This window comes from Arachis stenosperma, chromosome 2 (genome assembly GCF_014773155.1).
Source record: "Arachis stenosperma cultivar V10309 chromosome 2, arast.V10309.gnm1.PFL2, whole genome shotgun sequence".
Taxonomy (NCBI): domain Eukaryota; kingdom Viridiplantae; phylum Streptophyta; class Magnoliopsida; order Fabales; family Fabaceae; genus Arachis; species Arachis stenosperma.
The window spans coordinates 84,849,762-84,921,850 of record NC_080378.1 but is presented as its reverse complement, the minus strand read 5'-3'; the positions used below and the strand labels follow the sequence as shown (position 1 = coordinate 84,921,850).

At 35.0% G+C, this 72,089-nt stretch overlaps 2 protein-coding genes and 1 non-coding gene across 4 annotated transcripts; all 3 read left to right on the top strand.

The window, feature by feature from the left end:
* The first annotated feature begins 20,614 nt into the window (after positions 1–20,614).
* Positions 20,615–32,051, top strand: LOC130961928 (bZIP transcription factor TGA10-like). 2 transcript variants are annotated; one of them, XM_057887970.1, is made up of 11 exons: positions 20,615–21,007; positions 21,116–21,216; positions 21,904–21,998; positions 22,336–22,458; positions 22,643–22,711; positions 22,825–22,884; positions 23,777–23,854; positions 23,999–24,074; positions 25,013–25,284; positions 26,977–27,216; positions 31,766–32,051. In XM_057887970.1, the coding sequence occupies exons 1-11, from the start codon at positions 20,757–20,759 to the stop codon at positions 31,913–31,915; spliced, it is 1,515 nt and encodes a 504-aa protein (XP_057743953.1). In that variant the 5' UTR covers positions 20,615–20,756; the 3' UTR covers positions 31,916–32,051. The 2 variants fall into 2 exon arrangements, with proteins under 2 accessions (XP_057743953.1, XP_057743954.1); XM_057887971.1 differs by having other exon boundaries at positions 20,616–21,007; positions 21,907–21,998.
* A 7,499-nt stretch (positions 32,052–39,550) lies between these two features.
* LOC130963094 (uncharacterized mitochondrial protein AtMg00810-like) lies at positions 39,551–40,729 on the top strand. The gene is made up of 2 exons (XM_057889244.1): positions 39,551–39,629; positions 40,080–40,729. Exons 1-2 carry the CDS (start codon positions 39,551–39,553, stop codon positions 40,727–40,729), a joined length of 729 nt encoding a protein of 242 aa, XP_057745227.1.
* Positions 40,730–52,333: 11,604 nt separating this feature from the next.
* Positions 52,334–52,441, top strand: LOC130964884 (small nucleolar RNA R71). The gene has a single exon (XR_009080950.1). It is a non-coding gene; the product is annotated as a small nucleolar RNA R71 (small nucleolar RNA).
* Positions 52,442–72,089: the final 19,648 nt, after the last annotated feature.

Sequence of the window (72,089 nt, the reverse complement as noted above, 5' to 3'; positions counted from 1 at the left end):
GTGTTTGGGTGGAGTGCTACTATATACAATGAATGATGATAATAGTTAATTAAATCAATGATACTGAAGGCGGTTAATGAAGCCCATTTCAAAAGCTACATTTGATTTTTATATAGCTATCAAATTTGAGGGGGAGGGGAGTGAAGTTAGGGTTTGATTAAGGTTAGAAAATTTTAATTTAGAGTTAATAAATTAGGATGATAGAATAATTGAAAATCAAATTAAATGTAAAGTATTCATTTTTAAAAATATCTTTTAATTACCTATTTGTAAGTTATTTTTAATTAAATACTAATTTAATTAAAATTAGAGATAAGTAAATTAATTTTTCTTTATTTATAAAATAAGGTTAAAAATCTATATATTAAAATTAAGGCATACAAAATATTCATTATTTTTTTAGTTATAAGAACTCTAAATAATAAATAAGAGTTTACTCAACTTTTATACAAAAATATCTAAAATGTAGTCTTAAATAAATATAATACATCATAATAATTTATTAATAATTTTTAAATATTTCTGGGTCTTACATCCTATCCCACTTATAAAAATTTTCGTCCTCGAAAATTAACTTAATACACAAAATACTATAATTGTTTTGAATACTTTACTTTTGTATATTTTAGAAAAGCAAAGGTCATGGCATTTTTATGTATATAATTTTCTAAATACCAAATAATTCGCAAAACTTAGGTGTAAGGAAAAAGTGTGGTCTAAAGCAAAAGTTACAAGATGGTTCAAAACAAAGATGTCACATGGGGCTATTATTTTATCAAAACTTGAAGCACAAGAAGGTGCAAGTGTTCTAGTTAAGCCTTTGCTGAAACAAAGGGGTATCTAGAAGGCAAAAGTTTGAAAACAGGCTGACGTAAATAAGATAACGTCTGCGCACGGACCTCGTACCAACTTCAAAACTTCCACTTCCTAACTCCACCAGTCACTTCACAACTCCCTGACTGACATCAAGCCTATCATATGCAAACCTTTCTGCGAGAAAGGAAATTTTCACAACTCCTCACAACGTCATACACTTACCACTTCACCTCCCATATCCATACACACGTCTTAAGGAACTAACGCATCGTATTACTATACTTAAAGGTCGCACGTGACATTAAAATAATTTTCGAGTTTATTCAGAAGGACACAAAACCTTAGAAAAGAAGGACAACATTCGCAAGAGTTTGAAAGAATTGTTGGGACCACAAGTAAACAAGGATGTACAAGCAATGAAGGGTGCTGAAAAGAGAACCAACTGACAACTACAAGGATAACTCTTGGATCAAAGAAATTCGATAGGATCAATAAGAAGAAAAACAGCATATTAGTTTGAAACAGATTCAAGCTAAGTTGAAAAAAGTATGAGATTTTACAAAGAGAAACTATCAAAACCAATAGTAACGCATCGCAGTAGATCAACTTCAAATTATCATAAGGGTTCATAGTTCATGGAAGAACATAAGATCAACAATCGTGTTGCAAGAGTTTCAACACAGTTGAAAATATAAACAGATCAAGAGATGCATGAGGTACAGATTGTGAAGTAAAGAAATATAAATTACATCTCAAGGAAAGAAAAAGAACAAACGATGCATCAAATTACGTGGCACGGTTAGAACACATAAGTCTACTCCGCCTAATTAAGAAGAGCACTGAACATTTTCAAAGATTCTCAAAGAGATAAGCGCGAGTATATTCAAAGAGATACAAATCTTAGTAAAAGAAGAACAAGCGGCAAAGATAAGATTCGCATGAATTCGGAAGGAGACGTAGGATTACAACTAAGCAACAATGTACGGGCATGAGAAAACGTTTCAAAAAAAGAGTCATTTTGCATCTTAATAAGAGATATTGAATTTAAGAACTCTAAAGAAAACAAGAAAAGGGTAATTATAAATTAGATCAAAATAAGGTGAAACTAAATCAGAGAAGCATAAAATTCACACGAATACGAAGGAATGGTTTACGTCACCAACAAGCTAGAATGGTCAAAGGTCGTGAAGTATTTAAGAAGAAAGTTCCGAAATGCAAATAGGAAAAATTTTTGATTTCAAAGAACTCCAATAGAAACCATAAAAGGGAACAGGGCGATTATTTACAAAATTCAAGAGAATTAGTAAAAACATAAATATTGCGTCATGTTAAAGCAATTTTAAGTCGGACTAGATTATGCAAGATTTGTGAAATGAAAACTACTTGGACTAATGGTAAAATATTTCATCAAAAACCTTGAAAGACATTTTACGTAATGAAGTAAGAATTTGCATAAAAACAAGAGCAAGGTTGGTCGAGAATCAAGTTATAATCCTAGAAGTCGATTCTTGAATCTCATACCCAAGGCAGTCACCAAAACAATCATCGGCAGCCAAATTACAACTTTGTTTTTAAAATATCAAATGAACTCGAAATTGCACAAACTTTATTTCTATACGACCGTCTTGGATTAAGCTTTTTACTAAACTAAAAATCATAATTGTTTGCTTACTCCAGTTTCGGGAATGGAAGAAAAACCGTGACTGCTCTGCAATGCTTAAAAACCAGAAAATAACAGTAGCATATGATATTTAAAATTTAATATAAAATCCAATTACCTTAAAAATTAATATGATTCAACTTCACTTATCCAGGTTTCCTTTCTCATTGATTCCAAGTCAATATCATTTTTAATGAAGGAGTTATGTAACTTAGAAGTTGAGAAATTTTATGTAGAATTCTGTTTTAGAAACCATTGAACATAATCTCTTCCAAGTCCCATAACTCACTTATTAAAACATAAAAAACCCTGAAACTTAAATCATATATACTGCATATACTCAACTTTGACCACCAATTAATTGCATCTCAATATCACTCCAGAATTAAAGATTATAAAGTTTCGAATTTACTGACTTAAAAAAAACAAAATCTGATTTTTACTGCATAATACATCTTATTTCAAAAATCCATATTTTTTTAAAACCACAACGCTAACGATTCTGAATTTTTATGAAATTAAAGTAATAAAAATAAAGTTCCATTTAAAATTGGATTCATTTCGAAATTCAAACTGGAGAATTTATAGTAGAGGAAACAAGTTGTTGTTGTATTAAACTTTCTGCAGAAAATCAATTTTGAAATCCACAATTCTAAAATTCACCATAAATCATAAACTTAACGGAAAAGTTTCAAATTCACCAATGTAGCTTCTTATATTTCCAAGCTTAATCCAAACTTGGTCCCATGCAATTCCGATCATTACAGAATTAGTTATAGATTCTCAAAGTTTCTACTTGTTTAAGAGTAGTGCAGAAAATCAGATTTTATAATTCGACTTTGAAAAATCATAACTAATTTTCTAGTTAATACGAAATCTTCAAAATAGAATATTAATAACTATACTTGTTGTAGTTTGCTTAGCTTTTAGTCTCATAACATTTCAATCTTAAAAAGGAATAAATTCACTTTCCAAAAGAAATACGAAAAATTTAAATAAGGTATTGCATCAAACAACCGAAATTAAAATAAATTATGCAAAGTTTGTAAAACAAAATTTAATTGAGCTATGTGCAAAAATATTCTCTCAAGAGTTTTGAAAAATACTAGGTTCCAATTCACATAAGAATACATATGAAGATTACGATAAAGTTGGAAATAACTCAAGTTGTACTGAAAGAAGAAAATCCTAGATAGAAATTATTTTCACATGTCTATAAAAAGATAAGTAAAGCACTGCAGATAAACATTGATAAAATAGATTTTTTTTTTTTGAAAGACTCAAACAAATTCTCAGAAATATAATCAAGCAAGGTTATAAACGAATAATAAAATATGGTCGGAGAATGATCAAATTATAGTTAAAGAAAGGAATCTGAGTCAAGGAACTTCCATGAGAATAGTAAAGAAGAAACAATATGCCAACCTAAGCAATGTAAACAGGAATCATAAATCGAAACCAAGCACGAAAAGCGAACACCGAACCACATGACTCGCTTTACCTATTACTTATCGATTCCTGTTCGCCTATAATTACCTATTAACCTTCCCGTTCACATAAGTCATCAACATTAAGTTGGCCAGACTTAACATTAACAGATATGCAACGGTAAGCTAACAGTGGTAATTGATAGGCAATCATGTGCACAAAACTCTAATTCTCATTATCTGAACGAGACCTATTACATGACAGACGCTCAGAGTATGCAATTGAAGCATAGTCGGTCCATTTCTCAGGCTCTACAAGAAGGACCGCTCTGATACCATAATGTAACACCCTCACTATCAGAAGTCACGTTTCCGGCTGCGCCACTCTGATAGCAAGAAGTATTACGACTACTTTACATACTAAATACTAAAATAGAAGCCTGTGACTCGACACTGTATCGCTGATTTCTTTGAATAACCAAATTAATAAATACTTTATTTAAGAAGAATACAAGCAGACATAAATTCATATACAAGACTCCTTACATAATATCTCATAATACAATACACATATAGAACATACAACTCCTATCCCTCTTACAAACTTGTAATAACAAAGACGAGGGAAGAAAATAATCTAATTAACACAACAGCATATAAACCAAACTCAGTATAACTCTTCTTAATGCCTCTTCATCTGGTTCCTGAAAAGGTAAAACTGTAGGGAGGTGAGAACCTAACCACACGGTCTCACCACGGAGTTTCAAAGTTGTCATAAGAAGATATCTAATAAGAAAACTGTTTTCAAGCTTAGTGATTATCAATGCCTTATGAATCTTTTAAAAACCAATAGGAAATCGCTTAAAACCTTTTCAAAAAAAAACAATGTTTAATCTTTTAGAAATCCGAAACCTTTCCTTTCTTATAAGAAAAATCTCAATCAGAAGCCAACCACGCAATCAAACTACACAATCATTAATTCAGCATCAAAGTTCATTCTCAAATGTAGTACACCAAGACAAACACAGGCAAGACAGACAAGGAAAGCACAAGTAGGTAGCAGTTACAGCAAATAGTTCAAGTAGCAGTTAAGGACAGTTTAGCAATTAGGCAAACCAAAACAAGTTCAAACCCAAACCAAGCATACAAATGCATATGATGCATGCCTGTCCTATGGCTGATGAGGCTCATCTGTCGGTTATCCAGCCAACCCGACAAGTCTGAATTGTCCTTAGACTGTCCCCCGACGTGCATCCCTAAGAGTCTATGCATAGATTTTTCTCAAATAATCAATATTGCTCAATGGGGGTAAACATTCCCGGGAATTTATATAGTGCCCGGTCACACTTACGTCGTAGGATCAACAGAGTATCGAGTTTTCAACCTGGTACACGTGGTGGCAAGCCACGGCACTTACTCCAGGGAACCTCGTATCTCAGATATTTCAAATTCATAAGCCATATGAATAATTCAAAGATCATATCTCAACATTCTCAACATCATAATCATTCATCAATCCAAATCTCATTTCCAAATTCATTCAAAAACCATATTTCAGAGAAAATTCTCAATCATCCTTCTTTCCATTTCGTTCACTAACAATTCCAAATCCAAGACATAACTCTTCCTTGATAATGAGATAGTTTTAAATCATATAATACTTAAAACCTATTTAAAATAACTACTTTCAATGAAACTTCTAATTTTATAAAATTTCGGCAACATCTCCTCTAAAACTCGGATACTGCCACCCTTTTCGGGTCCCATCCAAACATTTCTCAAACCATTTCCAAATCTCAATCACTTTTCAAAATTCAACCAATTCCAGTATCAAATATTTTCAAATCAGACCAATTCCAATAATAAAATTCTTTTTAAAGTCAAACCAATTCAAGTATTAAATCATTTATAAAATCAGACCAACTCAAAATCAAACCGTTTTAACTTCAAACCAAGAAAAATCACTTTTCCTAATAATCAAGTAAATAACTTTTCAAATCCACTTCTTATCAACAAGCGTACTTCACTCAAGCAATCAAGCACCCATAATCCAGTTCAACAAACCATCACGTCCACAAGACAAATATAATCACAGAAATATATCTTTTTGCATCAATATCTATTTATCACAACTCTGTAATGAAAAATAGATTTTAAGAAAAACCCCTACCTCAACTCGTCGAAACTCACAAAACCAAAACGCATCAAAAACCCTTTTTTCCCCTGGCCCGCAGCGGCAGCAGTCATAACCACAGCTCCATACCTCTTTCACAGCAACTATGGCAACTCTAATCGCAGCATATAATAGCCGAAACTCAATCATATAATAAATAACGCCGCAAAACCTCAGCCAAAATAACATAACGACGACAAAAGGACTTTTCGAAACAAAAGGACTTACCGCAACTAAGAAGAAACTAGACCAAGTAGCAGCAGTCCGGCGGTGGTTCCGGCGATCACTCCCGGTGGAAAAACTGCGACAAGGAGCTCCGGTAGCAACGGCAATGGCAGCATCACAGCACCCACCACCATCACGTTCTTCTCTGTGCCCGCGAGCCTCCTTCCCTCTCTTCGCGTTCTGTTCGACGGCCACCCTGGGCTTCGGCGGCGGCGATAATTTCAGACGGCTTCCTCTCCTGGTCGTGGTTGCAGGTTTGATGGCAAAGGGTTCTTCAACGGCGGCGGCACGAGCTCTCTCACTCCCCTCGCGTCGCGTCGTTCCCTTCTCTCAGCAGCGGCGTCGACGGAAGCTTGGCGGTGATGGGACGGGCTGAACGGTGGCGGCGTGATGGTGAGCTTGATGGTGGCGCCGCGGACAAGCTCTCCTCCTCGGGTCACCCTTCTCCCCGTCTCTCACTCCCTCTTCCCTCTTCCCTCTTCTCTCTTCCCTTTTCTTTCTTTCTTTCTTTCTCTCTCCGTATATGTGTGGGTCTCCGTATATGTGTGGGTGTGTTTGTGTGTTTGGGTGGAGTGCTACTATATACAATGAATGATGATAATAGTTAATTAAATCAATGATACTGAAGGCGGTTAATGAAGCCCATTTCAAAAGCTACATTTGATTTTTATATAGCTATCAAATTTGAGGGGGAGGGGAGTGAAGTTAGGGTTTGATTAAGGTTAGAAAATTTTAATTTAGAGTTAATAAATTAGGATGATAGAATAATTGAAAATCAAATTAAATGTAAAGTATTCATTTTTAAAAATATCTTTAATACCTATTTGTAAGTTATTTTAATTAATACTAATTTAATTAAAATTAGAGATAAGTAAATTAATTTTTCTTTATTTATAAAATAAGGTTAAAAATCTATATATTAAAATTAAGGCATACAAAATATTCATTATTTTTTTAGTTATAAGAACTCTAAATAATAAATAAGAGTTTACTCAACTTTTATACAAAAATATCTAAAATGTAGTCTTAAATAAATATAATACATCATAATAATTTATTAATAATTTTTAAATATTTCTGGGTCTTACACCTTCCCCAATCTCTCCATCACACCCTTTTCTTAATATCTCTGTTGCACTAAAATAGAAATCACAGAAATCGCAGGTAACCCCTTCCCTAACATCTCTTCCACGCCGATACCACTCTTCCTCTTCGCTGCTATACTGATACTAGCCTCTCCTCTAGTTTACCATTTTCTATCGATCTTTTCCGTATCTCATTCAATTCACCTCCGCTGCTCCTCGAAGTAACCCCAATTTTTTGTTATGGATTTTGGTTTTGTTTTGATTTGGTTTTAGTTTTTGGTTCTCGTTCTAATTTTGTTCTTGCTTCTTTTCTAATTTCTGGTTATGTTCTAATCCCACCACTTTCATTCCCCAAATTCCATTGGCAAGGTTGGCGTCATTCCTTCTCTTTCTTTTTTTTTTTCTCCCGTTTCATCTGTTGTTGTTGCTGTTGTTGTTGTTGTTGTTGTTGCTGTTATTGTTGTTGTTTTTTTTTCTAAAGTGATTTTGAATTTTTGATATACTTTCTGCTTTGGTTCCAAAGAAAACCATGGTTATTAGAGGAGATTTTTTATTTTGGAATTTGGATCATCAAATGTTTAAAATGCAATTTTCGTCATTGTTAGTCATTGATGTTATTTTTGTTAGTTGGATTTATCTTTAATTCTATTTTAGTTTTAGTTAAAATGTATTTCTCACTTAACTTGTATCTAAAATATCGATTTAGATTTATTGATGCTGAGTTTGAATTTGTTGAATCTATTCAAGTAGCTAGGGATTCGTGTTTTGATTTTACAATTTAGCAGCTATTGCTAATTGTAAGTGTTTGGTGTAGTCTCCTGTATAAGACACTGATTGATGCTTACAAATGGATTTTTTTTTTCATAATAGGTTGTTGAAGTTTTAACCTCCAAGACCAATAAGCACAGTCATGCTAAGTGCCACATTGTTGAAATTGATATTTTTGTTGCTTTAATATAAAATCCAATCTAAAAATCTGAGTCATTATGGAGTTAATTATATTTTTAAATTCAGCTATCACTTATCTAATATGTCATAATGTTAACTTTGGGTTAATTTTTTTGAATCCAGAAATATGCTGAACTTATGCATGAATTTATGAGTGCTGTCAAGCAAAATTACAGGGAGAAAGTCCTCATTCAAGTATTAGGCAAGATGACAAGCCATTTTTTATTAGATGTGAAGTGCTTACTAACTTGTCCTTTTTTTTATGAATTTGTTATAGTTTGAAGACTTCGCAAACCACAACGCTTTTGATCTACTTGAAAAATATAGATCTACCCATCTTATTTTCAATGATGATATTCAAGTAAGGAATACCAATTATCAAGACTTCATTCCTATACTTTGGTAACTATAGTATATCCGACTCTGAAACTGTATCGATACTATTCCAGGGTACAACATTCGTGGTCCTTGCTGGACTAGTTGCAGCTCTGAAATTAGTTAGGGGAAACTTAGCTGAGCACAGATTCTTATTCCTTGGTGCTGGAGAGGTAGGTTCATATATTTTATTTTCTTTACTAGGATAAAAATTGTTCTAAACTTTGAATTCATTTTTTCAATTGAATGAATTTGATTGTTGAGTTTTATACAAAAATAATCACAATCTGGTCCTATGCTCACACCTGCTGAAGTTTTAATTGCAATACATGGAATTGATCCAAAAAGAAATGGAATTCCCATATAAATTCTACATATTTTACTAATCATGGTTAGTCATTATGCATTCAATTGACAATTTTCATTAGGATTTTGAGTAATGAGTTTTTTGTGCCATAACAAAGTGAATAACTTTAACTATTGACATTTTTTCATGTCTTTTTCTCTGTTGTATACTTTATTGATATGCAGTATTTTGAATTTTTTGCAGCCAAGAAGCGTAGCCCTTTTCTAATTGCATTAAGGGATATAAAGCAGCACGACATTACATAAAGCATGCGCGGAATAATGGTTGATTTACTTGTAGAGATTTACATAATTTAAATTTTCTCATATAATACAATATTTGACTGTAAAGTGTAGCTAAAGATACTAGTATGGTTGAAAAATCACTACAAGAAAAATGATGAATACCGTCGAATTTAGTATCGGATTTAGCGTCGCACATTAGTGTTGGCTTTACCGATAGATTTATCGACTGTTTAGGTGTCGAATTCGTAAGGTCAAATCATTACCGGCAGATTTCTATTTTCAACGATAAATTCACTAGTAATAACTAGAGGGACAACGGCAAAAATAGACGCGAAATGTAGCGTAGAATTCACCGGCAATTTTTTCCATCAGTAAACCCAATGAGTGGAATGCCCCACCGCCTACTCTCCTCTCACTCACTACAGCCCACTCTCTCTAACCCTCTCCCACTTTTGCCAGCCCTCCAAAATTCTCCTATCGCCTCTGTCGTCGACGCTGTCGTTGTTGCTACCGTCGGTACTACCGTCGTTGCTGCTGCCGTTACTGACGCCGCTGTCGCCCCTTCTCTGTTCTCTTTTCTACTGTTGCATTCTAGGTTCTTCTTCATTTTAATATTAGTTTCAATCTTTGTTTTAGTTATCCTTAGTATTATTATAGGTTTTAGTTGTTAATTAGTATTATGCACGAGTTAGATTTAATTATTAGCTTTAGAGATTAGGGATATTCATGGATCGAATCGTATCCACAGATCCACAGTAAATATCTGCATCCGATATGAAAATTGTGGATACGATTCAATCCGCACCCTTTACGGATCGGATCACGGATATCTGCTCTACATCCGCGTATCTAATCCGCAGATCCACAGATCCGCACAATAATAATTAAAAAAATAAATAAATATATATGTTTGGTATTATATTTACTTGTTTGTATATTTTAGTTAGTAATTATTATTCATATATTGCATTATTTTATTTTTGTTATTTAGAAAAAGTTTGATTAAAAATATTTTAGGAATAAATAAGTTTAAAAGTGTGAAAGAAATATTTTTATTGAATTTTTTTACATAGAAATATGATTAGAAAGAGAAGGTTTAATTATGCGGATATATCCGATATCCGATTCTCACATTTGCGGATCAGATCTAACACTAAAAAACGCAGATATCTAACCGATCCGATCCGATCCGCGTACACCCCTATTAGAGATTTTATATTGTTAAGATATGTTAGATTTAAAGTATTAGGTTTTAAGTAGTTGAAAAGTGTTTGAAATTGTGAATGAATTGATCGATTAAAATTATTTGTCTGGATATTATGCTAGAAATATTGTGAATTACTGTAGCTAGTATATTGTTAAAGTTGACTTCTTGTCAACTAGAGTTAAAAGAATGCTTGGTTCTGCTATTTGATATGTTTGATGCTTTTTAATGCTAAGTGTTCGATAATGTGCCTCTTGTAATAATTGAGTTTTTTGTGTGTTTGTAATGATATAATGCCACATTGATTTGTTTGTGAACTTACTTTCAATCACTACATATCACACTTTAAAACTTTACTTTTGAACAAATTCACCATGAATTGTTGTTGACTTTTGTATGTGTATTAATATTTTTAAAGTTGGTGAATTTAATTGAGTTTTGACTGATGTCGTAGATTGAGGTTAGTTGGATTTGTGGGAACTGTAAAGGTGGATATATATATATATATATATATATATATAAATGTTTAAGGATTTGTGTTGTACATACTTATTAGTGTTAATTGTATTCTCTTTGCAGACACGACGACAGGTTGCAGAGGTGTCACGAGTCAGCCTTGTGGTTGTGGTAGAGGGAGGGTTTCCATCGATACCCCAGGGATTTCTCAATCATCACCCTCTACCGGACTACCTGTCGACTCCTGTGACGTCACAGGCAGGTCCACTGGACCGGCAGATCATCATGGTCTCGAATCCCAACTACGTGGCTCCTTTTGCTAACCTCCTCCAACTCTAACGACAGAGACCACGGCGCCAGAATCCTTTAATGCGTCCCAGCCAGATGCTTCTCCACCACTGTCCGTTATACGGATGACGATTTGGCCTGATGGCATATCGACGTGACTACTATTTTAATGTCTTTTATTTCACAATCTATTTTGAATTTGTTAAGTTTTATGTGTTTGATAATCTTAAATTTTTCATTGATAGGTTTGCACCAAACAACAATTCATATACATATGAGCTCTCTAATGTGGTTAAGTCCATGTATGACAACCTATGACTGAGCTACACAAAGATCCTTACTGAGACCAGAGAACTATGATTTTAGAAGTGGGTGGTAAGAACTCAATGTTGTTGAATTAACTGTATTTTAATTTAATGTTGTTGAATTACTTTGTGAAGGAGAAATTTATCTGGGATAGAAAATATGATCTCATGATCAAGAAGTACGACCATTGGATAGCTAGACGACTTCAGCAGATGATGCAGGACGTTTGTGAGGGGTATGACTGACGTCGGGATTTTTGCCAGTAAAGAAGTTCATAAAAACAGTCGCGTTGTAGATATAGTCTCTAAACCGACAGAAATCCCTTCGTACAAACGTTTTGGTTGTCACAAGTAACAAACCCCTTTAAAATTGATAACCGAGTATTTGAACCTCGGGTCGTCTTCTCAAGGAATTGCAGGGAGGTATGTTCTTATTATTGGTTATGCAAAGGCATGTTTTGGGGTTTTCAAAAGGGTTGAGCAAGTAATGTAAAATAACAAGTCGTTAACATAATAACAATAATATCTCTTGGCAAAGTATAAGAATTTAGAAGTCCAAGTCTAGTTGTCCTTATCAATAATAATGAAAATTGAATCGTAACTCCACTTAGTTAACCCTTGCTAGAGCAAGGGAAGGTCAAGTGACTAATTAGTGAGATCTTCAAATCCTAGTTAATTCCTAAGAACAGATTGGGATTATTGAAGTTCAATTTAATTAGCAAGATAACAATTATCAATTATGCTGTTGAGTTGGATAACTCCTGAGTTACTGATTTCTTAACCAAAACCAAAAGGAAAAATATCTAAACTAAATTAAAAGCATTCACGTAAATAAAGCAATCAAACTACGTCTAAACATAAATTCAAGTCATAACATGGAAAGAGTCACAAGCCAATTGGGCAACATAAATCAAATATAAATAAAAGTATTAGAGTAAATTAAAGTAGAAAATATAAAGTAAAAGGAATATTAAACCTGGGATCGAGAGTCACTCTTAAAACTAAGAGAAGTCCTAAATCCTAATCCTAAGAGAGAGCCTCTCTCTCTAAAACTACATCTAAAACATGAAAAGTGAATTATGAGTGAATAATTATGAATGCATGCATTCCCCCACTTTATAGCCTCTAATCTGTGTGTTCTGGGCTGAAAACTAGGTCAAAAGCAGCCCAGAAGTCACTCCCAGCGCTTTCTAGTCCGTACAGATCGCAGAAGAGTGACGCGGCCGCGTCGTCCACACGGCCGCGCGGGTTGCGTTCCTGCCAGGTCACGTGTCCGCGTGACCCACGCGTTCGCGTCGCCTGGCGTCGAGGCAGCTATGGCAAATTATATATCAAATCGAAGCCCCGGACGTTAGCTTTCTAACGCAACTGGAACCGCGTCGTTTGGACCTCTGTAGCTAAAGTTATAGCCGTTTGAGTGCGAAGAGGTTAGGCTGGATAGCTTAGCAATTTCTCCAACTTCTTGCATTCCTTCCACTTTTGCATGCTTCCTTTCCATCCTCCAAGCCGTTCCTGCCTTATAATATCTGAAAACACTTAACACACATATCAAGGCATCTAATGGTAATAAGAGAGGATTAATAATAAGTAAATATAAGATCAAAGAAGCATGTTTTCAATCATAGCACAAAATCAGGAAGGAAAATGTAAAACATGCGAATTGTATGAATAAGTGAGTAAATGGTTGATAAAAACCACTCAATTGAGCATAAGATAAATCATAAAATAGTGGTTTATCAATGACCACCTCACGATTTGGATCCGTCCAGATATTAAGAGGAAACTGAACGATCATTTTAATATTGATGAGGGGTTCAGGCATCACCGTCTAACACACAAAGCTAACAGGGCATCGCCGAGGTCGTCGAAGTATACCGGTGGGTCGGCGACTTTCATAAAGACGAAGAGCAGGCTGGTACGTAGTTTGCTCAACGTTGTTAATTATTTCTTGAATTAATTGTTACTTGATTTATTTTATTACTTGGTTTCAATATTGTAGTCTAAGCCGTTGGAGCATGAGACAACATTGAAGGCCAATAAGGAGAGATTTGCGGATGAGTAGTCTGCGACTCATTATATGAGTTTTCAATTAATTCTAAGTTTGAAATGTATTCGATTTAAAGTCAATTAACTATCATCCTAATCACAACGTGTGTTACACAGGAGGACTATACGCAGAGATTGGAGGCCACAACCTAGCAATCTTAGTCTATAGTGGGGATGACCCTAACTCCGATGTCTCAGTCGTCGATCCTGATAAAGTTTGGTACGACTCCGCTTTTGAGCCCTATAAGAGTCGCATCTATGGGTTGGGGTCATTCTTTGCCAGCGGCCTCCACAACTCTACATTGGTGGCTTCATCTGCCTTTGCCTCAAATCATCTACTTGAGGGAGCAGGTGTAGAAGCTCACAAGGAGCTTTACTAACAAGCTCAGCAGTTTGATGAGAGGTACAACAAGATTCTTGCATGAGTGGGAGCAGCTGAGGAGGGACCTGGAACGGCTAGAGCATTTAGGAGACCAGATAGCGGTGTACAACAAGCAGATGCACGCTGGAGGCAGCGGTGCCGCTGGTGAGGCACCGACATCACCACCTAGTTGCCACCTCAGTAAGGGGAAGATGACCACGACGACGATTACCGGGATCCGTAAGGTTTTGGAACTTTATTTATTTTATGTCTATGTCATTGTATTTTACTTCTTTGACTTTTTATAATATTCATACCATTGATATTTAATAAAATTAGTAGTTAATTTTTGGTATTTAGAATTTGTGCATTAATTTTGTAAAAAAAATTGACTACTAATTGTGTACTAATTACAAAAAATATTTGCATACAGTCAGATTTATCGGTGAAAAATCTGACGGTAAATGGACGCCACAAAACATAATATGGCGCCATAAATTATCGTCGGAAATATCCGCCGGTGATCAACCACTTATTTCATCGTATTTATTGCAAATTCTGACGTAAAATCCGCCGATAATTACCATTGGGCAAAATAATCCGCCGGTAAACTTTTTTCAGAGCCGTTTATACCGTCAAATGCATTTTGTCAGTAAATCTGACGGTATTCAATATTTTTCTTGTAGTGAATACATTGAAGATTATAGTTGATGTATCAATACATTTTGTTTATATTTTAATTGACTTTTTTGTTTATAGTACTTTTCTTCTAGTTTAATAATATAATGAACTTGTTTATTTTTTGAAATACTATAATTGTTTGAATATAAGTTAGATAAAAATTGGATGAAAATTTGTCTTGATTGAATTTATATATTTCAAAATCATGTTTTATTTTGAAATGAAAAACTAAAAAAAAAAATATGTTTTACCTTACTGACGAATTTACAGACAAAAATCTGTCTATATTCAGAGTTGTGGATGCTTTTCTAAGTTCCAATTACTGACAGAAAATTTGTCAGAAAGTTTGACTCTAGTTACTGACAAAAAATCTGTCGAAAAGTTTCACACTAATTACCAACAAAAAATTTGTCAAAAAATCTTATGCTAGTTATCGACAGAAAATTTGTCAAAAAATCTATCGTTCATAGAGAAATGAAGGGGGCGATTACCGAAAGAAAATATGTCGATACTAGAAAAAATCTGTCGGTAAACTACCGAGGGAAAAAAAATCTGTCAAAAAATAATTTTCGATGAGACTTTTACCGGTAGACAAAATCCATCGGTAACCAAAATTTTGTCTGTAATAAAGACCAAATCTATTTATAAATCCGGCTGTAATAAACAGTTTTCTAGTAGTATTAGGTTAGATTGCAATTTGGTGTTTTTTCATAAAAGAATAGTTAAATATCTAAAATTCTTGGTTTGTAGAATATCCAATCAAATCACTTCTAGGCCTGTGAGGGTTTGAGGCAATATCTAACGTTTTTAGATGAGTAGATTATCTAATTTGAATCTTGATTGAAACTGTCAACTAAATATCTAAGGTTCTTAGTTAGTAGAACATCTAATTGAGTCAATTAATAATCTTAAAAAGATTTGAGAAAATAATATTCAACGTATTTAAATTGATGAAGTATCTAATCTGAATTTTACTTGAGAAGATCAATAGAATATCAAAATTTTTTAAGTTCTGTTGTGGTGCAATCTGAATCAAAACAATAGCCTGATAAGACTCTAAACAATCAAATATTTTTTGTACACTTATTTTATTAATGAAATTGTAAAACTATTTGAGGATTGAATATAGGCATTTTAAATTAAATTAGTATATATCATCTATATACTTTCTCTCTAAACTCTTATCGCTTTGCATTTATAGTTTATTTGTTCTTTAGTTATTTATCTTAAGTTTAGGAGTAACCTTTTCTTTTGAAAAATCTGAGATAACTTGAAAATATTTTTATGATATAAATTAAACTGATGTTTCAGAATATATTTTTAATAGATTTAATTAAAACAAGCTTGCAAACTAAACACAATAATACATATTTTCATTGCAAACAAATCAAAGACTTAAGAAATTTTCAAGTTCATTTTCAAATCTAAAAAGATATATATTAAGCACAATTCGACGTCCTTTTTATACAAGTTTTACAACTTCACAAAGTTAGTTGATCATCTATTATAATGTGGATAAATAATATCTTCATTACATCTAAGTGATTTGAGCCATACACTTCTAACTAATGCTAACAAATTATAACTAATTAAGCATGTATTATTTTTAATAGATGAGAGAGCTTTTATTCATATAAATTGTCAAATGGTATTTACAGATAATAGTAAATACACTGGTTTTACAATTGAGAAAAAAAAGACAAATATTTCTTATGTCGAACTATAAATTAAGAGAAGGCATAATATTTGAATATAAAAAATTTTAATAACCATAAATAAAGATAAAATTAAATCTTTTTTTCTCTAAATTTATATAGATATACTGCAATGCAATGTGATATTTTTTCTTCTCCTTCAAGGAATAAATCTAAACATACATTTTTCTGTTTGTGTAAAAATCTTCATGAACAAAAAGCTTTTCTCTTAAAATCTTTCTTCTAAATTTGGAGAACCTGTAAAACTAAATCCAAAAACACCTAAAAAAAACTATAACACCATATAAAGATTCATTACACCACCAAAGCGGAGAAAAACTACTGAGAGTTATTAATATCAAAACTAAAACTGAAAAAAAAAAAAGTCAAATGCAAAAATAGATGCAGAAAAAGTGGAAGAAAAAAACATGGAAGAAACAGAAAGAAAAGAGAAAAAAGAGAAATAGTGGCAGAAAACTGAAACTAAAACAGTGATTAAAAAAACCAGAAAATAGAGAAGGCTACTGTTGTCAAAGCTGAGGCAGCAGTAGTAGTCCTCAACACAGATTTACTATTTCCCTTATTTTATCGTCATAAAAAAAGCGGATGCACACAAATAAACAATTAGGACCAACCTAATTAACTTATATTCTAATTTTTCTCTATTTAGCAAAAACTATATGTGGCTTTGCATAGAATCATCAATAGTAAAAACTCAAAACAAAAAGGAAGATTTTTTGGACTAACTACTACATTGATGGTTAGAGTAAATTTTTATAATAGTTCTTGAGATTCACATGATTATTATCAATTTGGTCATCGAGACTCCAATTTTACTATAGTGGTCCTCTAGATTAAGCTCTGGACATCATGGTTGTCCCTAAACATCTTTCTAGTGATAATTCAACTATTTCAGTACCGAAGTAGCTATCATATGCTACATTGGAGTGTACAATAGCTAGCTTAGCTAAAAAATTGAAATTTGGATTCAATTTGGTCTCTTCCTCTCTATTTAACTCTAACATTCTTTAGTCCCTCCCAAACATAATGGGTCAACAGCCTTATGCCACTAACTTCTTTTTCTTTATCTATATTTTGTGATTTGGTTTAACGGTGATTCCATCATATCATAATGGGTCAATAGCCTCTTCGATACTATTCACTTCTTCTTCATCATCTATTTTTTTATGATTTGGTTTAATGGTGATTCCATTTTACAGATATACCAAGGATTTAGAACGGAAAGTGATGAGAATTTTCATTTACTACTTCATGAGTTCTTTTCATATAACAATCATCAATATAAATTTTGTCATGAAATGAAAAACAGTAAAAATGTTTCATGAAATTATGATGTCAATGTTACCTCATTTACTTTATTTTTCAAACCCTAAACATCCCTTCGACATTTTACCACAAACTCGTTTACAACCTCCTTGAATTATTTCATTTTTACTATCTTAGCTTTGTAAAGCATATTCCTCTTTTTACGCAACTCCTCAAGCTCATTCACCTCGTTCTGAATAAACCTAAAGTGCCAAAAAAATCAGTTCCAATTCCAATTCCAATTCCAGAAGAGCAATTAACGAAGGTGGCATTAACTTAAAAAGTTGGGAAAAAGAACCCTATTTGATTTTGAGGTTGTGATTTTGAGAAGTGGGAGAGAGAAGGTTAAAGTTCTGGAAAGCAATTTTGTGATCGAGAATGAAGCATCTCTGTTTGGTGGCTCTGATGTTGGCGAGTTTGGAGGCCAAAACGCAAGACTTATTTTCTTGCAACTCTTTCTCCACCTGCAATGAACAAGAGCTTGATTGCGTTGAGTAATTTTGGATGCATAAAAAATATTTGAAATTTCAAATAAGAATGGTGGAGTTGTTCTTGGAATGCATATGGAAGTTCCCTTGTTGCTAACTTTAAAGAAAGATAGAAAGAAAGAAGAAGAAGCCCAACGGAAGAATAAGAAGAAAAAGGAGGTATCGTTTACAAGATTTGGGAGGGATAAAAAAATGTTAGGGTTAAATAGAGAGGGAGGAACTAAATTGGGTCCAATTTCACAATTTTGTTAACTAAATTAGCCATTACATATTTATATAGCATGATACATGATAACCACGTCAGCACTGAAACAGCTGAGTCATCACAAAAAAAATGCTCATTATCCAGAGATTAGTATGATATCCGAAGCTCAATCTAAAGGACCATTATAATAAAATTAAAATTTCGAAGACTAAATTGAATAATTTCATAAATATTATAGACTATTATAAAAATTTACTCAAAATATTTATGACTTTGATACTTTGGTATCAATAATTTAAGAAAATTTGTTTTTTAGTCTTATATACAAAAGTATAGAGAACTTTTTTTTTTCAATATTATATAACTAAATATGCTCTTACCTTCTTAAAAAGAGAAGCAAATAGTGCATTATATTAAATTTCACGATATATAGACAACAAACTCTAAATCTTAATACTTATCAAAATCATGGGTTTACCAAACATTTTTATTTTTGATATTTCACCAAAACACAATAAGAGCGGAACCCAATATGAGGGCAACACAAGAAACCTAAGTCTTGTTTCCCATTATTACTCTCTACTCTTCAATGCAAAAGTGGTTTTTCAAATTAAAGTCATTTTTCTCTTCTCTCTTCTTCAATTCTATGGTTGTTTTTTTCCTTAACGGAGAAAGAGAAAGAAATTAAATCAAATACAGAGAATTAATGAGAAGAGCAGAGGATATCTTCATTGAACCGCTTTATCCATATCAAAAGGAACCAAAAAAACAAAAGAAAAAGAAAAAAAAAAGGTCTTAGTTAGGACTTAGAAAAAAAGTCATATATAAGGCACAACAATGATGAGAGAGAAAGTAGAAGGAGGAGAGAATAAGAGATATAAATATATTAAACAAACAGCATAAATTATTAAAATAGTATTTAAAAATTTATATTATTAATAAATATAATTTTAAATAGGATGAAGATCTTCTAGAATAAAAATACAGTGAAATTACAAAATGAGAAGTTAATTATGTTTAAATTAAAATGATGAAACTCACATATAGAAATTACAAATTTAATGATAATTAATTTTTTATTTTATCATTTTACTAATTTTTTTCATTTTAGAAGATCTAACTTATTTTAAATGATATGAATAATAAATAAGTTTAAATTTTTTTTTAAAATGACTATATACTTTTATATTAAATTATTTTTAAATTTAATTATTTTATTATTCTTTATAATTTTATCAAATTTTTTATTATATATTTATAGTTTAAAAATGTATCATTAAGTTTCTATATTATTAAAATAAAACTTTTAATTAGATATATTTTTTAATTATTTTTTGTTAAAAATATAATTTTATTTTGAAATATTTGTTTTTTATGTTTGATGTAAAATAAATTATAAAATATTTCAAAAAATAAATATTTTAGAATTATTGCATGTTTTTTTCTCGAAAAATAACAAATAATGTAAATCTAATTATAAATTTTTGTCTAATATAAATGTCTAATTTTAATATTTTAAACTGTAAATACTTAATTAAAATTTTGGTAAAACTATAAGAACTAATAGAATAATTAATAAAAAATTACTAAAATAATATCCAAAAGTTTACGTCACTGATAAAAATAATTCCAAAAGATTCTAACAACAATAAATCTCCGAAAAGTTAAAAAAAATGCGACAAAAAAATTATATATTAAATATATATTAAAAAAAAGATTTTAGAAATTATATTTTAATGAAATTATTTGTAAACATTATTAAAAAATAAAATCTTTTTTATTTTTAAAATTTAATAATTTTATGTAAAGTGAATTTTTTTAAATTTTTTATTGTGAATGACTATATTCTTTTGAAAAATAAAAAATTTTAGAGATCAAATTTTAGTCTAAATTTTTTATATATTTTTTAAATATTTATTCAAATGTTGTCATAAAAATTCAGATCAAATGGATAAGTTATTTGTTAAATACAAAAATTTTTTATCACTTATAAAAAATATAATATTTATTTATTAAAAATTGTTTGATCGATAATATGTTAGGTACATTTTTGATAGTGTTTAAATTTTTCGAATACTAAATTAATAACTGGTACAATAATTAAACTTTATTTTATCATATTTTTAAACTTTTAAAATCTATTATTAATTTTTAAAATTATTTTTATCAGTAATATAAATTTTTGACTTGATTGTTTTATATTAAAAAAGGCATTTGTCATTTTGTAATTTTCTTTCTCCCCTCCTTTGCATTCAATTCCATTTTCTCTCCTTCATAACCGACTCTCTCTCTCCCCTCTCTTCTCTCTCATCTTTCTTTCTTTTCTCTCGTTGCGTGTGGGGAGAGGAAATATGATTTTAAGTGCAACAAACAGCACAAGATAGAAGGCGGTTTCACCATTAATGGGATTCTCTATAGCTATTCAAGAGCAAACACCACAAGAGGATCAAGAAGCAAAGCCTTTCATGGCTTCAAATAGTGGTAGTTTTAAGAGCATCAACTCAAGTACTACACCTACTCAACTTGAACCACTCCATCTTCATCAAAATAATCATCATCATAATCATAATCAAATACAAGAGCAACAACAACACCAAATTTCCTTCGGAATGATGCCATCTTCTTCTTCTTCATCTATCCCAGGAAACTATCTGTGAGTATTAGTAGTAGTCAACAGTTAGTTTCACTCATCATCGTTTATGATCATACACTTTTAGTTTTTTATTTATTTGTTGATAATAATAATGAATTTATAATACAGAAACAGAGATTCCGGAGCTTATGATTTGGGTGAACTGGATCAAGCCTTTTTCATGTATCTTGATGGTCAGCCTGACCCCTCCACTCTTCAAGACCAAAGACGTGAGCTTCTAGAATTTTTTTTTTTCCTCTCAAAAACAGCTGGTTTTTACTTCTAACAATTTGGTTGAAATTTTGAGAAAGCAAAGAAAACTTTTCTTCCTTGCTTTTTATTTAAGTTTTGGAGAGTCCTTTTTTTTTTTTTTTCAAATTTCTCATTCCACGGCGACTTAGATATTGTTTACTATCAAAATCGTTAACTTTTTTTTTTCTTATTTTCTGGCTTGTAAATACGTAGATGGATGTGAGAATATCTATATTCGGTTTTACGGGAGAATCTGAGAGGGGATATGGGTTGTTTATGGTTTGTTTTTGTTACAATGAAAACATGATCAGTAGAAGATACACACATATCATATCTGCCGTATTAGTACCTTCTTTGACCAGATCCCTCATGAAGAAGAATAAAACAAAAATAAAAATAAAAATAAAAATTAAAGGTCCTTTTTTGCAATATGAATTTTACACATACACCTGCTCCCCTTGGCCTCACACCTCTCTTGCTTAGCTTCTTGCTTTGTCTCCTTTATTTCTCCATTAACTTTTAACATTATTATTAATAACATAAATATTAAGTACTATCAAGACATTTTAGTATAGTAAGTTGCTATTGTTAAAGTTAAATTTGATATATATTATAATTGATCATGCTGAACTCCTTATAATATATATTATTTACATATGTCTCAGCAGAGAACTCATCATCTTCAGGAATGAGGCCACCAACTCTCAACATTTTCCCCTCTCAGCCTATGCACGTAGACCCCCCGCCATCCAATTCCAAGGTATAAAATATTCATATACTTATTAATTACTTCGCTTTAAAATATTTGTTTCAAAATGTTAAAAATACATTTTCTTTTGAAATAAACCATCTTTTGTATTTAATATCAAGACAGCATTAATCAATTTTTTTTAAAATTCGTTAATTATATAGATGATTTTAAAAATGAACAATATTTAAATATTTATTTTTTGAGAGAACTACTAATTAGCAATAATTAATTAATTGTATATATATAATTCCATTTGCTAGAAAGCAGGTAAACAGGTAATAGTAAATTAATGTAATTATGAACATTTAATTAATAAAGTGTATTTGTTTGTATTTGGAAAACACAGGCTACAACGGAATTGGTTTCTGCCCAAACCAATGGTTCCAAGAGACCATCAGAGCCGTCCATGGAATCAACCAACCCGCGAAATAATGCCGCTTCTGCTCCTGAACCACCCAAACCTATAAAGGTACTTTAATTTTAATTATTTGTTTTTATATACGTTATAGTTTATCTAAGCTCAATTATAATCTATGATTTTTCAATTAGTTAGAACAAGAAGCGGAGTTGGTAGTAGCATATTTGAAACCTGTTATTTTATTATGTATTTCACTTATTAATATTGTGGTGAATGTGCACGTGTCATGGTATAGCGAGAGAACAACCGCAAGGGCACAACTTCAAGTTCTGAACAAGAGGGACCAAAAACACCAGATCCTAAGGTTAACCACCAACTATTATTTTATTTATTTTCTCTTATCACTTATGATGCTTTTTCTTTTAAATTTGAGTGAGAATTAATGGAGAGTATTTGCTTTTGAAACGTTATGCACAGACACTAAGAAGACTTGCCCAGAATAGAGAGGCAGCAAGGAAAAGCAGGCTGAGGAAAAAGGTGCAGTGAATTCCCTTTGATGATAGTTTTTATCTCAATTCTCAATTTCTATTGTTTTGCACATTTCTGGAAACATTTCTCAAACCGCACTCTATCTTATGTGAAACCTTTCACAAGTACTATGATCTCATTCTTTCATTTTACATATTTTTAAATGTTATAATTATTAAAAATATAGTTATTCATATAAACTTTTAATAGAAATAATTTTATAATATTATCTCGAAATTTTTATGATTAAAAATTTGAAATTCAATCCTTATTATTCCAAATAAATAATAAATAAATAAACCAACATTAAGATTATTTCTAAAGATAAGTTAAATATAATTTTAAAAAACATACCAACTAAACTTCTCCTATGTTTATTTGAAATATTTGCATACTATACTGAAATATTTTATGAATGTATGCTCCAAGAACAATTATATTGTTATTATTATTCATTCTCAATATATACTATTTTATGCAAACTTCACTGCTAATAAATTATCAATTATATCTCATATTCTTTTCTTCTCTTTCTTCATTAACTAAAGCTAGCTTATTTAGTAATATTATCTTTAAATTACTCTTTCTACTTCAAATTTAATAAGAATAATTATGTATTTAAATAATGTGAAATAAAAGACCGAGCATTTATCTATCCCAAAAAAAAAATAGGTATACAAATTTTTTTAATCAAGTGATCAATAACATGAATTTTATTCTTCAATAACACAATTTACTAATTGAAACTTAACTACGTATATACGATTTATAAATACATATTAGAGATATAATCATTAACATACTTTCTCTTATTAATTTAACTTTTTAAAAGAAGGGATATCATAACAAAACAATATAGGAGGGTCGTAAATTTACTAATTTGATTCTTTGTTTTGGTCAGGCGTATGTTCAGCAGCTAGAAACAAGTAGGATTAAGCTGAATCAGTTGGAACAAGAGTTACAGAGAGCCAGAGCTCAAGTAAGGAAGCAACCTCTTATTTATGGAATGCATCCACTTAATTACTTATTCATTGATGTAACACAATATGGGCACGACCACTGCTTTGGTTTAATATCATTTTGTAACGCTTGCATTGCAATTAATGCTTCTTTCTACTTTTAGGGCATTTTCATGGGTGGAAATGCACTTTTGGGAGGAGAACAAGGCCTTCCTCTTCCTATGACTACTATTACCTCAGGTCTCTCTCTTCTTCTTCTTCCTTCACTCATAATTATTATTTATTATTACTATACTTTACTCCTCACAACTCGCAAGTACCTTCACACACACCAACCTTTTCGTTCTTTTCATTTTCATCATTTTTTATTTTTTTATTCGTTAGTTAGAAGAAAAATTAATGTCAACTTAATAAAAAAAGAAATTGGGTGTGCATTGTATATTTACCAAGTGTATGTAACATAGTTTTCAACTTATCATAGACGTTAAAAGAAATTTTCGTGGAAGTTGAAAGATGCCATTTTCGGAATATAAATATTGGATGAAAAATTTGAAAAAAGGGATATTTAATTTATATATGATATAAATTATTACTACGATTAATTATTATTATGTGATTGGAATCATCATTATTCCCTTCATTCTAAAATAATCATAAATTATATATGAATATAAATAATTTGAAAAAAGTTATATTTATATATGCACATAAATTATTAATATTATTATTTAATTAGAATCGTCGTTATTATTGTTCCCTCTATTCTAAAATAATTAACACTTTCTCTAAATATATACTTTATAAGATAATAATGTAGCTACTGCATATATAGACAGATTGATTTTTTTAAATGAACGTATTTAGTCAAACCAATAATTATATATTTTGAATAAAGAGAGTATACATATACTACACGTATATCATACTATATTATATTAATACTACAACAATAAAAAAAGTCTAACCTCATTAGTTAAATGAGTTTTAATAAATGTTGAATAGAATTCCATGCATGGTTTACTTTATTTTATTTTCAAAGTCAAATACAATTATGTATTATGTCATCAGCACGTGTGTGTTATTACAATTAACTGTGTGAATAGATGGATTGTTATTTGTTAATTAATTATTTCCAATTGTTAATTATTAAAAAATAAATAATTAGTAAATAATTTCAGAGGCAGCAATGTTTGACATGGAATATGGAAGGTGGTTAGAGGAGCACCACCGTCTAGTGTGCGAACTAAGAGCAGCGGTGCAGGAACACCTGCAGGAGAACGAGCTAAGAATGTACGTTGAAAATTGCTTGGGTCATTATGACCAAGTGATTAATCTGAAGAGCATTGTGGCCAAAACAGACGCATTTCATATTGTTTTTGGAATGTGGAAAACACCAGCTGAACGCTGTTTCATGTGGATCGGTGGCTTCAGGCCTTCTGAACTCATTAAGGTACATTTCCTACCTAGGGTTTTAAATAATATTCTTTTTATATTTACTATATATATATTTCATCATAATTTTTATATTTATAGCAGATACAGTTGCAAATTCAAATGATTTCACTAACTACATATTTAATTTTTTTTGTTATAAATTTAAATTAAATTTTAAATTCAACCTATTATTTTATAATTACTTTAAATATTTGTATTTGAATTATATATATATATATATATATATATATATATATATATTTGGTAATTTTTTTTAAGAAAGATAAGAAAATTCGAATCGGAACCTCTTACATAAATATATATACATAAATATATATATTTACGTAATTTCATATTGGAATGGATTAATTAAAACTGTTATTTAAAAGTACAATATGAATATAATAATAGCCCTATATATATATATATATATATATATATATATATATATATATATATATTTCCCAATTTACATTTTGTGCTATATATACTAAATAAACACCAAGATATAAACATATAGAATGGGTGAGAAAGGACTAATTAATAAGACTTCTAATAATTCATTCAGCTCTTGATATTTATTTATTAATCATCTTCATCATCAATAATCATACTATATATGTGAACTTAAAATCCTTTTACATTATAATAATCAGGTATTGTCATATAGATAAAAATTTTTATTTTAAATATTTTTATGAACTTAGAGATAGTAGCATCTAATTAAATATAAGTATATGAATTACCTCACAATAAATAGAAATTTTTATAAATTTATTACATCATTAAACGCATAAGAGCTCAAGTACATAGAATTAAAATTTGTCAAGATGTCCTTGGTTAGCTAGGCCTATAATTTCTTATTAATTTTTAAGAGAAACATTTTCCCCCTATTTTTCAAATTGAAATTTTTTCTTTTCTCCTGTATAAATTCAACGCCGAAAAGGGGGAGGATAACAAGGGAGAGTTATACAATTTTGTATTTAAAAGGAGTTGATAAAATAAATGCATTGACTCAGTAACTTTTGTCGGTGGGGCTACCAAAGAATTTTTTTTTTTTTTTTGAGGGAAAATGTATGAATTTAATGTGATGAATGAATTAAGGAAGATGATAGAGGGTTTCCGGTATTGGGTATAGTTAGGCTTCATTCCCTTAAAGCCATACCTTTCACTTCAATTTTTGGTATATTGGAATCAAAATGTGGCCTAAGGAACCATGCATGAAAGAGAAACAAAGTGGCACGGGTCTCTTTCTTTCATTGTCTTATTTCCTTATGTTGTTTCATGGGAATAAAGTTTCTTCCTCCATACCCACCTCTCTTCCTTGTACTCTAGTTAATCAATAAACAACCTCTCAATAACCCTAAAACTTGTGTAACATACATATGACAAGAAAAACCTAATTCCTAGCTACACCATGACCTAATCATTATATGCATGCCATGCACACTTATACAAAAAATATGCTTTAATTTTATCTATATATCCATCGTACATAATTTAATTTTGTTCGCATATCCTACGTGTATTATATGAAAACAAGCATAGAAATTAAAACAATATTTGATATAAAAAACATTCAATATAAATAATAACATAGGAAAAATTGTATAGAATATTGAAAATTTCAAATATCAAGTAGATATATCTATTATTGAGAACAAAGTTATTATTATTATTAAATATTAATGTATGTGGGTTGAATTAGGTTATTATGGGTCAAATTGAGCCTCTTACGGAGCAACAAATATTAGGGATATGTGGGTTGCAACAAACAACACGTGAGGCAGAAGAAGCTCTATCCCAAGGGCTTGAAGCTCTCAATCAATCACTAACAGAAACCATAACATCAGATTCATTGAGTTCTCCACCAAACATGGTTAATTACATGGGACAAATGGCTGTGGCCATGAGCAAGCTTTCAACTATCGAAGGTTTCCTTAGGCAGGTACGTTAATTAAATCAATCATTACAAGCTTTAATTAATTGCCTTTGACTAATTATAACATATTCTTCCAACTTCCATGTCGCATTTATATATGATTGAAAATACCATAAAATACATATACCAATAATGTTTATTAATGCATGTTGAATTTTTGTTGTGGATGTGATTTGAGTTGTACAATGATTTGTGACCGTGTGATATTGATTTCCTAGTGTTTTTTTTGTGGTCCCCTATTGATATTTTTTTACCAATAATAATAAATGTTTGTATTTTTTTTTTTTTTGAGTCAATACTCTTCTTTTTGGTATCTAACTATTTGTTTGAAGAAGAAAATATACATCTATAATTTTTAAAAACTTTAAATTAATTTCTAATCATTTAAGTAATTGATTTAAGTAATTTTTGTAAATAATAAGTTGCAAATGTGTTAGAGAATGCTTGGACTAGTTAATTCAATTATCTTCTTTTAAATTTTTAAAATAAATAGTATCATAACACGAATAAATAGTCAGAATCGAAAATGATATTTATTATTATTTTTTTATATGTATGTTTTTATAACTGATCTCGTGGGGTTGGGGGGTCAGTATGTTCTAGTTTGATATTGGGTAGGGAAACCTACTCCAACCTGTCTCCGATGAACTACCTCTTATTACATGAATGTCTCACTCTCATGAGGTGGTTACATGGAATCTAGAATCATAGATTATAAAAATAAATTTTTCAAATTCAGTACGTGGAAGAGAGGAGATAGAGAGTGTTTGGCAATGTTGATTTTTCTTGAAAACGACTTCTTAATCATTTTCATTTCAGGTGTGTTTGGTAGATGTACTTCAATAATATTATTTTATAATAATAATAATAACAATAACAATAAAAAATATCTGTGCTGTTTTTATTTTATTTATCATAAACTTTTATTAAATGTTGTTTACAGGAAAAATGTTTTTAAAACTTGTGATCTGATAATTGCTTATTGTACGGCCATGATTTCAATTTAAAATTTTCGAATATGTGTTTCGTTTATAAATGTTTTTCCTTTATATTTCAGTGTAAGTTACTAATAATTATTACTTGTTAAATATATTTACATCAGATAAAAGCTTAAAATTTGATGGTTATCATTTCCCGTGTGCAAGGGTTCTAACTTCTAATCCATCTATGAGAGGCTATCATAGTTGATAATTTCATCTATTATAGAATACCTACGGTTTTTTCATACTTCTAATCCAACATAAATGTGATGGATCATATACACGTGAGACTAGGGCAGATCGGTGGTCCCTCACTGTTAAAATCCTCATTCCAAAGATACCCATTGAACCCCATATCTATGTGATGTCATGGTCATAACCGTTTTACTCCAAGACACCACACAAGACCCTTCATAATAACTTGCCTTTTGACCACTTCAATAATAAAGTAATATCTAATTTATGATATTTAGACAGATTTCATATATAGTTGATTAGAGTTTTAATTTTTTAGTATAAAAAAATTAGATTTTTTTTTTAAATTAAAAACTCTAAATAATAATGAGAGTCCTATATATTTTCAATTCATATAGATTAAAGCATATTAAGAATAATGGGTTTCACTAGTTGAATTATTTATAAGTTGTGATATATATATAGGCTCCTTTAAAATATCTCATTTTATAATTTATTTTTTCTGTTTGATATATCTTTTAATTTTATATTTTTGGTACAATATTATTTAGTAAATATTTTTTATAGTTATCCTCTATATAAATACTTACTACCATTTGTACTGTAAATTAATTATCAATAAAAACGTATATGTTTCTAAATAAGTTTTTAACCAATTATGATTTGAATTATTTATTAATGTACAAATAATAAAATGATAGATGTTATGAATTAAACGGGTAACATGCTTTAATTACTATACCGAAATTTCCAGTTTATAATGTTGTGTTTTTTCTGTCCCTTTTTTGTAAAAAAAAAAAATAGATAAGAGTCATATAAATATTTTATGTTTTCTACATTCTAGAGATAATAGTAAGAAAAATTAAAAATTTCTATCCTATAATTTTTTATCTTTTTTATACTAACTTAATATTTCTATCTCAAAAAGAATATATTTATAAACGCAACGTAATAAGTATACATCCATGTGATCCATATATATAAAATTTAATTATCCCATGAAATACAACTTGTAACGGAATTGGCAGATGTCTTAAGTTTCATATATATGGTAACTAGCTAGGTTGGGTGACCAACTTTGCTTAATTTCTATGAATGAATAATTAATCTTAATTATAAAGTCACTGAAGAACACAACCTCTTTGAATTTGTTCTAAGTAACCAACAAAAACAATCATTAATTTGCTTTAATAGGTCTCTTTCTTCTTCTTCTTATTATTATATCAATAAGGAAACTTTAAATGATTTTGGTTATTATATTATGATAAAAAAAATGTTTGGGGTCATAATTTGAGAACCATATGTAGTTATAATTTGCTTTTTTTTAGCTTTTGTCTATATTTGTTAATTATTGTCACAATAAATACATACTAATAAATATAATAAGTTTGTAATTATAAATATTATACACATAAAATTATAAATATTAAATTAAATAAAATAATTTTAAATTATTATCTTTTTAATGTTACCCTTATGATAAATATATATAGACATTGAAAGAATGAAAAACTTATCTTTGTTTCTGTTATGATTATCGTTTAGTTTTTTTAGTGAACAAAATAGTAGACAATTGCATTTCTTTTAAAACAAATTAAAAGACTTAATAATTAAAACAAGCAAACAGAAAAGTCTCTCTTAGTCTTAAGTGATAGTTATATTTCTTTCTTTCTTTCTTTAAAAAAAAAAATTAGTTGCATTATTAATTAATTAGTTTGGTTAATATATTATTTAAAGTAGGGATAGGAATAAAATTATAAAACAATAAAGCAGAAGATTTGGTTTCCCTAGCTAGTAGTATTAGGCAAAAAAGTTGTCTTGAAAATAAGAATTCCTTGGGTATGAATGGTCCAAGCTATTATTGTTGCCGCCATTTTGGATTCAGAAAATCGAAAGCTTTAAGAAGTTGTCATCAAGTTGATGAGTCACACAATAATTAACATCTTGGGAGACAATCGATTCCATCTCCAGATACGTAATGTCTAATTTCACTAAAAGAGAGGATTCATTGCCACCTTTTCTTTGAATTTTTTTCCATTAAACGTGTTCTAAAATTTGACTAGTTTTGAAACCTGATAATAATAATAATAATAATAATAATAATAATAATAATAATAATAATAATAATAATAATAATAATAATAATAATAATAGGAGAAGTATCAAAATCAATTTTTAAGTAATTAATATTAGTCAAATTTTTTATTATAAAATTATTTGTTTAATCTAACTTTTTGAAGGAGTTTTAGGAGTTTAGTGGTAAAATTTAAGGTTTAGAATTATAGTTTATGATTTGAATTTAAAATTTTAAAAATTAATTGACATTAACTGAAAAAATAAAATTTTTAATTAAATTTATATTATTAATAATAATAAAATTCAACATTTCAGTGTGCGTTGGTTAGTGTTACTGCAGATCGGGTTCATAATTTAATTTCAAAGTTGGACTAAGAAAATAAGTATGATTGTTCTAGTAGTTTCACCTCAAAACCTTCTAACATATATACTTTGGATGTAGTCATATTTAATTTGCTCCAATGATCCAATTGAACTTATCATGGTAGAATTTTGCTAGGTAATTAACACCTAATCAATTAATTATTAATTAATTTTTTATTTATATATACTTTTCTATCGTGATATTAATATATAGTTGCCATGTGGGGTTGACAATTATTAATTATCTATTGCAGCTAAAGTTCCATGCAAAACAGACTTTTATCTTTTTTTATATATAAAATAAGATATTATAATAAATTTATAATGGTCTAATTATAATTTAGTAATATTTTTTTTTCAGAGTTAAGAATGAAATTTGCTACCTTTAGATAAATATAAAAAAACTATATCATTTAAGTTATAGCTCGTTAGTATAATAACTTGTTAAATATAATAGTTCATAATTTTCTATTAAATTAGATATTTATAAATTATGAACGATGATATTAAGGATTTTATATTAATTTAAAATTACTCGGTGTTCTATTATCTATGTATACATCAAAATTAATGTTATGTTTATGTTTGTAATGTATTTGTCTAATTGATAAGAGTGTTTTCCAGCTTACTACAAAATGTGGAACTAACACTTTTTTCTTTGTCAAAAACAATTAGATATAGTAATTCAGTATTAGAATTTATTTTTTCAGTAATAGTCATGTTTGAATTATGTTGCATTTACTACTATATGTAAAAAAGACCGTCCTAATAAACTGTTTAGATTAAGTGTATTATGACAATCAATTTCTTGTAAGATACTGATTTTGACTAAGAAAGTAAGAAGGAAAAAAGAAAAGGAAAATTGAAAAGTCATGACTTATGATACTTATATATTATTTTTGAGTTTGAAATAAATGAAGGTGGTTATTATTATTTTACAGGCAGATAATCTGAGGCAGCAAACACTGCACCGTCTGCATCAGATTCTAACAACACGGCAATCCGCAAGGTGTTTGCTGGCAATAGCGGAGTACTTCCATCGCCTTAGAGCTCTCAGTTCTCTTTGGATGTCACGCCCTCGCCAAGAATAATAATAATAATAGTATAGTGCCATATTCCATACATACATATGTAGCTCTAAAGCTAGCTACCTAGATATATTTATATATAAACTATGCCCTAATTAATTGTAGCTTCAAAAATTCTCTTCATGTTTTAACTTAATCAAAATGTTATATTTTATATTTTATATATATATATTTAACAACTATATTTCGTATATACAAAAAATTAATTATTAAATTAATTATTGTATAAAATACATATTAAAATATAAAATATATATTAAAAATAAATTAAATATTATATTTATATTTATATATAAATATATAATAATTGAATTAATAATTAATTTTTTATGTACACATAATATTTTATATTTCGAATTACTCAATTAGAGGTTAGGGTTTATTTGTGAGTTGAATTAACGAGGGAAAAAGAAAAAAGAAATTATAGTGTTAACTTTTGAATTTTTACACTATAAGTCCTTTTTTTTATCCATTTGAAATTTCAACTGGCCATAAACAACATTTTAATTTTTAGATAGTATTTGAAAATAGGTTCTTAGTATATAAATGGAGACAGGAAAAATTAAAGATAAGAGTATACTATTTTTACTTTAGTATTTTGTTTATATATATATTTATGTTAGAGAGAAACTTGTAAACATTTTAAAAAGTCTTGTTACATGGAGTCAGATTCATACTAATAGAATTTGAGTGTGTTGATATAGTTTTATATGGAGAAACAGAAATGTTTTATTTTGTTAGGCCTCATTTTTTTGTACATATTGAACATGCTTAATATTGAATGACCTAAAATTATAGAATTAATTATATTTCAGCAAAAATCATGAAAAATATGAGAGCAGCCGATCTTGACTATGAAACAAGAGAGCACGTAGAAAGGAATAAACTGTTACGATTTTTGTGAAAGAGAATAAGGCTTTGATTATTATGATCAACTTCTTATAGTAGAAGATATATTTCATAATAAGACAAAAAGATTGAAGACAAAAATTAACAGAAGCGTGGGGTAGTAGTGTTGAATAGGATCATCCATGTGGTCTTGAATGGCAGTATTCATAGACCACAATTTTAATCTATCATTATTCATTGCCATTGAAAATCATTTTCTTGTGCAACCACGATTATAGTAGTTAATTAGGTTCTTTTTTTTCTTTTTTTTCTTCCCTTTTCATTTTAAAGATTATAGTTCACAACCCTTAGACCATCTCCAGTAAGGAATTCATTCCAGTTCCTGTTTATGGCATACCTGTCATAAAAAAGAACTCCACATCAGCTTTTGCGTCATAAACAGTAAATAGGAACTCAAAACATCTCTCTCTTCTCCATTAGAAGGAACTAACTTTAGTCCCTGTTGTGGTCCCACTTAATTAATTAATTAAAATACTTAAAATTAATATAATTAATTTTTTTAATAATGTAATTTAATAGAATTATAATTAATTATTATAATTATTAATAAATTAAATATAATTTAATTATTTAATATAATTTTTTAAATAACTAAATTAAATACTTACATCATATTTAATTTATAATAATTATAATATTTAATTATATACCTAAAGTTAAATAAATTGATATATAATAAGAGGAAGAACAACCCTTCATTGATAATATATTATGCAACATTATTAGTTATTATATTAATATCATATTATTTTATTTTTTTTTAATTTAAGTGCCAATGAAACAAAGTAAGTCCCTCTGAACAGGGCCTTCCTTACTTTGAAATATGTGCGAGGACTCATGTATGTATTGTTCCAATGGTTGGGTTTTAACTTTTGTCAGAACAGGGCCTTCATTTTTTTGCCGTTGGAGATGCTCTTATAGTAAATCTGACAAAAATGTCATAAGAAAAATTCTGACAATAAAATGCGACAGATTTGCTCTTGTTTTTGGTAGTGAATGTCGGACCACTTTACTTCTGTATGAGTGTGCTTTATTTTATTATTAATTTTTTCTATGGAAAACATTTTGAAAGAGACAAAACAAAATTGATTATTAATCTATGAAATTCAACTGATAATGGTTTGTTGTTGATAGTGCAATCAAACTTCATATTTATTTCATTTGCTCTTTCCTTAAAAATTTAAAGCGTTTAGTTTTATATTTGTTCATTATTCACGTTATTTAAACAGTTGCTTAGTCAATCAATTTAATCCACCTACTCCTTTTGTTTGTCGTTTTTGTTTGCTTTTAAAACTTTGTTATTCTAATTATTTTGTAAGTAATTTTGATCTTGACACTTAGATTTATAAATGACCAATCGCTTGAGAATATTAATTAATGGATGTAATAAACTAATCCTTCCCCAAATTGTACTCTGAAATTAAGATTCTCAATTTTTTTATTGTAAAGAAAAATCATTTTAAATAAAATTACACAAGAACTACTCTTCCAACCATATCCCAAGGGATTAGGATCAAGATTTGTCTCTTTTCAAAGATTAAAATTAATAAAAAAAAATAATATAAATATTTATATTTTTAAATTTTTTTAAATAAATATTTTTTTGGATTTATTTATTTTTAAATATATATATATTTTTTATTTGTTTTATGCTATTTTTTTGTTTTTGAAATCCCAGGAATTGAATTTTAGATTTTTTTAACAAAAAATTTTAATTTTATGTTATAATACTACTATTTTTAAAAGATTAAAATAATAGAAGAAAAAGATAATATAAATATATATTTTTAATATGATTTCATGCTCAAATGTGTAACTTTGTGTATATGATGTTTCGTTTATAAGAGCATGGCAAATGTTTTATATATATATAGTTGATGCTCTTTTTATGTTTATTTTTTTATTTGTCATATTCACTACTTGATATATATAATTGTTGAGCCTAGTTTTATTTTGGGTTAATTTATGATGACAAATATTCAATTGGGTTGAAAGCCCAATATTGTTTAATGTGAGTGTTAGTGATGCAGGCCCAAATATCTAAGTCCACATTGTTTCAGTCCAAAATCAACTAGTGCTTCTCAATGTAGAAGAGCCAAAACTCATCCTCATAGCAACGTTCAAAATGTTATATGTTTTACTAAAAGCTATATGAAGACAGCTGAAAAAAGAAAAGGACAAATGTTGGTATAATAAAGCAAGAAGGACAGCTGGTACACTCCCATAACTCCAAGGACACTAGGACAACCACTAACCCAAGGACATCAGCTGAGCAATACTAGGATCATGGTTGAGCAAAACACAAACGAGCAAAGAGCACAGAGCAGCAGTAGCAAGAAAATGGAGCAGAATGCAAAAGAAGAGCATGCCAAGGAAGAAGGCTAACCAAAGGACAGTAGAGGTAGTGGTCAAGCTCCTCAAGTAGCAGAGATAGTGGAGCATGGTGAAGTAGGACTACTGCCAGCTATGACAGCTCCAACGAGCAGCTGGTACAAGGAAATGAAAGAGGCAACAAAGAAGCCAAGTTGAAAATATATAAGAAGCTTCACTCTACCATTTCATGGTAAGAAAGGGAGAATACACACTCAGAGCACCATCTCTAAAACAGAGCTAAAATCTCTTTCTTCTACTCAAGCTTAATTATGATCTTTGTGTTATGGCTGTCTTGCGTTATTTTCTGTTTTGAGAAAATGCAATTATGTGAGGTTCAAAAGCCAAGAGAGAAAAGGCAAGAGTGATGCAAAATAGCCACTGATTTCTGATGTCTTTTGGGTTTATGAACTACGATTAGTTTCCCTTACCAAGTTGGGTTAGCACTTGGGAAAATTGAATCTGGTTGATTCCCCTTTCTAATTGGGTCAGCACTATGGGAAGCTAAGCTTTTGGTGATGAAAGCTTATGGGGTAGATACTAGTTGAGTAAGGAAAAATCTCAATAGTATTGGTGTATGTAATCTATGAATGATTAGTGAAAATTCTACCATGGTTTGTGGTGGAGACTGGATGTAGGATTCATGGCACAAAGAATTCGAACCAAGATACATGCTGGTCTTCATTTTCTCTTCCCTGCTCTTTTATGATTCTAAGTATGAGATAATTTCAAATAATCTCCTGCAACTCGAAGCAACAGATTAACAGAGTCTGAAACTTTAAGTTTTAAGCCAACTTGATTCAACCCCCTTCTCAAGTTCAACTAGAACCATCAATTGGTATCCAGAGCAAGGTTTCAAGGAGGCAAGCTTCACAGCTTGGAGCAAAGATCCATGAACAACAACATGAGTCCCAACATCGTGGCGTTCACTCTCACTGAAGGGCAGTCTAATAATAATAAACCTCCCTACTTCAATGGCAGTAACTACTCTTACTGGAAAGAAAGAATGAGAATCTTTGTGCAGTCAATCGACTACAATATCTGGAAGATCATTCTCAACGGTTCATACGTCCCCACTAAACAGAATGCTGATGGAGAAGTTGTGGCAAAGGAAGATAGTGAATGGACAGATGAAGAAAAGAAGAAGGTTGAACTCAATGCCAAAGCAATCAACCTGATGCATTGCGCAATCAGTTTCGAAGAGTTCAGAAAGGTGTCAAGGTGTAAAATGGCTAAAGAAATATGGGACAAACTCAGACTCACTCATGAAGGCACTAAGCAAGTAAGGGAAATCAGAATTGACATGCTAATGAAGGAATATGAAATGTTCAGTATGAAGGAGGATGTGAGCATCGATCAAATATTCGAAAGATTCTCCATAATCATCAACAATCTGGACGCAATGGGAAGGAACTACTCTGAAGAAACTCTAGTGAGAAAGATCCTGAGAAGTCTTACTAAGAAATGGGAAGTAAAAAGTACAGCCATCTCTGAAAGAAATAATTTGATCAAGATCACCTATGATGAGCTGAGAGGCAAGCTACTGGCCTATGAAACCACTCACATGTCTCAAGACAAAGATAACAAAAAGAAAAGTATAGCACTAAAATCGAGGATGACAGCCCAAAGAGAAGAATCTGATGACAGTTTCTCAGATGAAGAAATGATGCTCTTTGCAAGAAAAATAAGAAGACTACTGAGATACAAAAGTAAAGGCAAAGGAAGCTCCTCATCCAAAGACGTCAAGAAAGATCAAGTCAAGTTCACATGCCAACCCTACAAGAAACCTGTTCACTTCAAGTCAGATTGCCCTCAACTTAAGAAAGGCAAAAAATCTAAGAAAGACAAAAAGAAGGTAATGATGTCAACATGGGAGGACTTGGAGAACGACACCAGCTCAGAGAGCTCAGATCAAGAAGCTCAGCTATGTTTGATGGTAGACCATGATGATCAAAATGAGGTAGATCTTTCTGACTTGTCTATTGATGAACTGCACTATATTATCAAAGACATTTCTGTCAATTCCAAGAAACTCTTGGATAAGTATGCAAAATGCAAGAAAGAAAATGAGGCTTTGAGGACTGAAAATGATCTTCTTTTAAAAAAGGTTAAGGCTAATGAAACTGTTAATGAAAAGTTTTTAAAAGAATAAAATTGTGCTTTGCGAGCTGAATTAGAGAAATTCAAACTCAAGCATGAAGTTACTGCTTCCACTAATTTGATTTCTGAAAACAAAAAGTTGAATGAACAAATAAAAAATTTGAATGAAGACTTAGCAAGTTTGTTCAAGGTTCTCAAAATCTGAACAAACTGCTTGCTTGTCAAAGAGTTGGGTCTAAAAAATCTAGACTTGGTTTCATAGAGTAAATAAATCAGTTTTCAAACCAAACTTTCAAAAATCTGAATCCTCCTCTTCCAAGTTTTTCAAACCAAAAGGAGTCAGCAAACCCCAAAAATCAGTGGGCAAGAATCAATGCTACAAGTGCAATAGAAATGGTCATGATCCTCCTCAATGTTTCATCTTTCTTAGGTCTTTTGGTAATGATAGTAAATTATATAAAGTTGTTCATGATTTTAATGCTCTTGGGCAACCAAGAAGATTTCACATAAAAGGATCCAAATGGATTTGGATACCTAAGATTAGTTGAAGAATATGCAGGTTTGCCTTACATCCAAGAAGAAAAAGGACATGTGGTATCTTGATAGTGGATGTTCAAGGCATATGACCGGAAGAGATACTTTCTTCATTAAACTCAACAAGTATGATGGAGGATTTGTCACTTTTGGAGATAATGGTAAAGGTAAAATAATTGCCATTGGTAAGGTTGGCAAAGATTTTTCAAATTGCATAGATAATGTCTTTTTAGTTGATGGGTTAAAGCATAATCTATTGAGCATAAGTCAATTGTGTGACCTTGGATATGCTGTAACCTTTAGGAAATCTGATTGTAGAGTCATAAATGAGAAAATAGAGGCTGTTTTATTTATTGCCAAAAGAAGTGACAATGTTTATGGTATCACTCTAGATTATTTAAAAGTTCAAAATGTAATTTGTTTTTCTTCAATGGAAACTAAAAAATGGATGTGGCATAAGAGGTTAGGACATGCTAGCATGTTCCAAATCTCTAAGCTTGTAAAGAGAGGCTTAGTTAGAGGTCTTCCTAATATAAAGTTTGATAAGGACATCATTTGTGATGCTTGTCAAATGGGTAAACAAACTAAAACCTCTTTCAAACCCAAGGAAGATGTCTCTACTAAGAAACCATTGGAGTTGTTGCATCTTGATCTGTTTAGACCAACTAGGACTCAAAGTCTTGGAGGAAAGAGTTATGGCATGGTAATTGTGGATGACTATACTAGATTTGGCTGGGTGTTCTTTCTTGCTCATAAACATGAAGCTTTCTCTGATTTTGAAAATTCAGCAAAAAGGTTCAAAATGAAAAGGGTTTAAAATTTGTTTCAATTAGAAGTGACCATGGTAAAGAATTTGAAAATCAGCAATTTGAATCTTTTTGTGACGAACTAGGCATATCACATAACTTCTCATGTCCTAGAACACCTCAACAAAATAGTGTTGTGGAAAGGAGAAATAGAAGTTTACAAGAAATGGCTAGAGCTATGTTATGTGAATATGAAATTCCTAAGTTCTTATGGGCTAAAGCTGTGAATACAGCTTGCTATGTTTTAAATAGAACCATCATTAGGAAGTTTTTAAAGAAAACCCCATATGAACTTTGGAAAGGGCATCCTCCCAATCTTAGCTATTTTCATGTGTTTGGGTGCAAGTGTTTCATTCTGAATATCAAAGAAAATTTAGGAAAATTTGATCCTAAAACACATGAAGGCATTTTTCTGGGTTATTCCACAAATAGCAAGGCCTATAGGGTTTACAAAAAGAACTCCAAAACAGTTGAGGAGACCATACATGTCACTTTCTGTGAATCTAACAATGTTTCCAGTGTTTGCATTGATGATAGTCCAGGTTTTGAAGCTGAGGTTCTAAAGAACACTGAACCAGTTCCACAAAATCCAAGTTCTCATGAAGTTGCACCTGTTAGCAGCGAAAATCCTAATTCTTCAAGAGACAATTTAGAATTATTTCCTGTTGCAGCTGGAAACACTAATGCAGAGGCTAATGTTGATCAAGAGGAACCTGAATCCTCAAACCAGTCAAGAAGACCAAGAGAATGGAGGTTTCAGAAAAACTATCCTGAAGAGTTCATAATTGGAAATCCCTCCACTGGTAGGATCACTCGTTCATCTTTGAAAAGAGCCGAATCCAACAACATTGCTCTTTTATCAAAGATTGAACCTCAAAACATCTAAGAAGATCTTGCTGATCCATCTTAGGTGTTAGCCATGAAGGAGGAATTGCAGCAATTTGAGAAGAATCAGGTCTGGTCATTGGTGCCTTATCCAAATGGAAAGAAAGTCACTGGCACTAAATAGATTTTCAGAAACAAGCTGGGTGAAGATGGATCCATAGTCCGAAACAAGGCTAGATTGGTTGCTCAAGGATATGATCAAGAGGAAGGGATTGATTTCGATGAATCTTTTGCACCTGTAGCTCGAATGGAAGCCATCAGATTGCTCCTAGCATATGCTGCTCACTGTGGTTTCAAGCTATTCCAAATGGACGTAAAGTGTGCTTTCCTCAATGGCATAATAGATAGAGAGGTTTATGTGGCTTAACCACCTGGGTTTGAAAACAAAACTTTTCCTGACCATGTTTTCAAACTAGCTAAAGTCTTATATGGTTTAAGACAAGCTCCTAGAGCTTGGTATGAGAGGCTTAGCTCATTTTTATTGAAAATTAACTTTCAAAGAGAAGCCACTGACACCACTTTATTTATTAGGAACTATCATGATCATTTTATTCTTGTGCAAGTTTATGTTGATGATATTATATTTGGTTCGACTAATGAGGATTTGTGTGTAGATTTTGCTAAGCTTATGACTAATGAATTTGATATGAGCATGATGGGAGAGCTCAATTTCTTTTTAGGCTTGCAAATCAAGCAAACTGCAGAAGGCATCTTCATCCATCAAGAAAAATATGCAAAAGAACTTGTCAAGAAATTTGGGCTGGACTGTGCTAAGCCAATGGGAACTCCCATGCATCCTAATATCAAGCTTGATAAGGATGAACATGGTAGAGATGTTGATGAGACCCGCTATAGGGGGATGATTGGATCCTTAATGTATCTAACCTCCTCAAGGCCTGATATCATCCAAAGTGTTGGAGTTTTCTCAAGGTTTCAATCAAAGCCTAAGGAGTCCCATCTTTTGGCTGTCAAGAGGATCATCCGATATGTACTTGATACCACTGATTATGGGTTATGGTTTCCTAAGACTGATTCTTTTCAATTAGTGGGTTTCTGTGATTCAGATTTTGTTGGGGACAGGATAGATAGAAGTAGCACAAGTGGCATGTGCTGCTTTCTTGGGAAATCTTTCATTGTTTGGTCTAGCAAGAAGCAAGCTACGGTGGCACTTTCAACAGCCGAAGCTGATTATATTGCAGCCTCCTCTTGTTGATCTCAATTATTATGGCTGAAAACTCAACTAGCTGATTATAAACTGAATGTCTCTAATATTCCATTATTTTGTGACAACATGAGTGCTATTAATATTTCCAAAAACCCTGTTTTGCACTCAAGAACAAAGCACATTGAAGTTCGATTTCATTCTATAAGAGAACATGTGCAAAATGGAAATTTGGATATTCAGTTTGTCAACTCTGAAGGTCAGCTAGCAGATATTTTCACCAAACCATTGATAGAGGAAAGGTTCTGCAAGCTACGAACTGAACTGGGCATTCTTGCTTCATCTTTGTTTTCTTAATGACTCTGCTAATGAGATTTTTTGTGTTTTGTCTCATAAATCGCGGTGAGATTTTTCTTTGGCAGATGATGAGTAACCTTCATTGGGTCACTATGAAGCCTACTGGATTCAAGCATGATCATAATGAATGATGGACATCACGTGCTGGAGCAGTTCACGATATATGGGCTTTCCTTACTAAATCCATTGAGCCCATTTCATTGTTGCTTTTTCATTTCTTTTGAAAATAAGTTTTTCTCTCATTTTGGGCCTCATTTAAATTTGTTTTCAAATCCATTTTTTTTCTTTTGTTTTTATCTGAAATGTACGAAGGTTACAGCTGTAACTTTCAATGTTTTTCAAAACCACTTTAAAGTTTTCATTTTTACATGTTTTCAAGATGCAACCTTTGCACTCCTCCACACTTATATTAACTCCCCATTATATGCATCCATTCACACTACTCTCTCCACTCTTTCATCTTCTCCAAACCAGTGCTCTATAAATATGGCACAAAAGAAGAGAGCTGCCCGCAGAGGCTCCCATAGTGGCACCCACCGTTCTGATCACACACACTCTTCTTCCTTACACTCTCCTACTCATTCTTCACCACCATCACCACCAAACCCTTCTCCTGACATGGCCCGCACTAAGACCACTACTCGCCACCCTGGCGTTGCTCCTTACCCTTCTCCTCCTCTTCCGCAAAACACCTCTCAGCCTAGTTCTTCCAAATCCAGCTCTTCTAGAGGAAAGAGGCCTCTTCACGAAGACGAAGAGATTCCCCCCACTCAGCCTCGCCATACTCGCGGTACAGTCATTGACTTTCATCTTCGTCCTGTTGCTGAACCTAGACTCTCCAATCCTATTGCTTACAAGTCCTTTTATGCTGATTTTCCTGATGAGTCTTATGATCGTCGCCGTTTTTAATCTCTCATGAACTACCTTTTTTCTGCAAAGATGTCTACAAGCGTACTCTCTATCCCTCTAAACTTGTCAATCTAGACAAACTCCGTAGGAAAGGTCTGAACTTTACCCTATTGTTTGCATGTCAAGGTTGGACACCTATACTGTCCATCAAAGAGAAAATTTACCCTGATTTGGTCAAACAGTTCTATAGCAACATGTCCTACAAAGAAGGAAGAATCGCTTCTTTTGTTAAAGGCAAAGTGATCATTCTTGACAAATATCACTTAGGCAAAACCTTAGACTACCAGGACCGAGGACCTGATGTCTACACCTCTGGTAAGTGGGACGAAACGCTCAATGTCTCTTACTTTGATGCCCTAAGCACTGTTTGCATCAATATCCCTCTCCTGGAAGGTAACACTCCTACTCATAAGTCTCTTGGTCCAATCCGTGCCCAGTTGCATCGGATTGTAAATCACATCATCTTACCTCAGAGCGGCTCTTTTCAACGCGTTTCATTTTGTGACACACTGGTTTTGTATGCACTGCTTTACGAAAATTCTCATTTCTTTTGCTTACTTGCTTGTGAGACATATGTATGCTTGTGTCAGTACCAAAAATGCATTACCCTATGGCATGCTTCTTACAAAATTTTTTTCAATATTACAATGTTAATTTTGGGGATGAAATTGCAAAAGATTGTAACTCATATATCAAAGGGGGTGGTGCAGTAAAGAAAACAGCTCCCAGGCGTCGCCGAACTGATGACAGCACTGATGTTTCCTCTATTAATGAGGATCCTCTGATTCCCCCATCCACCTCCACTACAGTCAGGACTATGACACGCATTATGAAGCATGTGCTTGAAGAATTCCTCAATCTGACAGACCTTCTTCTCCATCATGGTGCTGAGCGCAAAAGGATCCAAGTTTTGGAGGAAAATGCTCTCAAAAAGATCAAGGAAAGAATTCGGATTCTGAGAGACTTTATGGAAGATATCAAGGTTGGGATCACAACTTCTGACAATGAGGGGGAGGATGATGGAACCTCTGATGAATCCAAATCTGATGCTGGTGCACGAAATTGCAATCACACTTTTGCAATTCCGCACAACTAACCAGCAAGTGCACTGGGTCGTCCAAGTAATACCTTACGTGAGTAAGGGTCGATCCCACGGAGATTGTCGGCTTGAAGCAAGCTATGGTTATCTTGTAAATCTTAGTCAGGATATCAGAAATTATCAGGGTTGATTGTGAAAAGCAAAAGAACATGAAATAAGTACTTGTTATGCAGTAATGGAGAATAGGTTGAGGTTTTGGAGATGCTCCATCTTCTGAATCTCTGCTTTCCTACTGTCCTCTTCATCAAACACGCAAGGCTCCTTCCATGGCAAGCTGTATGTAGGGTTTAACCGTTGTCAATGGCTACCTCCCATCCTCTCAGTGGAAATGTTCAACGCACCCTGTCACGGCACGGCTATCCATCTGTCGGTTCTCAATCAGGCCGGAATAGAATCCATTGATTCTTTTGCGTCTGTCACTAACGCCCCGCCTTCAGGAGCATCACAGTCATTCAATCATTGAATCCTACTCAGAATACCACAGACAAGGTTTAGACCTTCCAGATTCTCTTGAATGCCGCCATCAGTTCTAGCTTATACCACGAAGATTCTGATTAAGGAATCCAAGAGATATCTACTCAATCTAAGGTAGAACAGAGGTGGTTGTCAGTCACACGTTCATAGTTGAGAGTATGATGAGTGTCACGGATCATCACATTCATCCGGGTTAAGAACAAGTGATATCTTAGAATGGAAGCAAGCATGATTGAATAAGAAACAGTAGTAATTGCATTAATCCATCAAGACACAGCAGAGCTCCTCACCCTCAACCATGGGGTTTAGAGACTCATGCCGTGGAAGGTACACAAAGAAACGTGTAAAGTGTCATCAGGTACAGATACAATGTCAAAAGATCCTATTAATAGTAAACTAGTAACCTAGGGTGTACAGAAATGAGTAAATGACGTAAAAATCCACTTCTGGGTCCACTTAGTGTGTGCTTGGGCTGAGCAATGAGGCATTTTCGTGTAGAGACCTTTTCTGGAGTTAAACGCCAGCTTTTATGCCAGTTTGGGCGTTTAACTCCAAGTTTTATGCCAGTTCCAGCGTTAAACGCTGGAAATTCTGAGGCTGATTTGCCACGCCGGTTTGGGCCATCAAATCTCGGGCAAAGTATGGACTATTATACATTTCTGGAAAGCCCAGGATGTCTACTTTCCAATGCCGTTGAGAGCGCGACAATTGGGCTTCTGTAGCTCCAGAAAATCCACTTCGAGTGCAGGGAGGTCAGAATCCAACAGCATCTGCAGTCCTTTTCAGTCTCTGAATCAGATTTTTGCTCAGGACCCTCAATTTTAGCCAGAAAATACCTGAAATCACAGAAAAACACACAAACTCATAGTAAAGTCCAGAAAAGTGAATTTTAACTAAAAACTAATAAAAATATACTAAAAACTAACTAGATCATACTAAAAACATACTAAAAACAATGCCAAAAAGCGTACAAATTATCCGCTCATCACAACACCAAACTTAAATTGTTGCTTGTCCCCAAGCAACTGAAAATCAAAATAGGATAAAAAGAAGAGAATATACTATAGACTCAAAAATATCAAGGAAACTTAGCTCCAATTAGATGAGCGGGATTAGTAGCTTTTTGCCTCCGAACAGTTTTGGCATCTCACTCTATCCTTTGAAGTTCAGAATGATTGGCATCTATAAGAACTCAGAACTCAGGTAGTGTTATTGATTTTCCTAGTTAAGTATAATGATTCTTGAACATAGCTAGTGTATGAGTCTTGGCTGTGGCCCAAAGCACTCTGTCTTCCAGTATTACCACCGGATACATACATGCCACAGACACATAATTGGGTGAACCTTTTTAGATTGTGACTCAGCTTTGCTAGAGTCCCCAATTAGAGGTGTCCAGGGTTCTTAAGCACACTCTTTTTGCCTTGGTTCACACTTTAACCGCTTAGTCTCAAGTTTTCACTTGACACCTTCACGCCACAAGCACATGGTTAGGGACAGCTTGGTTTAGCCGCTTAAGCCAGGATGTTATTCCTGTAGGCCCTCCTATCCACTGATGCTCAAAGCCTTGGATCCTTTTTATTACCCTTGCCTTTTGGTTTAAAGAGCTATTGGCTTTTTCTGCTTGCTTTTTCTTTTTTTTCTTTTCTTTTTTTTTTGAATCACTGCTTTTTCTTGCTTCAAGAATCAATTGATGATTTTTCAGATCCTCAATAACAGTTCTCCTTTTCCATCTTTCTTTCAAGAGCCAACAATTTTAACATTCTTAAAACAACAAATTCAAAAGACATATGCACTGTTCAAGCATTCATTCAGAAAATAAAAAGTATTGTCACCACATCAAACTAATTCAACTAGTTTCAGAGATAAATTCGAAATCCTGTACTTCTTGTTCTTTTGTAATTAAAGCATTTTTCATTTAAGAGAGGTGATGGATTCATAGGACATTCATAACTTTAAGGCATAGACACTAAGACACTAATGATCACAAGACACAAACATGGATAAACATAAGCATGAAATTCGAAAAACAAGAAAATAAAGAACAAGGAAATTAAAGAACGGGTCCATCTTAGTGATGGCGGCTTGTTCTTCCTCTTGAAGATCTTATGGAGTGCTTGAGCTCCTCAATGTCTCTTCCTTGCTTTTGTTGCTCCTCTCTCATGATTCTATGATCTTCTTTAATTTCATGGAGGAGGATGGAATGTTCTTGGTGCTCCACCCTTAGTTGTCCCATGTTGGAACTCAATTCTCCTAGGGAGGTGTTGATCTGCTCCCAATAGTTTTGTGGCAAAAAGTGCATCCCTTGAGATGAATCTCTCCATCTCCCATGGCTCGGAGGTGGAAGCTTTTGCCTTCCCTTTCCTCTTTCTAGAGGTTTCTCCGGCCTTAGGTGCCATAAATGGTTATGGAGAAACAAAAAGCAACGCTTTTACCACACCAAACTTAGAAAGTTTGCTCGTCCTCGAGCAAAAGAAGAAAGAAGAGAGAGAGTGGTGGGGTAGGTGGGATCCTGTGGGGTTGGTGTGCGAAATTGTGATCACTACTTTTCACAACTCAAATAATCCCTAGTAATGGCCCCAAAAACTTGGTGCTCAATACCATGGCATAAACACAACTTTGCACAACTAACCAGCAAGTGCACTGGGTCGTCCAAGTAATAAACCTTACGCGAGTAAGGGTCGATCCCACGGAGATTGTTGGTATGAAGCAAGCTATGGTCACCTTGTAAATCTTAGTCAGGCAGACTCAAATGTGTATAGTGATATACGAATAAAGCATAAAGATAAAGATAGAGGTACTTATGTAATTCATTGGTAGGAACTTCAGATAAGCGTATGAAGATGCCTTCCCTTCCGTCTCTCTGCTTTCCTACTGTCTTCATCCAATCCTTCTTACTCCTTTCCATGGCAAGCTTATGCAAGGGTTTCACCGTTGTCAGTGGCTACCTCCCATCCTCTCAGTGAAAACGTTCCTATGCTCTGTCACAGCATGGCTAATCATCTGTCGGTTCTCGGTCAGGCCGGAATAGAATCCAGTGATTCTTTTGCGTCTGTCACTAACGCCCCGCCTGCTAGGAGTTTGAAGCACGTCACAGTCATTCAATCATTGAATCCTACTCAGAATACCACAGACAAGGTTAGACCTTCCGGATTCTCTTGAATGCCGCCATCAGTTCTAGCCTATACCACGAAGACTCTGATCTCACGGAATGGCTGGCTCGTTTGTCAGGCGAGCACTCGGTTGTCAGGCGATCAACCATGCATCGTGTATTAGGAATCCAAGAGATATTCACCCAATCTAAGGTAGAACGGAGGTGGTTGTCAGTCACACGTTCATAGGTGAGAATGATGATGAGTGTCACGGATCATCAAATTCATCAAGTTGAAGAACAAGTGATATCTTGGACAAAGAACAAGCGGAATTGAATATAAGAACAATAGTAATTGCATTAATACTCGAGGTACAGCAGAGCTCCACACCTTAATCTATGGTGTGTAGAAACTCCACCGTTGAAAATACATAAGAACAAGGTCTAGGCATGGCCGAATGGCCAGCCTCCCAATGATCTAAGATAGCATAAAATGAAGATAGCTACCCCGATATATCTCAATACAATAGTAAAAGGTCCTACTTATAGAAAACTAGTAGCCTAGGGTGTACAGAGATGAGTAAATGACATAAAAATCCACTTCCGGGCCCACTTGGTGTGTGCTTGGGCTGAGAAATGAAGCAATTTCGTGTAGAGACTCTTCTTGGAGTTAAACGCCAGCTTTTATGCCAGTTTGGGCGTTTAACTCCCATTTAGGTGCCAGTTCCGGCGTTTAACGCTGGAATTTCTGAGGGTGACTTTGAATGCCGGTTTGGGCCATCAAATCTTGGGCAAAGTATGGACTATCATATATTGCTGGAAAGCCCAAAATGTCTACTTTCCAACGCCGTTGAGAGCGCGCCAATTGGGTATCTGTAGCTCCAGAAAATCCACTTTGAGTGCAGAAAGGTCAGAATCCAACAACATCTGCAGTCCTTTTCAGTCTCTGAATCAGATTTTTGCTCAGGTCCCTCAATTTCAGCCAGAAAATACCTGAAATCACAGAAAAACACACAAACTCATAGTAAAGTCCAGAAAAGTGAATTTTAACTAAAAACTAATAAAAATATACTAAAAACTAACTAGATCATACTAAAAACATACTAAAAACAATGCCAAAAAGCGTACAAATTATCCGCTCATCACAACACCAAACTTAAATTGTTGCTTGTCCCCAAGCAACTAAAAATCAAATAAGATAAAAAGAAGAGAATATGCAATGAATTCCAAAAACATCTATGAAGATCAGTATTAATTAGAAGAGCGGGGCTTTTAGCTTTTTGCCTCTGAACAGTTTTGGCATCTCACTCTATCCTTTGCAACTCAGAATGATTGGCTTCTTTAGGAACTCAGAATCCAGATAGTGTTATTGATTCTCCTAGTTAAGTATGATGATTCTTGAACACAGCTACTTATTGAGTCTTGGCCGTGGCCCAAAGCACTCTGTCTTCCAGTATTACCACCGGATACATACATGCCACAGACACATAATTGGGTGAACCTTTTCAGATTGTGACTCATCTTTGCTAGAGTCCCCAATTAGAGGTGTCCAGGGTTCTTAAGCACACTCTTTTTGCCTTGGATCACAACTTTATTTCTTTCTTTTTCTCTTTCTTTTTCGTTTTTTTTGTATTCACTGCTTTTTCTTGCTTCAAGAATCATTTTTATGGTTTTTCAGATCCTCAGTAACATGTCTCCTTTTTCATCATTCTTTCAAGAGCCAACATTCATGAACCACAAATTCAAAAGACATATGCACTGTTTAAGCATACATTCAGAAGACAAAAAAATATTGCCACCACATCAAAATAATTAAACTGCTATAAAATTCAAAATTCATGCAATTCTTTTCTTTTTCAATTAAGAACATTTTTTTTATTTAAGAAAGGTGATGGATTCATAGGATATTCATAACTTTAAGGCATAGACACTAAGACACTAATGATCACAAGACACAAACATGGACAAACATAAGCATTAATTTTCGAAAAACAGGAAATAAAGAACAAGGAAATTAAAGAACGGGTCCACCTTAGTGATGGCGGCTCTTTCTTCCTCTTGAAGATCCTATGGAGTGCTTGAGCTCCTCAATATCTCTTCCTTGTCTTTGTTGCTCCTCTCTCATGATCCTTTGATCTTCTCTAATTTCATGGAGGATGATGGAGTATTCTTGATGCTCCACCCTTAGTTGTCCCATGTTGGAACTCAGTTCTCCTAGGGAGGTGTTCAGTTGCTCCCAATAGTTTTGTGGAGGAAAGTGCATCCCTTGAGGTATCTCAGGGATCTCATGATGAGAGGGGTCTCTTGTGTGCTCCATCCTCTTCTTAGTGATGGGCTTGTCCTCATCAATAGGGATGTCTCCCTCTATGTCAACTCCAACAGAATAACAGAGGTGACAAATGAGATGAGGAAAGGCTAATCTTGCTAAGGTAGAGGACTTGTCCGCCACCTTATAGAGTTCTTGGGCTATAACCTCATGAACTTCCACTTCTTCTCCAATCATGATGCTATGGATCATGATGGCTCGGTCTAGAGTAACTTCGGACCGGTTGCTAGTGGGAATGATTGAGCGTTGGATAAACTCCAACCATCCTCTAGCTACGGGCTTGAGGTCATGCCTTCTCAATTGAACCGGCTTTCCTCTTGAATCTCTCTTCCATTGGGCGCCCTCTTCACAAATGTCTGTGAGGACTTGGTCCAACCTTTGATCAAAGTTGACCCTTCTAGTGTAAGGATGTTCATCTCCTTGCATCATGGGCAAATTGAATGCCAACCTTACACTTTCCGGACTAAAATCCAAGTATTTCCCCCGAACCATAGTAAGATAATTCTTTGGGTCCGGGTTCACACTTTGATCATGGTTCTTGGTGATCCATGCATTGGCATAGAACTCTTGAACCATTAAGATTCCGACTTGTTGAATGGGGTAGGTAAGAACTTCCCAACCTCTTCTTCGGATCTCATTTCGGATCTCCGGATATTCACCCTTTTTGAGTGAAAAAGGGACCTCGGGGATCACCTTCTTCAAGGCCACAACTTCATAGAAGTGGTCTTGATGCACCCTTGAGATGAATCTCTCCATCTCCCATGACTCGGAGGTAGAAGCTTTTGCCTTCCCTTTCCTCTTTTTAGAGGTTTCTCCGGCCTTGGATGCCATAAATGGTTATGAAAAAACGAAAAAGCAACGCTTTTACCACACCAAACTTAAAAGGTTTGCTCGTCCTCGAGCAAAAGAAGAAAGAAGAGGGTAGAAGAAGAAGAAATGAGGAAGAAGGGAACGGCTTTTGTGTTCGACTAAAGAGGGGGAGAAGTGGTGTTTAGGTTGTGTGAAAATGAAGGGGTGAAGAAGGGTATATATAGGGGAGGGGGAAGGGTAAGGTTCGGTCAAGTGAGGGTGGGTTTGGGTGGGAAAGTGGTTTGAATTTGAATGGTGAGGTAGGTGGGGTTTTATGAAGGATGGATGTGAGTGGTGAAGAGAAAGATGGGATTTGATAGGTGAAGGGTTTTTGGGGAAGAGGTGTTGAGGTGATTGGTGAATGAGTGAAGAAGAGAGAGAGTGGTGGGGTTGGTGGGGATCCTGTGGGGTCCACAGATCCTGTGGTGTCAAGGAAAAGTCATCCCTGCACCAAATGGCAAGCAAAATCACGTTTTGAGCCAATTCTGGCGTTAAACGCCGGGCTGGTGCCCCTTTCTGGCGTTTAACGCCAGGTTCTTGCCCTTTTCTGGCATTTAACGCCAGTCTGGTGCCCCTTTCTGGCGTTAAACGCCCAGAATGGTGCCAGACTGGGCGTTAAACGCCCACCTGCTAGCCTTACTGGCGTTTAAACGCCAGTAAGTTCTTCCTCCAGGGTGTGCTATTTTTCTTCCTGTTTTTCATTCTGTTTTTGCTTTTTCAATTGATTTTGTGACTTCTCATGATCATCAACCTACAAAAAACATAAAATAACAAAAGAAAAATATATAAAATATAACATTGGGTTGCCTCCCAACAAGCGCTTCTTTAATGTCAGTAGCTTGACAGATGGCTCTCATGGAGCCTCACATTTTCTCAGAGCAATGTTTGGAACCTCCCAACACCAAACTTAGAGTTTGAATGTGGGGGTTCAACACCAAACTTAGAGTTTGGTTGTGGCCTCCCAACACCAAACTTAGAGTTTGACTGTGGGGGCTCTGTTTGACTCTGATTTGAGAGAAGCTCTTCATGCTTCCTCTCCATGGTGACAGAAGGATATCCTTGAGCCTTAAACACAAAGGATTCTTCATTCACTTGAATGATCAGTTCGCCTCTATCAACATCAATCACAGCCTTTGCTGTGGCTAGGAATGGTCTGCCAAGGATGATGGTTTCATCCATGCACTTCCCAGTCTCTAGGACTATGAAATCAGCAGGGATGTAATGGTTTTCAATCTTCACCAAAACATCCTCTACAAGTCCATGAGCTTGTTTTCTTGAGTTGTCTGCCATCTCTAATGAGATTCTTGCAGCTTGCACCTCAAAGATCCCTAGCTTCTCCATTACAGAGAGAGGCATGAGGTTTACACTTGACCCTAAGTCACACAGAGCCTTCTTGAAGGTCATGGTGCCTATGGTACAAGGTATTGAAAGCTTCCCAGGATCTTGTCTCTTTTGTGGTAATTTCTGCCTAGACAAGTTATCCAGTTCTTTGGTGAGCAAAGGAGGTTCATTCTCCCAAGTCTCATTTCCAAATAACTTGTCATTTAGCTTCATGATTGCTCCAAGGTATTTGGCAACTTGCTCTTCAGTGACATACTCATCCTCTTCAGAGGAAGAATACTCATCAGAGCTCATGAAAGGCAGAAGTAAGTCCAATGGAATCTCTATGGTCTCATTTTGAGCCTCAGATTCCCATGGTTCCTCATTGGGGAACTCAGTGGAGGTCAGTGCACGCCCACTGAGGTCTTCCTCAGTGGCGTTCACTTCCTCTCCTTCCTCTCCAAATTCGGCCATGCTGATGGCCTTGCACTCTCCTTTTGGATTTTCTTCTGTGTTGCTTGGGAGAGTACTAGGAGGGAGTTCAGTAATTTTCTTGCTCAGCTGTCCCACTTGTGCCTCCAAATTCCTAATGGAGGACCTTGTTTCAGTCATGAAACTTTGAGTGGTTTTGATTAGATCAGAGACCATGGTTGCTAAGTCAGAGGGGTTCTGCTTAGAATTCTCTGTCTGTTGCTGAGAAGATGATGGAAAAGGCTTGCCATTGCTAAACCTGTTTCTTCCACCATTATTGTTGTTGAAACCTTGTTGAGGTCTCTGTTGATCCTTCCATGAGAAATTTGGATGATTTCTCCATGAAGAATTATAGGTGTTTCCATAGGGTTCTCCTAGGTAATTCACCTCTTCCATTGAAGGGTTCTCAGGATCATAGGCTTCTTCTTCAGATGAAGCATCCTTAGTACTGCTTGGTGCATTTTGCATTCCAGACAGACTTTGAGAGATCAAATTGACCTGTTGAGTCAATATCTTGTTCTGAGCCAAAATGGCATTCAGAGTATCAATCTCAAGAACTCCTTTCTTCTAATTTGCCCCATTGTTCACAGGATTCCTTTCAGAAGTGTACATGAATTGGTTATTTGCAACCATTTCAATTAGCTCTTGAGCTTCTGTAGGCGTCTTCTTCAAATGAAGAGATCCTCCAGCAGAGCTATCCAAAGACATCTTGGATAGTTCAGAGAGACCATCATAGAAAATACCTATGATGCTCCATTCAGAAAGCATGTCAGAAGGACATTTTCTGATCAATTGTTTGTATCTTTCCCAAGCTTCATAGAGGGATTCTCCATCCTTCTGTCTGAAGGTTTGGACTTCCACTCTAAGCTTACTCAATTTTTGAGGTGGAAAGAACTTTGCCAAGAAGGCATTGACTAGCTTTTCCCATGAGTCCAGGCTTTCTTTAGGTTGTGAATCCAACCATGTCCTAGCTCTGTCTCTTACAGCAAAAGGGAATAGCATAAGTCTGTAGACCTCAGGGTCAACCCCATTAGTCTTGACAGTGTCACAGATTTGTAAGAATTCAGCTAAAAACTGATGAGGATCTTCCAATGGAAGTCTATGGAACTTGCAATTCTGTTGCATTAGAGAAACTAATTGAGGCTTAAGCTCAAAGTTGTTTGCTCCAATGGCAGGGATAGAGATGCTTCTCCTATAGAAGTCGGGAGTAGGTGCAGTAAAGTCACCCAGCACCTTCCTTGCATTGTTTGCATTGTTGTTGTTTTCGGCTGCCATGTCTTCTTCTTTGAAGATTTCTGTTAGGTCCTCTGTAGAGAGTTGTGCCTTAGCTTCTCTTAGCTTTCACTTCAAGGTCCTTTCAGGTTCAGGGTCAGCTTCAACAAGAATGCCTTTGTCCTTGTTCCTGCTCATATGAAAGAGAAGAGAACAAGAAAGTATGGAATCCTCTATGTCACAGTATAGAGATTCCTTAAGGTGTCAGAGGAAAAGAAAAATGGAAGAAAGAAGTAGGAGAATTCGAACTTAGTGAGATAGAGTTCGAATTGTGCATTGAAGAGGAGTGATACTCCATAAATAGAAGGATGTGAGAAGAGGGGAAGAGTTTTTTTTTTCGAAAATTAAGTAAAAGAATTTGAAAACATTTTGAAAAACACTAATTAATTTTCGAAAATAAGAGTGGGAAAGAAATCAAGTGATTTTTGAAAAAGATTTTGAAATTAGAAGTCAAAAAGATTTGATTGAAAACTATTTTGAACAAGATGAGGTTAAGAAGATATGATTGGTTTTAAAAATATGTGATTGAAAAGATATGATTTGAAAATAATTTTAAAAAGATTTGATTTTAAAAATTAATAACTTGGCTATCAAGAAAAGATATGATTCAAACATTAAACCTTTCTCAACAGAAAAGGCAACATACTTGAAATGTTGAATCAAATCATTAATTGATAGCAAGTATCTTTGAAAAAGGAAAGAAATTGATTTTGAAAACATTTGATTGAAAAGATATGATTTGAAAAAGATTCGATTTTGAAAAACTTTGAAAACTTGAAAAAAAATTTGATTTGAAAACAAAATCCTCTCCCTTGTGCCATCCTGGCGTTAAACGCCCAGAATGGTGCACATTCTGGCGTTTAACGCCCAATGCACTACCTTTTTGGGCGTTAAACGCCCAACCAGGCACCCTGGCTGGCGTTTAAACGCCAGTCTGTCCTTCTTCACTGGGCGTTTTGAACGCCCAGCTTTTTCTGTGTAATTCCTCTGCTGCATGTTCTGAATCTTCAGTTCCCTGTACTATTGACTTGAAAATAGAACCAAGATCAAATAAACAATACATGCAAGACACCAAACTTAAAATTAGACACTAGACTCAAACAAGAAACATAAAATATTTTTGGTTTTTTTATGATTTTGAAATTTTTTTGTGCTTTTTTCGAAAATTATATGAAAATAGAAAATAAAAGTTTCAGAATTCCTAGTTTGGATTCCAGGAATCATTGCAATGCTAGTCTAAGACTCCGGTCCAGGAATTAGACATGGCTTCACAGCCAGCCAAGCTTTCAAAGAAAGCTTCGTTCCAAAACACTAGACATGGCCAATGGCCATCCAAGCCTTAGCAGATCATTGCTCCAATAGCAAGATTGATAGAGATCAACAAGCTCTTGTGATGATCAGTTGCAACCTCGGTCCAATAAGATTAGACATGGCTTCTCAGCCAGCCAGACTTCAACAGATCATCATGAAACACTAGAATTCCTTCTTAAGAACTCTGAAGAAAAATACCTAATCTAAGCAACAAGATGAACCGTCAGTTGTCCATACACGAAACAATCCCCGGCAACGGCGCCAAAAACTTGGTGTGCGAAATTGTGATCACTACTTTTCACAACTCAAATAATCCCTAGTAATGGCCCCAAAAACTTGGTGCTCAATACCATGGCATAAACACAACTTTGCACAACTAACCAGCAAGTGCACTGGGTCGTCCAAGTAATAAACCTTACGCGAGTGAGGGTCGATCCCACGGAGATTGTTGGTATGAAGCAAGCTATGGTCACCTTGTAAATCTTAGTCAGGCAGACTCAAATGGGTATAGTGATATACAAATAAAGCATAAAGATAAAGATAGAGGTACTTATGTAATTCATTGGTAGGAACTTCAGATAAGCGTATGAAGATGCCTTCCCTTCCGTCTCTCTGCTTTCCTACTGTCTTCATCCAATCCTTCTTACTCCTTTCCATGGCAAGCTTATGCAAGGGTTTCACCGTTGTCAGTGGCTACCTCCCATCCTCTCAGTGAAAACGTTCCTATGCTCTGTCACAGCATGGCTAATCATCTGTCGGTTCTCGGTCAGGCCGGAATAGAATCCAGTGATTCTTTTGCGTCTGTCACTAACGCCCCGCCTGCTAGGAGTTTGAAGCACGTCACAGTCATTCAATCATTGAATCCTACTCAGAATACCACAGACAAGGTTAGACCTTCCGGATTCTCTTGAATGCCGCCATCAGTTCTAGCCTATACCACGAAGACTCTGATCTCACGGAATGGCTGGCTCGTTTGTCAGGCGAGCACTCGGTTGTCAGGCGATCAACCATGCATCGTGTATCAGGAATCCAAGAGATATTCACCCAATCTAAGGTAGAACGGAGGTGGTTGTCAGTCACACGTTCATAGGTGAGAATGATGATGAGTGTCACGGATCATCACATTCATCAAGTTGAAGAACAAGTGATATCTTGGACAAAGAACAAGCGGAATTGAATAGAAGAACAATAGTAATTGCATTAATACTCGAGGTACAGCAGAGCTCCACACCTTAATCTATGGTGTGTAGAAACTCCACCGTTGAAAATACATAAGAACAAGGTCTAGGCATGGCCGAATGGCCAGCCTCCCAATGATCTAAGATAGCATAAAATGAAGATAGCTACCCCGATATATCTCAATACAATAGTAAAAGGTCCTACTTATAGAAAACTAGTAGCCTAGGGTGTACAGAGATGAGTAAATGACATAAAAATCTACTTCCGGGCCCACTTGGTGTGTGCTTGGGCTGAGAAATGAAGCAATTTCATGTAGAGACTCTTCTTGGAGTTAAACGCCAGCTTTTATGCCAGTTTGGGCGTTTAACTCCCATTTAGGTGCCAGTTCCGGCGTTTAACGCTGGAATTTCTGAGGGTGACTTTGAACGCCGGTTTGGGCCATCAAATATTAGGCAAAGTATGGACTATCATATATTGCTGGAAAGCCCAGGATGTCTACTTTCCAAAGCCGTTGAGAGCGCGCCAATTGGGTATCTGTAGCTCCAGAAAATCCACTTCGAGTGCAGGGAGGTCAGAATCCAACAGCATCTGCAGTCCTTTTCAGTCTCTGAATCAGATTTTTGCTCGGGTCCCTCAATTTCAGCCAGAAAATACCTGAAATCACAGAAAAACATACAAACTCATAGTAAAGTCAAGAAAAGTGAATTTTAACTAAAAACTAATAAAAATATACTAAAAACTAACTAGATCATACTAAAAACATACTAAAAACAATGCCAAAAAGCGTACAAATTATCCGCTCATCAGGGGTCCACAGATCCTGAGGTGTCAAGGATAATTCATCCCTGCACCAAGTGGCGAGCAAAAATGCTCCTACTACCAATCCTGGCGTTAAACGCCGAGCTGGTGCCCATTTCTGGCGTTTAACGCCAGCTTGGTGCCCATTCCTGGCGTTTAACGCCAGTCTGGTGCCCCTTTCTGGCGTTAAACGCCCAGAATGGTGCCAGACTGGGCGTTAAATGCCCAATTGCTGTCCCTTACTGGCGTTTAAATGCTAGCAAGGTTTTCCTCCAGGGTGTGCTGTTTTTCTTTCTGTTTTTTCATTCTGTTTCTGCTTCTTCAATTGAATTTGTGACTTCCCATGATCATTAACCTATAGAAAAGATAAAATAACAGAGGAAAATAATAAATATAACATTGGGTTGCCTCCCAACAAGTGCTTCTTTAATGTCAGTAGCTTGACAGTGGGCTCTCATGGAGCCTCACATATCTTCAGAGCGATGTTGGAACCTCCCAACACCAAACTTAGAGTTTGAATGTGGGGGTTCAACACCAAACTTAGAAGTTGGTGGTGGCCTCCCAACACCAAACTTAGAGTTTGATTGTGGGGGCTCTGTTTGACTCTGTTTTGAGAGAAGCTCTTCATGCTTCCACTCCATGGTTACAGAAGGAGAACCTTGAGTTTTATAGTTTGCACTGTCTGCAAGCCACGGAGCTTCCTGAATAGCAAATAATTGCTCATCTGGAAAGGCTTCAGAGATCTCAGTAGGAGGGAGAGATGCTCCTGCTACTGGTTCTATCCGGGACAGGTGATCAGCTACTTGATTCTCTGTCCCTTTTCTGTCTCTTATTTCTATATCAAACTCCTGCAGAAGCAACACCCATCTTATGAGCCTGGGTTTTGAATCCTGCTTTGTGAGTAGATATTTAAGAGCAGCATGGTCAGTGTACACAATCACTTTTGATCCTACTAAATAAGATCTGAACTTGTCAAGGGCATAAACCACTGCAAGTAACTCCTTTTCTGTGGTTGTGTAGTTCTTCTGTGCATCATTTAGAATACGGCTGCCATAATAAATGACGTGCAGAAGCTTACCATGCCTTTGTCCCAGTACTGCACCAATGGCATGGTCACTGACATCACACATTAGTTCAAATGGTAATGTCCAGTCTGGTGCAGAGATGACTGGTGTTGTGACCAGCTTAGCTTTCAGAGTTTCAAACGGCTGCAGACACTCATTATCAAAAATAAATGGAGTGTCAGCAGCTAGCAGATTATTCAGAGGTTTGGCAATTTTTGAAAAATCCTTTATAAACCTTCTGTAGAATCCTGCATGCCCCAGAAAGCTTCTGATTGCCTTAACATTGGTAGGTGGTGGTAATTTTTCAATTACTTCAACTTTAGCTTGATCCACCTCTATTCCTTTGTTTGAAATTTTATGCCCAAGGACAATTTCTTCAGTCACCATAAAGTGACATTTTTCCCAGTTTAAAACTAGGTTGGTCTCTTGGCATCTTTTCAGAACAAGTGCTAGATGGTTAAGGCAGGAGCTGAATGAGTCTCCAAATACTGAAAAATCATCCATGAAGACTTCCAGAAATTTCTCTACCATATCTGAGAAGATAGAGAGCATGCACTTCTGAAAGGTTGCAGGTGCATTACACAGACCAAAAGGCATCCTTCTGTAGGCAAATACCCCAGAAGGACATGTAAATGCTGTTTTCTCTTGGTCCTGAGGATCTACTACAATTTGGTTGTAACCTGAGTAGCCATCCAAAAAGTAGTAGTATTCATGACCTGCTAGTCTCTCTAGCATCTGGTCTATGAATGGTAAAGGAAAATGATCCTTTCTGGTGACTGTATTGAGCCTTCTGTAGTCAATACACATGCGCCACCCTGTAACTGTTCTTGTAGGAACTAGTTCATTCTTTTCATTATGAACCACTGTCATGCCTCCCTTCTTAGGGACAACGTGGACAGGGCTCACCCAGGGGCTATCAGAAATAGGATAAATAATCCCAGCCTCTAGTAACTTAGTGACCTCTTTCTGCACCACCTCCTTCATGGCTGGATTTAGCCGCCTTTGTGGTTGAACCACTGGCTTAGCATCATCCTCCAATAGGATCTTGTGCATGCATCTTGCTAGGCTAATGCCCTTAAGATCACTTATGGACCACCCAAGAGCTGTCTTGTGTGTCCTTAGCACTTGAATTAGTGCTTCCTCTTCCTGTGGATTTAGAGCAGAGCTTATGATCACTGGAAAAGTGTCACCTTCTCCCAGAAATGCATATTTCAGGGATGGTAGTAGTGGTTTAAGCTCTGGTTTATGAGGCTTATCTTCTTCCTGAGGAATTTTCAGAATTTTTTTATTTCCTTTAGTTCCTCCAGATCAGGCTGAACATCTTTAAAGATGTCATCTAGCTCTGATTCAAGACTTTCAGTCATATTGACCTCCTCCACCAAAGAGTCAATAATATCAGTGCTCATGCAGTCATTTGATGTGTCTGGATGCTGCATAGCTTTGACAACATTCAACTTAAACTCATCCTCATTGACTCTCAGGGTTATTTCCCCTTTTTGTACATCAATGAGAGTTCGTCCAGTTGCTAGGAAAGGTCTTCCTAGAATGAGAGTTGCACTCTTGTGCTCCTCCATTTCCAGCACTACAAAGTCAGTTGGAAAGGCAAATGGTCCAACCTTGACAATCATGTCCTCAATTATGCCTGATGGATATTTAATGGAGCCATCAACAAGTTGGAGGCATATCCGGGTTGGTTTGACTTCTCCAGTCAACCCAAGCTTTCTGATAGTGGATGCAGGTATTAGATTGATGCTTGCTCCAAGATCACATAGGGTTGTCTTGGTGCAAGCACCTTCTAAAGTGCATGGTATCATAAAGCTCCCTGGATCTTGAAGCTTTTCTGGTAAGCTTTTCAGAATGACTGCACTGCATTCTTCAGTGAGAAACACTTTTTCAGTGAGAAACACTTTTTCAGTTTCTCTCCAATCCTTCTTATGACTTAAGATCTCTTTCATGAACTTAGCATAAGAAGGTATTTGCTCAAGTGCCTCTGCAAACGGAATCTTTATTTCAAGAGTCCTTAGATAATCTGCAAAGCGGGCAAATTGCTTATCCTGCTCCGCTTGGTGGAGTTTCTGAGGATAAGGCATCTTGGCTTTATATTCTTCAACCTTAGTTGCTGCAGGCTTATTCCTTACAGAAGTGGTTGAAGGAGCCTTTTTAGAGGGATTACTGTCAGCACTCTCAGGTGTCTGATCCTCCCTTGGTGTCTGAACGCCAGGAATGGGTGAAGTTTGGGCGTTAAACGCCAACTTCTCTCCCTTTTCTGGCGTTTGAACGCCAGAACTGGGCAAGGAATGGGCGTTTAACGCCAGTTTTCCTTCCCTTTCTGGCGTTTGAACGCCAAAAGTATTCCTCTCTGGGCTCTTACTGTCCTCAGAGGGATTTTGGGTAGTGGCTTGGTTATCCTCTGTCAATTGTTCCTTATTTGACTTTTTGCTCTTTTGAGTGGTGTTGTTCAGTGTCTTCCCACTCCTCAGTTGAACTGCTTGACACTCTTCTGTGATCTGTTTGGATATCTGCTGTTTTGCTTGATTCAACTGCAGTTCTATGTTCTTGTTAGCAACTCTTGTTTCATGGAGCATCTCTTTAAATTCTGCTAACTGTTCTGTCATCACGAGCAATTGTTGATTAAGCTCAATTATCTGTTCTTGAGGATTAGGATCAGTGACTACTGCCATGACTTCCTCTTTTGGAGAGAACTCATTGCTAGAGTATAAATATTGGTTTCTAGCAACAGTGTCTATAAGCTCTTGAGCCTCTTCAATTGTCTTCCTCATGTGTATAGATTCACCAGCTGAGTGGTCTAAAGACATCTGAGCTTTTTCTGTAAGCCCATAGTAGAAGATATCTAACTGTACCCACTCTGAAAACATTTCAGAGGGGCATTTTCTTAGCATACCTCTATACCTCTCCCAGGCATTATAAAGGGATTCATTATCCTCTTGTTTAAAGCCTTGGATGTCCAGCCTTAGCTGTGTCATCCTCTTTGGAGGGTAAAAATGATTCAGGAATTTGTCTGATAACTGTTTCCATGTCTTTATGCTTGCTGTAGGTTGGTTATTCAACCACCTTTTAGCTTGATCTTTTACAGCAAATGGAAACAGTAATAGTCTGTAGACATCCTGATCCACCTCTTTATCATGTACTGTGTCAGCAATTTGTAAGAACTGTGCCAGAAACTCAGTAGGTTCTTCCTGTGGAAGACCGGAATACTGGCAATTTTGCTGCACTATGATAATGAGTTGAGGATTTAGCTCAAAGCTGCTTGCTTTGATGGGAGGTGTACAGATGCTACTCCCATATGCAGCTGTAATGGGGTTGGCATATGACCCCAGAGTCCTTCTGGACTGATCAATCCCACTTAGGTCCATAATGGATAAAGGGAAATGATATGGATTGCAAATAGATAAATTTTTTTTTTGAATTAACCAAAAAATAAAATAAAATAAAATAAAAACAAAAGGAAAATAAAATAAAAAAATTCGAAAATTAAAAGAAAATAAGATCAAAGCAAATTGAAAACTGAATCAATTAGTTAATTAAGAAGATTTTGAGATTAGCAATTAGAAAGATATGATTGAAAAATTTTTATGAAAAAGATTTGATTTTTGAAAAGAGGAAAGAGAAAAACAACAAAATGACACCAAACTTAAAATTTTTAGAGAATCAAACACAATTTTTCGAAAATTTTAAAGGAAAAACACAAAGAGGACACCAAACTTAGAATCTTTACGGATCAAAAAGGGACTAAAAACATGCAAATTCGAAAATTAGAAGAAAAACAAAAGCATGCAATTGACACCAAACTTAAAATATGAAACTAGACTCAACTAAAAGACTCTAAACCAACAAAAATAAAACAGTCCTAATCTAAGCAACAAGATAAGCCGTCAGTTGTCCAAACTCGAACAATCCCCGGCAACGGCGCCAAAAACTTGGTGCACGAAATTGCAATCACACTTTTGCAATCCCGCACAACTAACCAGCAAGTGCACTGGGTCGTCCAAGTAATACCTTACGTGAGTAAGGGTCGATCCCACGGAGATTGTCGGCTTGAAGCAAGCTATGGTTATCTTGTAAATCTTAGTCAGGATATCAGAAATTATCAGGTTGATTGTGAAAAGCAAAAGAACATGAAATAAGTACTTGTTATGCAGTAATGGAGAATAGGTTGAGGTTTTGGAGATGCTCCATCTTCTGAATCTCTGCTTTCCTACTGTCCTATTCATCAAACACGCAAGGCTCCTTCCATGGCAAGCTGTATGTAGGGTTTCACCGTTGTCAATGGCTACCTCCCATCCTCTCAGTGGAAATGTTCAACGCACCCTGTCACGGCACGGCTATCCATCTGTCGGTTCTCAATCAGGCCGGAATAGAATTCATTGATTCTTTTGCGTCTGTCACTAACGCGCCGCCTTCAGGAGTTTGAAGCTCGTCACAGTCATTCAATCATTGAATCCTACTCAGAATACCACAGACAAGGTTTAGACCTTCTGGATTCTCTTGAATGCCGTGGAAGGTACACAAAGAAACGTGTAAAGTGTCATTAGGTACAGATACAATGTCAAAAGATCCTATTAATAGTAAACTAGTAACCTAGGGTGTACAGAAATGAGTAAATGACATAAAAATCCACTTCTGGGTCCACTTAGTGTGTGCTTGGGCTGAGCAATGAGGCATTTTCGTGTAGAGACCTTTTCTGGAGTTAAACGCCAGCTTTTATGCCAGTTTGGGCGTTTAACTCCAAGTTTTATGCCAGTTCCAGCGTTAAACGCTGGAAATTCTGAGGCTGATTTGCCACGCCGGTTTGGGCCATCAAATCTCGGGCAAAGTATGGACTATTATACATTGCTGGAAAGCCCAGAATGTCTACTTTCCAATGCCATTGAGAGCGCGCCAATTGGGCTTCTGTAGCTCTAGAAAATTCACTTCGAGTGTAGGGAGGTCAGAATCCAACAGCATCTGCAGTCCTTTTCAGTCTCTGAATCAGATTTTTGCTCAGGACCCTCAATTTCAGCCAGAAAATACCTGAAATCATAGAAAAACACACAAACTCATAGTAAAGTCTAGAAAAGTGAATTTTAACTAAAAACTAATAAAAATATACTAAAAACTAACTAGATCATACTAAAAACATACTAAAAACAATGCCAAAAAGCGTACAAATTATCCGCTCATCAGATGCCTAGCTCTTTTTATCTCATCTGTGATTATGACTTAGTTTATTTTTTGAACTTGTTTAAGTTTCTGGATGACTGTAAAGACCTTAACTACTCTGCTACTTAAACTATATGCACCAGCCACTAACAAATTTTGTGTAGATTTTTCCTTTCCTCCCTTGATGATAAAAGGGGAAGAAAAGAAAGGGAATGTTAGTTTTGGCTTAGGGGTTAATAGTGTTTGTTAAGAACAATGATGCCTTGTGGTGCTAATTATCTCGTTTTATCCTGTACTGTGTATCAATACCTAGTGTTAATTGTTCTGTGTTATTAGTACTATATTGCTTGGAAATTTTGGTCTTGGCTGTTTTTAAGATTTGTTCAGGTAAATATGTAAGCCATGATCAAGGGGGAGTAATGCTAGCATTGAGGGAGAACTACTCACAATCCAAATGTCATCAAAGGGAAGTGTTCTTAACTTATTCAAATTAATTTTAATTTTCCTATGTTATCATGTTTGTCATCAAGGGGGAGATTGTTGAGCCTAGTTTGATTTTGGGTTAATTTATGATGACAAATATTCAATTGGGTTGAAAGCCCAATATTGTTTAATATGAGTGTTAGTGATGTAGGCCCAAATGTCCAAGTCCACATTGCTTCAGTCCAAGACCAGCTAGTGCTTCTCAATGTAGAAGAGCCAAAGCTCATCCTCATAGCAATGTTCAAAATGTTATATGTTTTACTAAAAGCTATATGAAGACAGCTGGAAAAAGAAAAGGACAAATGTTGGTAGAATAAAGCAAGAAGGACAGCTGGTACACTCCCATCACTCCAAGGATACTAGGACAACCACTAACCCAAGGACATCAGCTGAGCAATACTAGGATCATGGTTGAGCAAAACACAAACGAGCAAAGAGCACAGAGCAGCAGCAGCAAGAAAATGGAGCAGAATGCAAAAGAAGAGCATGCCAAGGAAGAAGGCCAAGCAAAGGACAGCAGAGGTAGTGGTCGAGCTCCTCAAGCAGCAGAGGTAGTGGAGCATGGTGAAGTAGGACTATAGCCAGCTATGATAATTCCAACGAGCAGCTGGTACAAGGAAATGGAAGAGGCAACAAAGAAGCCAAATTGAAAATATATAAGAAGCTTCATTCCACCATTTCATGGTAAGAAAGGGAGAACACACACTCAGAGCACCATCTCTAAAACAGAGCTGAAATCTCTTTCTTCTACTCAAGCTTAATTATGATCTTTGTGTTATGGCTGTCTTGCGTTATTTTCTGTTTTGAGAAAAGGCAATTTTGTGAGGTTCAAAAGCCAAGAGAGAAAAGGCAAGAGTGATGCAAAATAGCCACTGATTTCTGATGTATTTTGGGTTTATGAACTAGGATTAGTTCCCCTTACCAAGTTGGGTTAGCACTTGGGAAAATTGAATCTGGTTGATTCCCCTTCCTAGTTGGGTCAGCACTATGGGAGCTAAACTTTTGGTGATGAAAGCTTATGGGGTAGATACTAGTTGAATTAGGGAAAAATTCAATAGTATTGGTGTATATAATCTGTGAATGATTAGTGAAAATTCCACCATGGTTTGTGGTGGAGACTGGATGTAGAATTCATGGCACAAAGAATCCGAACCAGAATACATGCTGGTCTTCATTTTCTCTTCCCTGGTCTTTTATGATTCTGAGTATGAGATAATTTCAAATAATCTCCTGCAACTCGAAGCAACAGATTAACAGAGTCTGAAACTTTAAGTTTTAAGCCAACTTGATTCAACCCCCTTCTCAAGTTCAACTAGAACCATCAATAATTATCTTGAAGAATGAATTTGATTGAATGATAATTAATTAGGCTATTGATGAGAGAGAGGTACGGTAGTTAACTTTTCAATTTTGATGAAAGGGTAACTATGAAATATTTAAAAATTATTTTGGAAACAACAGAGAGATAACTATAATATTTGAAAACTAGGAATCGACAATTGTAATATCAAAAGAATTTGAGTGAAGAATTATGTAATTTGCCGTTTATTCGGTTTTTGGTCAAGTTTGTTTAATTATTATTGTTATTGTTATTTTATACAGTTTTTATCCACTAATAAAAATCTATTAGTATTTTTAAGCAAATGTATACAACTATAAATAAGTTATAACAAATGTGCATAAAAAAATCAAACAAAAAAACTAATAATACTATCAAATAAAGTAAATCAAAATCCTAAATTCTACAGTTCTAATAATCATTATCGTCATCATTTTTTTATTTGTCTTAGTTCTTATGCAGAGAACGAGGAGCTCCTTCCAACAGTGCCATTGCCACGAATGGATATCTGCTCATACTACATCATCATTTATTGTCGGATCTACTAAATCTGCTGTAATTTTTATCTGAGCTCTTGCCTTAGAGATTCTGTCTCTACATCGCGAGTATCTCTTGCTGTCATACGTGCAAGGAGCTTGTTATACCTCTCTTTAGCCAGATGCAACTAATGACCTTGGTCCTGAAGGCTCTGACTAAGGCTGTGAACACGCTCTCGCAAATCGACATCCTCAGGATCAGCAAGGCTAGTGGATGAGGGGGACGAATCCCTCAAGATGGAGGTGCGGAGGTTGTTGGCGAAGAATGACTCCAACTAATCCATAAACATGATTCTTGTATGGTTCGGATGCGGTCTCACGCCATATGCATCAGGATTGACAACAGAAGTAGCAGAGTTGTTGTTGTCCTCCCCACTCTACTGAAATTGATGGGTTGCGACCTCGAAATTTTGCGTGTAAGATTCTTATATATCATATTATATGCAAAAGTTATTAAGACGATAATTAATTGAAAATGAATATATATTATGAAGTAAACCACAACGTTTACTCACATAATAATCTGCAGGCCGCTAATAAGCAAATCTTTTCTTGTTCTCCTTCAAAAAAGTGTGAGTACACCTGAAGGTCTCTGCTATCGTTGTCTCATGATCCAACGACTTAGATTGCACACGTTGAAACAATAGGTTAAATTAAGTGATAATCAATTTAAAAATCAAAGATAAAATGAACTTGAGATACTGGTGGACGAAATTGTGATCACATGTTCTTTTGTTTATAAAGGATGTATATTCTTAGGGCACTGTTTATTTTCTTAACTTGAATTCACAACTCCGTTCAACTAACCAGCAAGTGTACTGGGTCGTCCAAGTAATAAACCTTACGTGAGTAAGGGTCGAATCCACAGAGATTGTTGGTATGAAGCAAGCTATGGTCACCTTGTAAATCTCAGTTAGGGAGACTAAACATGATACTTGATTAGATTCAAATAATAAAATAGGAATAATAAAAGGGATAGAATACTTATGCAGATTCATTGGTAGGAATTTCAGATAAGCGGAATGGAGATGCTGTAGAGCTCACGAACGCCTGCTCTCCTACTGCTTCTACTCAATCCTTCTTACTCCTTTCCATGGCAAGCTTTGTATAGGAGTTCACCATCAGCTGTGGCTACTTTCATCCTCTCGGGGAAATATCCTATGCGGCTGTCACTCGCACAGCTAACCAGTCTGGAGGCATCACCCATGGTTGATGGCTACATCCCATCCTCGCAGTGAAAGCTAATGCTCACGCACTCTGTCACAGTACGGCCAATCACCGGTTGGTTCCCGCTCCTACTGGAATAGAATCCCTCTTTTGCGTCTGTCACTAACGCCCAGCAGGTTACAAGTTTGAAGCACGTCACAGTCATTCATTACCGGAATCCTACTCGGAATACCACAGACAAGGTGAGACTTTCCGGATTCCCAGGATCCTACTCGGAACACCACAGACAAGGTTGGACTTTCCGGATCCTCATAAATGCCGCCATCTATCTAGCTTATACCACGAAGATTCTGTTGGGGAATCTAAGAGATACACATTCAAGCTCGGTTGCATGTAGAACGAAAGTGGTTGTCAATCACGCGCGTTCATAAGTGAGAATAATAATGAGGGTTATCTAACTCATCACATTCATCATGTTCTTGGGTACGAATGAATATCTTGGAATAAGAATAAGATAGAGACCGAATAAAAGAAGATAGAATTGCATTGATACTTGAGGTACAGCAGAGCTCCACACCCTTAATCTATGGTGTGCAGAAACTCCACCGTTGAAAATACATAAGTAAAAGAGGTTCAGGCATGGCCGAATGGCCAGCCCTCTCCATGATCAAGTGACCGAATGAATAAAGAGTTTAAAGTGGTCAAAAGATGGTCAAAAGATGGTCAAAAGATGGTCAAAAGATGTCTAATACAATAGATAAATGTCCTATATATACTAGACTAGCTTCTAGGGTTTACATGAGTAAGTAATTGATGCATAAATTCACTTCCGGGGCCCACTTGGTGTGTTCTTGGGCTGAGCTTGATCAATCCACGAGCTAAGGCATTTCTTGGCGTTGAACTTTGAGTTATGACGTGTTTTGGGCGTTCAACTCCGGATCATGACGTTTTTCTGGCGTTTAACTCCAGACAGCAGCATGAACTTGGCGTTTAACGCCAAGTTACGTCGTCAATCTTCGAATAAAGCATGGACTATTATATATTGCTTGAAAGCCCTGGATGTCTACTTTCCAACGCCGTTGAGAGCGCGCCAATTGGAGTTCTGTAGCTCCAGAAAATCCATTTCGAGTGCAGGGAGGTCAGAATCCAACAGCATCAGCAGTCCTTTTGTCAGCCTTTTTTCAGAGTTTTGCTCAAATCCCTCAATTTCAGTCAGAATTTACCTGAAATCACAGAAAAACACACAAACTCATAGTAAAGTCCAAAAATGTGAATTTAACATAAAAACTAATGAAAACATCCCTAAAAGTAGCTTAAACTTGCTAAAAACTATATAAAAACAATGCCAAAAAGCGTATAAATTATCCGCTCATCACAACACCAAACTTAAATTGTTGCTTGTCCCCAAGCAACTGAAAATCAAATAGGATAAAAAGAAGAGAGTATACTATAAAGTCCAAAATATCAATGAATATTAATTTAATTACATGAGCGGGACTTGTAGCTTTTTGCTTCTGAACAGTTTTGGCATCTCACTTTTTCCTTTGAAGTTTATGAATGATTGGCTTCTCTAGGAACTTAGAATTTCGGATAGTGTTATTGACTTTCCTAGTTAAGCATGTTGATTCTTGAACACAGCTACTTATGAGTCTTGGCTGTGGCCCTAAGCACTTTGTCTTCCAGTATTACCACCGGATACACAAATGCCACAGACACATAACTGGGTGAACCTTTTCAGATTGTGACTCAGCTTTGCTAAAGTCCCCAGTTAGTGGTGTCCAGAGCTCTTGAGCACACTCTTTTGCTTTGGATCACGACTTTAACCACTCAGTCTCAAGCTTTTCACTTGGACCTTCATGACACAAGCACATGGTTAGGGACAGCTTGATTTAGCCGCTTAGGCCTGGATTTAATTTCCTTGGGCCCTCCTATCCATTGATGCTCAAAGCCTTGGATCCTTGCTTTAAAATTTTCGCCCCTTCTCTCTTTTTTTTTTCCACTGCTTTTTCTTGCTTCAAGAATCAATTTCATGATGTTTTTCAGATCATCAATAACATTTCTCTTTGTTAATCATTCTTTCAAGAGCCAACAATTTTAACACTCATAAACAACAAGATCCAAAGACATATGCACTGTTCATTCATTCATTCAGAAAACAAAAAGCATTGTCACCACATCAATATAATCAGACTAAATTCAATAATAATTTCGAAAATTATGTACTTCTTGTTCTTTTGAATTAAAACATTTTTCTTTTTAAGAGAGGTGAAGGACTAATGGGATTTATTCATAGCTTTAAGGCATGGTTACATACTAATGATCATGAAATAAAGACACAAAACATAGATAAACACAATAATTAAAAACCGAAAACAGAAAGAAATAAAGAACAAGGAATGAATCCACCTTTAGTGGCGTCTTCTTCTTGAAGGACCAATGATGTTCTTCAACACTTCTATGTCCCTTCCTTGCCTTTGTTGCTCCTCCCTCATTGCTCTTTGATCTTCTCTTATTTCTTGGAGAATGATGGAGTGCTCATGATGTTCCACCCTTAATTGCTCCACATTATGGCTCACTTCTTCTAAGGAGGTGTTAAGTTGCTCCCAATAGTTGTTGGGAGGAAAGTGCATTCCTTGAGGCATTTATTGATGATGAACTTCCTCATGTTCTCCTTGAGGGCCGTGAGGAACTTCTCTTGTTTGCTCCATCTTTTTCTTGGTGATGGGCTTGTCTTCTTCAATGGAGACATCTCCTTCTATGATAACTCCAGCTGAGTAACATAGATGGCATATAAGGTGGGGGAAGGCTAGCCGTGCCATGTATGAAGGCTTGTCAGCTATTTTGTAGAGTTCATTGGAGATGACTTCATGAACTTCCACCTCCTCTCCAATCATGATGCTATGAACCATGATGGCCCGATCCATAGTAACTTCAGATCGGTTGCTTGTAGGGATGATGGATCTTTGAATGAACTCCAACCATCCTCTAGCTACAGGCTTGAGGTCCAGTCTTCTTAGTTGGACTGGCTTGCCTTTGGAGTCTACTCTCCATTGGGCGCCTTCCACACATATGTCCATAAGGACTTGGTCCAACCTTTGGTTAAAGTTGACCCTTCTTGTGTAGGGGCGTTCATCACCTTGCATCATGGGTAAGTGAAACGCCAACCTCACATTTTCCGGACTGAAATCCAAGTATTTCCCCCTAACCATTGTGAGATAATTCTTTGGGCTTGGGTTCATACTTTGGTCATGGTTCCTAGTGATCCATGCATTAGCATAGAACTCTTGAACCATCAATAATCCGACTTGTTGCATGGGGTTGGCTAAGACTTCCCAACCTCTTCTTTGGATTTCATGTCGGATTTTCGGATACTCATTCTTCTTGAGCTTGAAAGGGACCTCGGGGATCACCTTCTTCTTTGCCACAACATCATAGAAGTGGTCTTGATGGCTCTTGGAGATGAATCTCTCCTTCTCCCATGACTCGGAGGAAGAAGCTTTTGCTTTCCCTTTTCCTTTTCTTGAGGAAACTCCGGTCTTAGGTGCCATTGATGGTGAATGAAAATCAAAAAGCTTAGGCTTTTTACCACATCAAACTTAAAATTTGCTCGTCCTCGAGCAAGAAAAGAAAAGAAGAGTAGAAGAAGAAGAAGAAAATATGGTAGAGAGGGAGAAGAGAGGGTTCGGCTATTTAGGAGAATGGGGGGTTGTGTTGTGTGAAAATGAAGGGGAATTGAAGGGTATTTATAGGGAGGGCGGGAGGTATAGGTTCGGCCATTTTGGGTGGGAAAGGGTGGGAAATTGATTTTGAATTTTATGAAGGTAGGTGGGGTTTATGGGGAAGAGTGGATTGATGTGAATGGTGAATGGGGTAATTGGGAAGAGGAGTTGAGGTGATTGGTGAAGGTTTTTGGGAAGTGTGATATTGAGAATGAGATTTGGATTAAGAGAGTGTGATTAGGATTAAAAGGGAAGGTGGGAATATGGTAGGTGGGGATCCTGTGGGGTCTACAGATCCTGAGGGGGAGTCCTGTGGGGTCCACAGGTCCTGAGGTGAAAAGAAATACCATTCCTTCTCCCTATAGGCGTGTAAATTGCCTTCATGCATCATTCTGGCGTTCAAACGCCCATTGATGCATGTTCTGGGTGTTAAACGCCCATGTAATGCATGTTTCTGGCGTTGAACGCCAGTTTCATGCTTGTTTCTGGCGTTCAGCGCCAGATTGTCCTCTGTGTGCGCATCCTGGCGTTTAACGCCAGGTTGTTGCTTGTTTTGGGCGTTCAGCGCCAGAATGGTGCTCTGTTCTGGCGTTGAACGCCGGCCAGATGCACCTTCTGGGCGTTGAACGCCAGCCCGTGCGTCCTCCAGGGTGAAAAATTTTTTTCTTCTGTTTTTGATTCTGTTTCTAATTTTTTTGATTTTTTTCGTGACTCCTCATGATCATGTACCTAATAAAACATAAAAATAACAAAGAAACAAAATAAAATAAATTTAGATAAATAAAATTTGGTTGCCTCCCAACAAGCGCTTCTTTAATGTCAGTAGCTTGACAATGGCTCTCATGGAGCCACAAGGTGATCAGGTCAACTTAATTGTGGTATTCCCAACACCAAACTTAGAGTTTGGATATGGGGTTTGTACACCAAACTTAGAGTTTGGTTGTGGCCTCACAACACCAAACTTAGAGTTTGACTGTGTGGGCTCTTCTTGACTCTGAACTGAGAGAAGTTCTTCATGATTACTCTCTTTTGTCACAGAGGGATGGCCATGTGCCTGAAACACAAGGTAGTCCCCATTCAATTGAAGGACTAACTCACCTCTGTTGACATCTATCACAGCTCCTGCTGTGGCTAGGAAAGGTCTTCCTAGGATGATGCATTCATCATCTTCCTTCCTAGTGTCTAGGATTATGAAATCAGTAGGGATGAAAAGGCCTTCAACCTTTACTAGCACGTCCTCTACTATTCCATAAGCTTGTCTTATGGATTTATCTGCCAATTGTAATGAGAACAAGGCAGGTTGTACCTCAATGATCCCCAGCTTCTCCATCACAGAGAGTGGCATAAGATTTATCCCTGACCCAAGATCACATAGAGCTTTTTCAAAGCTCATGGTGCCAATGGTGCAAGGTATTAAGAATTTTCCAGGATCTTGTTTCTTTTGAGGTAGAGTCCTCTGAATCCAAGTATCTAGTTCACTAATGAGCAAGGGAGGTTCACTTTCCCAAGTCTCATTACCAAACAGCTTGGCATTCAGCTTCATGATAGCTCCTAAGTATTGAGCAACTTGCTCTCCAGTCACATCTTCATTCTCTTCAGAGGATGAATATTCTTCAGAGCTCATGAATGGCAGAAGGAGATTTAAAGGAATCTCTATGGTCTCTAGATGAGCCTCATATTCCTCAGGATCCTTAATAGGAAACTCCTTCTTGCTTGAGGAACGTCCCAGGAGGTCTTCCTCACTGGGATTTTCGTCCTCCTCCTCCTTGGTGCATTCGGCCACTTTGATTAAATCAATGGCCTTGCATTCTCCTTTTGGATTTTCTTCTGTATTACTTGGGAGAGTACTGGGAGGAGTGTCAATGACTTTCTTACTCAGCTGGCCTACTTGTGCCTCCAGATTTCTAATGGAGGATCTTGTTTCATTCATGAAACTAAAAGTGGCCTTTGACAGATCAGAGACTATATTGGCTAAATTAGAATTGTTTTGTTCAGAATTCTCTGTCTGTTGCTGAGAAGATGATGGATATGGCTTACTATTATTCAGCCTATTGCGTCCACCATTGTTAAAACCTTGTTGAGGTTTTTGTTGATCCTTCCAGGAGAAATTTGGATGATTTCTCCATGATGAGTTATAGGTGTTTCCATAAGGTTCACCTAAGTAATTAACCTCTGCCATGGCAGGGTTCTCAGGATCATAAGCTTCTTCAGAAGCTGCCTCTCTAGTACTGTTGGATGCATGTTGCAAGCCATTCAGATTTTGAGAGATCATGTTGACCTGTTGAGTCAACACTTTGTTCTGAGCCAATATGGCATTCAGAGCATCAATTTCAAGAACTCCTTTCGTCTGAGGTATGCCATTGTTGACCAAATTCCTCTCAGAAGTGTACATGAACTGGTTGTTTGCAACCATGTCAATGAGTTCTTGAGCCTCTTCAGGCGTTTTCTTCAGGTGAATAGATCCACCTGCAGAATGGTCTAGTGACATTT

Bases quoted from the DNA above. Each gene is read 5' to 3' on its own strand.
- LOC130963094 (XM_057889244.1), top strand. From the start codon at position 39,551: ATGAAGGAGGAATTGCAGCAATTTGAGAAGAATCAGGTCTGGTCATTG. The intron at 39,630-40,079 runs GCACTAAATAGA...TTCTTGTGCAAG, and splicing joins AAATGGAAAGAAAGTCACTG to TTTATGTTGATGATATTATA.
- LOC130961928 (XM_057887970.1), top strand. From the start codon at position 20,757: ATGGGATTCTCTATAGCTATTCAAGAGCAAACACCACAAGAGGATCAA. The intron at 21,008-21,115 runs GTGAGTATTAGT...TTTATAATACAG, and splicing joins TCTATCCCAGGAAACTATCT to AAACAGAGATTCCGGAGCTT. The intron at 22,885-23,776 runs GTGCAGTGAATT...TGTTTTGGTCAG, and splicing joins AAAGCAGGCTGAGGAAAAAG to GCGTATGTTCAGCAGCTAGA.